Source organism: Hyperoodon ampullatus, assembly GCF_949752795.1.
Source record: "Hyperoodon ampullatus genome assembly, chromosome: 6".
Classification (NCBI taxonomy): domain Eukaryota; kingdom Metazoa; phylum Chordata; class Mammalia; order Artiodactyla; family Ziphiidae; genus Hyperoodon; species Hyperoodon ampullatus.
Genome location: NC_136919.1, coordinates 6,853,627 through 6,924,107, shown reverse-complemented (window position 1 = coordinate 6,924,107; position 70,481 = coordinate 6,853,627). Strand labels below are relative to the sequence as shown.

The 70,481-nt window shown below is 54.8% G+C and overlaps 1 long non-coding RNA gene across 1 annotated transcript; it reads left to right on the top strand.

Moving 5' to 3' along the window:
* Window positions 1-44,664: 44,664 nt before the first annotated feature.
* LOC307055072 lies at window positions 44,665-47,426 on the top strand. Its single transcript, XR_013810966.1, has 3 exons — window positions 44,665-44,981; window positions 45,645-45,826; window positions 46,357-47,426. It is a non-coding gene; the product is annotated as an uncharacterized lncRNA (long non-coding RNA).
* The last annotated feature ends 23,055 nt before the right edge of the window (window positions 47,427-70,481 follow it).

The following is a 70,481-nucleotide window of genomic DNA, read 5'->3' as shown; positions in this document are numbered from 1 at the left end:
GAGCCTTCGGGAAGAAATGACATCCACGCCGAGGCTGGAAGTGGGGGTGGAAGCTGGCAGCTGAGGGGCATTTCTGGCAGAGGGGTGGAGGGTGAGGCAATTGTGGTCTTCGGGAAACAGCCGGTCATTGGCTGTGTCCCTCCTGGGCGGGCCTCGTGTCCTGACTCTCTCTATAGCCGCCCAGCATCCCTGCCAGGTGACAGGTGCTGACAAAGGTGAACAAAAGGGAGCTGGTCTCTGACCCCCTGAATTACATTCCAGTGGGAGATGGATGGGAGGAAACATCAACCAAGTAACCAAATAAATAAACAAGATCATGGCTGAGGGTGAAGAGTGAATGAGGCCAACAGAGCAGGGAGGTGGGGAGACCCGGCCTGAGGGTGCATCCGGGAGCTGGCCTCTCTCCCAGGGGTGCTGGGAGCCGGGAGGCCTGATGCAGGGAGAGGCATGGTCGGAGAGTGTTCTAGATGAGTCCTGTACGGCTGGGGGGCAGAATGGAGTACAAGGAAAGACCAGAGGCCAGGGGTCCGGGGAGTCTCCAGGCAAAGGGTAGTGGCCATGGGGCTGAGAGAAGAAGGCTGATGCGAAAGCTCTCTAGGAGGTAAGGGGAAGGGGCTTGATGATTGCAGCTGTGGAGGGGGAGGGATGTGGGGAGATGAGGCTGAACCCAGATTTCTGGACCTGGCCTTGGGGTAACAACGATGCCACTTACTGGTATGGGTCAGAGCTGCCCGACAGTCCCTCCAGATCCTGCCTTTACCAAAGAAAAACTCAGGCCATCCTCCTTCCCTTCTAGTGTTCCCGACTCATCCCAGAGAGTCTGCAGTATAAAACATTCTAGAATCTTGAGGATTTTTCCTCCAGGTTTGCAAAGTCCTTCAAAGTCCCCTTCCTTGCCTTCACGTTCCTTCCACTGGGACCCAGCAATCAAAGCTTCCGACTGGGGAAGGGGAGAGGCTATATCCCGGGAAGGAAGGGGTCCCTGGGCAGCTCAGGTTCACCACCCCCCCACCCAGCTTTCAAAAGCACCATCACTGCTGTCATATCCTGTGTGTTGGGTTCTCGACCCAGTGGGAAGGGATGCTTGGGGTGGAGACTACGGGGTCTTGAGCCGTGGTCCTCGTGAGGGTAGGGTTGGGTCACAGGCTCCCTGGTTATTCTCATTGAGGGGCATTTCTCAAGTCCTTGGGAGGGGGGGCTCTATGTCTGTTTTGTCCCCACAACTGGGGGCTGGGCAGGGACCCAGCTGGGCTCTGTCACCGGGCCTTACAGACTGATGGAGAAAGGGATGTGTGTGTGTGTGTGTGTGTGAGAGAGAGAGAGAGAGAGAGAGAGAGAGAGAGGGAGAGAGAGAGAGAGTGCCTGCCTGAAACCTAATTGTCCGCTGTCTAATCTGTCAGCCGGAGGACAGCTTGCCAGCCCCTCCCGGCAGGCTGATAAATGCCGACCGAGGCCCCCCCTGCGCCAGAGCCGCCTTAATTGGTATCAGGACGTGCCTGGACTCCATCCTCCTGGCCCCTGCCTTCCTTCCCTCCTGCCGCTGCCTCCAGCCTGCAGGCCTCCACCCCTAGCAGGGCTCACAGCCCCAGGAAGAGGGTGTGAGACCAACAAAGACACCTCCACTTCTGCAGCACCTACTGTGTGCCTCCTGCATGCCCTCCCCCACCCTCATGCAGCCCTCGGAGATGGGGGACCATGCTGCCTTCCCATCCACACACACAGGACATATTCCCTGAGCCCTCCACAGACTGGGTGCTGGGGTGCATGGGGAACAAGGCCGACTCAGAGACAAGACTGCCTGTCCCCGGGGAACTCCCCGTACTGGCAGGAAGGGGCTTGCTCCCAGACATTTGACTTGGTAGGGCTCAAGGGTAGGAGTTAATCCTTTGCCCATTTTAGACAGTTCAGAGAGGTCTGGCAACCTGCCCAAGATCACACAGCCAGGAAAGGAGGGAGAGAGAGCAAGGCTGCCCTCAAGACGACCACACAGTTGGTTTGCAATGTCATGTGGGTCTGAATCATTCAGGGCGCAAGTTAGAAACTCATATGCCTCCCCCTGAGATTCTGAATGTGGGTCTGGGCGCCCCAAGAATCAGCATGGACGTTTGGCTCTCCAGTGAGTGGGCTACTCAGTACCCTGATGAAGGTTAGTTCTCCGTTCCACACGCTGATGGAAAATCAGGGAGGGGCAAAGCAGACAAGATGAGGAGGACGTTTCATTCATTCATTCAACCAGCACGTACTGAGTGACTGCCTTGAGCCAGATCTCCTCGTTCTGGACACAGGCAGGGTCAGCCACGTGATTTGCGGGGTTCTGTGCAAAAGGAATATAGGGGCCCCTTTTCCAAAAGGTATTAAGAGTTGGAAGATGGCGACCCCAGAGCATTAAAGCAAGTGGGGGCCTGGAGGGATTGTGCAGGGTGCCCTGCAGGGAGATAGCCAAACCGGCGAGCCCCAGCCCCATCCTGATCTGGCCCCCACCCCTTATCTGGAATTCTGAAATTAACAAAAGTTCTGAAGATCCAAAGTTCTTTTGTAAGATGGTGGCAAATTCATTTGGAGGCAAAACCTGACCCCAACCAACAGGAAGCTATTCATAGCTTTATTTATTCCCTTGATGTGAACATTTGTGCATTTCATTGCAGAGCTATTAATGTGTTTGACTATGGGGGCTGCCCAGGCCCTGCTGGGGTGTTACCTAAAATATACTGTATGCACCATAGTGCTCTTCTAATGGGACAACTCTGAGTCCCCGAACACCTCTGGCCCAGGGGTTTAGGAGAAGGGATTTGGAATCACACAAGACAGTTATCTATGCCCTGTACGGAACAATTGCCATGCGCTCCATTTTTTTTTTTAGTATAATTGACACATGACATGTTAGTTTCAGGTGTACAGCATAATGATTACATATTTGTATATTCCATTTTTTTCTGCACCATCCAAAGAAGATGAGGGTCTGACAATGACCCCAGTTCCTGGCCTGCCTGTTCCTTGCGTGGTGGGTAGCTGCTCTGCGCTAGGAAGGGGGCTCGCTGATCTGATGCCCAAGAGGGCTGGGTAGGTATCATTTTCAAGGTCCACTGGGATATTTTATTTCATAGTGAAGGGGTTGGGGAGAAGATGTGAGGTCAAGCAACAGAGCAGTTTTCTTTTTTTTTTTGGAGCGGTTTTCTTTAACAGAGAAGAGAAAATAGTTTTGATTTTGCATGTAATATATGCTCCTCATCATAAAAAAAATTAATAGAAAAGAACAAAGTAACCATAATCTGAAACTCACCCTCTCCACAGTAACTACTGTGGGCATTTCTATGACTATCCTTCCTTCCAGATTTTTCTAGATAGATCTTTTCTTTTTTCCCCAAAGATGGGCTTCACCACCCAGTGTTTTGCAACCTGCATTTTTTCCCATCACTGAACAATATGTTGTAGCCATCTTCCCACACTTCAGTCCTTGTTTTACAGGGAGACGGGGAAATCATGTAAACACATAACCAGCTCAAACAATCCCCTTGTTGGCCATTATTTGATTGCAGCTTTTCATTGTGTAGATCCCCAAGATGGCATCCTTGTGCATACACCGGCCTATGCCCTTAGGTCACGTCCCTAGATTTGGAACCCCCAGGTCTACATGGGGTGGGTACCTCCACCACACTGGAGATGCTGCCAGGTTGCCGATGCCATATTCCCTGCCCTGGGCCCATCTCTCCCAAAGTGCCATTCTCTGATCATTCGAAGAGTGGCCCATCCAGGTTGGGCAAAGGGTCCCGCCAGAGGAGCCCCTTGCTCTGCAGCTGCAGGGGAGGCGGGAAGCCGGCAAGGGCGCCACATCAGCTCCACCTTCAGGGCCCTGTGGCGGCCTCTGTGTGGCTGTCTCTCCCTCTGCCTCCACTGGTTCACAGTCTACCTTCCGGGTCTCCATGAGGCCTCTCGGTTCTCTCTTCTCAGGTGGGGATAAAGCCTGGACCCCAGGCCCCATCACACCCTAATCACTTGCGTTTTCTCCTGATTTGCACTTCCTTAAGGCACGTTGATTAATACCCCTTCCTAGGATCTTCTGCGCTCTAACCACGAGGGCGCTGATTGCAAAGTGGCCTCAACTTCTTTAAAAATAAGATAAATCCTCCCTAATGCAAGTGGAGCCCATGGTTCTCTGAACAGTAAGAGATCTGGAGGCATCTCCCAGGAGCCTTGTGAGTACGGAAACATTGGAAATTTCTGGACAGAATCAGGTCATTTCTCTAACTGGTAGTCTAGAGCCTGTTATCAGCACAGACGTGACCTCTGATGGTAGTTGTTGGGAGTGGACATCACCTTCCCCATCACCGAAAGGAAACTGGAGTTCAGAGAGGGCAAGCTATGTGCTCAAGGTCACCCAGCCAGGCAATTTTCAGCTCAGTCAAGATTTGAACTCAGCACTGTCTGATGCCAGCTAGATACTTATCTGACACTCTTCACTGCCTTGTTAAACGCAGGCTGGGCCTGGAGCCGGGGCTGCGGGGAGGATGAGACTGGATGTCCTTGCAGTGGATGAAGCCCGGCCGCATCCCTAGGAAGAGAACCACATGCCCCTCTGCTATCCCCCAGCTGTGTGTTTTCATGTCTGGGGGTTGGCACAGGGGGTGCTGGGTCTTCATGGCTGTTACAGCAAGACCTCTTGGGACCGTGGTCATGACGCACAGTTGCGCCCGTGCATTTCCCGCGCGTGGTCTAATTCTCACATGCCCTCCAGTCTACACTATTAAGAGAGTGTGCCCCAAATGCAGCCCAGAAATTCTGGTTGCTCGGAAACGCTCTTCGGGGGTCTGTGTGGGGCAGGACGGTTCCCAGGGTGGCAAGGAGCAGAGGTCTACCTGGCTAAACTCTCTGCCCTGCCAGCCTCTTGGAGCGTCTCCCTTCCCTGCCTGCTGCAGTTCCTCCTGCTTCTCATTAGGGCCGAGCTGTGGGAGCTGCAGGGTTTCGAACGCTGTGAGTGGAGCACAGTGTTCGCCTTTCATCTCCCTGGTTGAGCCGTTTCCCAGCCCCCTGCTTCTGCCGCCGCTCCGTCCCGGGTCCTCCCTCTCTCTCGACAGGTGGGATGTCAGGGTCTCCCAGACCATTTGCGGGGCCCCTAGGGGAGCCTGGACTCCCCCATGAGTTTCTGTTACCCCTGGACATCTCAAGGTTTGCTGAGCTGGACCTCCAGCTGAGTTTGGTTGTCCCCAACAGGGACCTGCCAAGTCACTGGGCCTTGGAGCAGGTGTGCCCACACGGTCTACTGGCCCGAGCCCGGAACACGCCCTCACTGGCCTCTGGAACACGGTGTGCTGGGGGCTCCACCTTCCTGGGGAGCTGTAACAAACTGTTCCCACTCCTCAGGGGACGCCTCCAGGGAGTGGCGACGGGGCCATGGGAGGCACAAAGCAGGCTGGGAACGTTCTCCCTGTGCCAGGCCTTGGGGCCCAAAGTGCAGGCATCTGGAACAGTGGCCCCTGGGCATCCAGCACCCCCCAACTGCTGCTGGCCCCTCGCAAGGGCAGCTGCCCACCCCTCCTGCATTATTTCTCCCAGCTGGGCCTGGGTATATAAGTGCGTTGAGAGATTCTTGAGCACATTCTCAAAGCTTTTGGGTTTCAGAGACCAATACGATTTCCAAAGAAATCTTGGAGGAGTGATAGGGTGATGCCAATTTTAAATTTTTCTAGGGAAGGGTGTTAATGGGAGCAAAACAAAATAAAACAAAGAAACATACACATTAAAAATCCCGTCATCAACTATCACTTCAATTCTTGAAATAAATTACATTTGAAAACCCAAAAGGTGTGAGGGACATAATCTTAGAATGAAGGGACACTCCTCCCCCAAAAGGAGCATTTGCAGACCTCACACTGTCTCTTATACAGTTAGACCTGGAACAGGTTTGCCGCAGCAGAGCACCAGGCACCAGTCCCCAATGGGGCACTTGGGAACACCTCCTGGTCATAAAATGGCTGCTGCACCTCTGGCCATCACGTCCACGTTCCAGGCAGGAAGAAGGGGGCAGGGTGAATTACTTGAAATCTTTGCCTTTTAACTTGGGAAGGGAAATCTTACCCAGGATCTTCTGCCTTCACCTCATTGGCCAGAATTGGGTCACAAGCCCACCCCTAGCTGCAAGGGAAGCTGAGAAACTGAGTATTTTAATTTTCTGGACTCTGTATAGAGGAAGGCCAGAAGGAAGGGGATTGGAATTTGTGTTTGGGAGGCTGTATAGCTTTCTGGAGAGTCTCGACTTTTGTTTCACGTCATCTCACCCTAAGTCTTTGTGTGGAAGCTTGGGCTCTCATGACAGACTGTGATCCCCAGCACCCAGTTTCTCAAGGGGCAGTCGGGAGAGCCCAGTTCAGCCTGAAATCCCAGACTTCATCAATCCAGACTAGTCCCTATGTAAGGGGTACCAATGTTGTTCCTGTCTGTTTTGGGGTTTCTGGCTTGAGGAGCACCCAAATTCAAAGCTTGTTTTCAGAGGAAGGCTCCCAGATAGAGGTGCCAGGTAAAATACAGGGCACCCAATTAGATGTGAATTTCAGATAAACAGCAAATAATTTTTAACTATAAGTATTTGCATGGGACATACACTAAAGTATTATTCATTGTTTATTCAAAATACAAATTTAACTGAGTGTCTTACAATTTTATTTGTGAGATCTGGCATTCCAAGCCCCAGAGTCTCAGCGTCCATAGCTAGGAGGTGTGAGGGAGTAACTCCAGGGCAGGTCTAAAATCACCCTGCTGTGTGGCTCTGAGAATGTCACCTCCCTTCTCTGGGTTTCAGAGTCCCTGTCTCGGATGGAGGTCACCTGAAGTTTCCACCCCTGAGAGGACCAGGGAAGCCTGTGCAACTTATAATGCTGAAGGAGGGACAGCTCTGTTCCATTCATCCTTGGCATTGCTTTGCTTTGCAGCTATATTGACCAGGAACTAAACTGATGTGCAACTCTTGAGTTCAACTGCACGAAATGGAGGTCAAAATGGTTGAATGTCGGCACTGTTTGTTCGGCCTAATGATTCTGCACATAAAGAACATATGGGGGTGGGGACTTCCCTGGTGGCGCAGTGGTTAAGAATCCGCCTGCCAGTGCAAGGGATACGGGTTCGATCCCTGGTCCACGAAGATCCCACATGCCACGGAGCAACTAAGCCCGTGCGCCACAACTACTGAGCCTGCATTCTAGAGCCCGTGCTCTGCGATAGGAGAAGCCACCGCAATGAGAAGCCCGCGCACCGCAACGAAGAGTAGCCCCCGCTCACTGCAAATAGAGAAAGCCCGTGTGCAGCACCGAAGACCCAACGCAGTCCAAAATTAATTTATTTATTAATTAATTTTTAAAAAAGAACAAATGGGGGGACTTCCCTGGTGGTCCAGTGGTTAAGACTCCATGCTCCCACTGCAGGGGGTGTGGGTTCGATCCCTGGTCGGGGAATTAAGACCCCACATGCAAGTCACTTCCCCTTCCTGAGCCTCAGCTTTTCTCCATCTGTAAAATGGATATGTGTACAGTGAGGATTCCATGAGCTGTGCATACCAAGTGCAGAACTGAGCCCGGGGAGCAGGAGCAGCGTCTCTCCACCCCCATCTCCTGCTTGGGGCTTCTCCTGGGAGGCACCAGCTCCAGGGTGTGTGGAGGGAGCGGGGTGAGGGTCCCCCCAGGGAGGCCTTGCTTCCCAGCCAGTTGTTAGCACCCCATGAATGACCCCCTAGGGAGTGCAGCCCCCTGTTGCTGGCCCCTGGGGGCACCTGCCTTCACCCGTCTGTCCACAGTGTCCCGACGGCAGAGTGAGCCTGGATGTCCCTCTGGGAGTTGTCTCTGAGCAGGGGTGGCCCGAGCAGAATCAGGGGAGGGTTCTCTGTTTTTCTCTTTTACCCCATCCCCATCCCTCCCCAGACCCGCCAGATTGTCCACCCAGACCGTCCGCTTTCCATCTGGGTGACTCCCTGCCCCGGAGCCTCAGCTCTCAGAACCACAGAAGGGGGACTGACCTAGCAGCCTCCTCACTGTTGAGGTCCCAGGGGTTGGTGGGGCCGCCCTGCCCTGCGCCCCACAAGGCCTGTCTTGTGCAAGCCTCTCCTCTTCCAGAATCCAAACCCGGGAGGCTGGGGGGGAGTTGGCAGCAGTGAGGCAGAACCTGAGCGGCCAGGGGGGCGCCAGGCAGTTGAGAGCCATTGGTGGGGGGCGGTAAGCAGTTAATTAGAAGGGCCACTTGGCTTGTTGCTGCGTCAAATCTGTCCCCCTCACGAGGCCACCCCAAGGCAGCCCCTGCAAACTGTGGAGCCGGAGGAGGCCTCTCTCCTCCTGGCCCCTCCCCCCACTCTCCACAAGCCCTCCTCCTTCCCCTCTTCCTCTCATCCCCCCAACTTTGCAGGCTTCCTAGGCTTTGGTTAGAGAACAGGCAGAGACCCACCCAGGCTAGGTGTGTGCATGCATGTATTGTGCTGTGCGCATGTGTGCACACGTGCGTGTGGGTGCCTTTGTGCACGTGTGTGTGCACGGGTGCGTGTGTCTACTGTGCATGTGTGCACACGTGCACGTGTGTGTATTGTGCATGTGTGCACTGGTGCAAGTATGTGTATGGTGCGTTGTGCACACGTGCATGTGTGTGCCTTTGTGCGCACGTTTGTGCATGCGTGCTCGTGTATGTGTACACTGTGCATGTGTGCACACGTGCACGTGTGTGTGTGCGCGCGTGTGCCTGTGTGAGCGGCGTGCAGCCTCGAGGAGGGGGCCCGCCGGGCTCGGGAGGGGATTTAAAGCTGCTTTCGCGGCTGCCGGCGTGAGCGTTCCTGATAAACAGCCCGGAGCCGAAGCGCTGCCGGCGGCGGGAGGCTGCGTATCAGAGCTCCTGGCAGGCTCGCAAAAAGCTGTCCCCGGCCCCGCGAGCCGCTCTATCAGCCCACGGAGGGAGGGCGGGGGAGGTAGCAGGGAAGGAGGGAGGGAAAAAGTATTTGCTTCAGCCCTTCATCACGGAATTTGAAATCCCAGCAAGTCGGTGCCATTTATTTTCAGAGGCTGTCAAGGCGGGTTTCAGCATTTAAAAGAAAGGGGGATAAAAAGCATTTGCATTTCCCTCCCTCTCTGCCTCCCGCTCCCTCGGCGCCCTCCTCTCTCCCCCTCACTCTCTGCTCACCTCGCTGCCAGTTGGGGCTGTGTGTTGGGGAAGGGATGCCAGAGAGAGATTTTTCAAGGCGCTTCGGGCACCGGCCAGTGTGGGGGGCAGCCCCCGTCAGAGGCAAGGGTGTCGGTGTGATGGGTGGGGGGGAGGACCAAGCCTGGTGGAAGGGGACACGGGATGGAGATGGGGAGCCAGGCTTGGCCGGGGCTGCTGTTTTGGGGGGTGCTGGGGGCTGTCGGCGGGGCTCTCCTGGGTCCCTCCAGAAAGGAGCCCTGGCCCCCAAATTTGCCCCAGCCCCGGGGGACCCCACCAACTCTTCCTGGCTTCTGCAGTGGAAGTCTAGGATGTTGAGGCTGCGCGGGCAGCTAGGACACCCCCTGGGCAACACCCTCCCTTCACAGATAGGGAACTGAGGCCTGGAAACGGAGAATGACACGGCCAAGGTCACACCCTGGCAGGACCAGGACAAGGAGGGAGGCTAACGGGGTGTTAAGCATGTGCTGGATGCCAAGCGCTGGACGCTGAGCTGGGGTCTGGGCAAGGAGGTCTTTGCCTTCAGATGGACCAACCGGGGCTCCAAAGCCAGCTGTGATGCTTTCCAGCACAGTGACCTTGGCCATGGCCTTCTCTCTGACCTTCAGCTGGAGCCCATGGTACCTCCCATGAGGACCAAGTCAATGCATGCACTGCATTGCGGGGGTGGCTCTGTCACCAGCATCCTTCCCGTGTCCACTGCACTCACTGTTCTTGCCTGGTGTCTCTCTTGCCTCTTGGGGAATGACTTGGTGGTTGGATGATTCTGTCCTTGAAGAGGTTGGGGCACAGAACCCCCCTGGGTCTGCTCCCCAGGGCTCCCTTCTGAGACTCAGTTTCCTCACTGGTAAAATGAGAAAACCCACAGAATTACGGTCGTATTTCAGTGAGTTAATGCATGTGAAGCCCTGGGCAAAACACAGAGCACTGGGAGGTGCCCTCCCACCGCCATTGTGATGGTGACTTTTAGCTTTATGAGTATGTGCCCACCTGTCTCACTCCGAAGATTCCAGACGTCTCCAGGCCAAGACCCTGCCGTTCGTCTCAGAATGCCTCTTGGTCCCAACTTAAAGGAGTGATGCTGAAAGGTGCCCAGTAGTCCCCCTGCTGAGGCAGATGGAGAGAAAGCCATCTGGAGGAGAGAAAAGAACCCCGGCCCTGTGGATGGACCCCCCACTTTGCCTGAACTGAGGCTGGGAAGTAAGTTCTGGTATCTTTTGCAGACACCCAGGATGCCCCACTCCCCCCCACCACCGTTTGCTGATTTTTTAATTAGCAAAATGAGCCATCTTCATTGTTACACCACAGAAGGTATAAAGAAAACAGTCAAATCATCTCCCTCCCAACACCTCCCAATTCAACTCCCCAGATAACCAGCGTCCAGAGATTAATACTAAGACTTCCAGTTTCTTCTGTCAATAGAAGCCCATATAAATACTTCTTTTGATGAAAGTCGGGCAGTGCTATACGTTCCTGTTTGGCAATTTATTTTCCTTTACACAGTACAGTCTCCTTTCTCCAGGTCTATACATGTGGCGACCTCGCTCTTCCTTGTGACTGAATAGTGTTCCCTTGTGCGCATGCCCCTGCGCGCGGTGACCCAGTCCCCGGCGGATGGGCACAGAGGTTGTGTCCACTCTTGCCCTCTCAGGGCTGCAGAGAGCGGGCTGGCCTTCTGCAGCAGGCAGCGTTGTTGGCATCGGAGGGGCCGCTGTACTGAGGGTGCACGGGGAGGAAAGGGCATCTGCGGGAGGCCCCCCTTCCCCAGGGACAGGCTGGTTGGCGCCCTGCTAGGACCAGGGCTGGGTGGGGAAGATAGCCTCAGGGAAAGCAGTGTCCTGGGGTCCCAGCCCTCAACCCTGCAGGGGAAGGAAACCCCTCACCCGGCCACCTGGAGGCCCCGGGGTGTGGAAGCCGTGGGGAGAGGACCCAGTCTGGGCTGTTCCGGCCGAGCCCCTCCCCATCTCCCTGCCCCGAGGAGGTGGAGTGGTCTGTGTCCCTCAGGGGCAGGGGGGCAGTAGCCAGCTCCCTCTCCTCCGCCTTCAGCACCTTCTGTGGCCCCCCGTCCCTGCCTCCCTCTCCCCTCCAAACTGCCCCCGCTCACCAGAGGGGGACCCCAAACCTTGCATCCACGGAGAGAGCCTAAGTCAGCCAGGAGAGGCTCTGTGTGCAGCGAGGTGGGGCCTTTGTTCTTCATTTTGTTGTTTGTGCATCGAAGGGAACATTCAGTGTGGCTTCTGGAGACAGGCTGACCCATGTTCAGTGACAGCTCCATCCATTCCAAGCTCCAAACCCTCGAGCCTCAATTTCCCAGTCGTGGTACCCAACTTCCCCACGGGGGCACGGACAGCACCTGCTTCACAGGGGTGGTGGGAACTCCGTGAAGGGGTCCATGCGAAGCCTTCACGAGTCTCCTGACCCGCAACAAGTTCTCAATGAACGCCCACTATTGTCATTACTATTTTTGTTATTATTCCTAATCGTGACATTTTCAAAAATCTGCAGTACAAAAGGACCGCCTCTGAGTTGGGTGTCAAAACCAAGAAAAAGTCTGCAGTGGTGTGTATGCTGTGGGTGGTGTGTGGTATGTGATGTACGGTGTGCGTGTGAGGGTGTTATGTTTGATGTGTGTGTGGTATGTGTGTTAAGTATGGAGCGTGTGGGGTGTGTGTTACATACGGTATGTGTGTGAAGGGGTGTGAATGCAGTGTGTGTGGTGTGTGCAGCATATGTGAATGCGGTATGCAGTATGCATGTGTGCATGTGTGTCCTATGTATGTCAGGTGTCCTCACACCGTCTTCTGTGCCCTCTGCCCCCTGCCAGCCACTCTCTCCATTATCTCGGGCCCCTGGACTCTGTCCCTCTCCCCGGGAATCACTGTCACACCTACATCTTCCTTGTTACTGAAGGACAAGCCTGCTGACCTGGTGGCCTGGGAAGACCCGAGGACAACCCTGGGAAGCCGAAGAGGCCCCCCCTTCCCTAACTACTTCCCCATCCGGCCCCACCCCACAGCCTCTTTGAACACGGGTCCACGTGGGCCTCATGTTCGGTGGGCTTTAGGTCAGCATCACCACTGGATGTGGGAAGTTGCTTCTACCTCTCGGGCCTCAGTTTCCCCACCTGGAAAACAAGGATAAGAACAATAATGTCCTCAGATTGTTTAAGCACCTCATTTGCTCCCAACAGACAAACAAACAAGCGAACAAACAAAACGAATGAACCAGAAAATGCTCAACCTTCCCAGAGTCACTGAGAGCAGGAAGAGATGTGTCCAAGCAGGCGATCAGCACAGACTCACATAGCACACGGGCTCCTGGGATGGAGCGAGACTCTTCCTCTCCCTTTCCCCCAAGAGTTGTATTTATTGTAAGCCCTCTGCCCTCCTCAGTGGCTCTGGCAGAATTCCTAGATTTGCAGGGCAGGGTGAGCCAGGTGGAGCTGAGCTGAAAGGTGGGGCGTGGGCTCCCCAAGGAATGGGCTCTTCTGACACCCTGGCAAGGGGTGCAGCTGGCTCAGGCTCCCCACCCCAACTGAGAACCTTGCCATGGCCAGCATTCAGGTGCGTGTGCCCCACAGGCCATATCTTGAGGCAGCCCGTCCTCACTAAGTGTTTTCTCACCCCGGCAGCCGAGAAGAGAAGTGACAGGAGTAAGACCCCATATGCGTGTAGACCCTTGGGGCTTTTCCAAGCCATGCTCGTAGATCTTGTTTATCACACTAGACAGTGAACAAGTCTCTTCCTCTCTCAAGGCCTCAGTTTTCTTATCTGTAAAATGGGGCTATGATGATGAGTCAATGAGCTAAGGATGTGAGGCTGCTGGCACAAAGCCCCACATCTGGTCAATCTTAACCAGTGTTAACTCTTGTGGTGGATGGTGCCATTGTTCCCAGTGATTCTGGACCCTAAGAAGGTGACACCTCCCTGCCCCGGGGTCAGCGACTCACGGTGCCTCCCTATGGGCAGAGCATACTTCCACACCCACTGGCAGCAGGCTTGGCCATGTGAATTGCTCTGACCAATGAAATGTGAGAGGAAGTGACCGCATGCCAGTGCCTGGCAGAAGCCTGAAAATCTATCCTGTGGTTATGCCAGCTCTCTGGCTCTTTTCTCTCAGGTTTACACGTCCTAGATAGGGGCGGCATCTTCGGCCTGGACCCCAAAATAAAGATAGCATGTGAAGGAGAGTGGTCGAGCAGAGGGGCCAGCAAACTGTGGGCAGCATTAAACCTGAATGAAGGTAAACCTTGGCTATGCTAATGTACTTATATTTAGGGGATGTTTGCTATGTAGCATAACCTAGCAAAATCTGACCAATACAGAAATTGGCAGCATCAAAAATTTGTAGCACATTGGGCTTCCCTGGTGGCGCAGTGGTTGAGAGTCCGCCTGCCGATGCAGGGGACACGGGTTCGTGCCCCGGTCCGGGAAGATCCCGCATGCCGCGGAGCGGCTGGGCCCGTGAGCCATGGCCGCTGAGCCTGCGCGTCCGGAGCCTGTGCTCCGCTACGGGAGAGGCCACAACAGTGAGAGGCCCGCGTATCGCAAAAAAAAAAAAAAAAAAAAAAAAATTTGTAGCACTGGCTCTAAGAGTAGGTAACAGGTGACAGGTGACAAGGAATCAGTTACTGGGGGTAGGAGAGATGGTGACCCATGTTATACAGTGGGAAACATTTGGGAAGATTCTTGCCTACAATCACTTGCAAAGCTGATCCTATACTGCACTTGTGGGTTTAGCTGAAGAGCTTGGGAAACAGAAATGTCTAGAATGTCTTGGTTGCATTTCGCTACATGTCATGGGCTGAATCAAGTCCCCCCAGTTCATATGTTGAAGCCCTAACCCCCAGTACCTCAGAATGTGACTGTATTTGGAGACAGGGTCCTTAAAGAGGTGATTAAGATAAAATGAAGTCTTCAGGGTGGGCCCTAATCCAACATGACTGGTGTCCTTCTAAGAAGAGGAAATTTGCATACAAATGTGTACAGAGGAAAGGCGACGTGAAGACAGGGAGAATATGACCCTCTACACACCAAGGACAGAGGCCTGGAACAGACCCTTCCTTCCGGGCCTTCAGAAGGAACGAGCCCACTGACACCTTGACTGTGAGAACCAGTCTCCAGAATTGTGAGAAAATGAAGTTCCGTTGTACTTTGTTACAGCAGCCCTAGCAAACTCATACACTGCCTTTCACAAGCACTACGGAAAAGAGATGCCCTCTGAAAGGAATTAGCCTGCTTACAAGCAGGAAAGAAAGGGAAAGGGAAAATTCAGAAGTTATGGGTTTGCAGGGTTGAAAAATGCAACGATTTCTCATCTCTAGCCAGTGAAAGAGAAAGGAAGCTGGAGCTCCACGAGCCCAGTGCCCAGAGGCCTGGAGCCCACGGGAGGATGCAGAGATGCCAGTAGGGGAAGGGGGCCCCTGTAGGATGCTGAGCTTGGGTGCAAACACCTCATCCCCAGTGGAAAAAGGTGACATTCCCCACCCCCACCCCAGCAGTTTGTCTTCCAGAAAACCTAGAGAGAAAACCCAGTCCCATTTTGGGAAAAGCCTGTTCTTTGCATGACAAGTGGGCAAAACAGACCCAGTTCCTGCCCCTCTGGCAGTTAGTTGATTCTGCAAATTCGAGTTACAAATGACATTTTAGTAAAATTTCTAATACATGGGTGTTTGGAATACATGATGTGATCTTGGAGCGGATAATGAGTTTAAATTTTAACTGTCTGTGTCCCCAGAAATGTATTGTTTGAGAAGTCTAATTGTAAATTTGAATCTTTATGTAGAGACCTGCAAAATGGGTAATCCACAAATAATCAATAAAGAATATTCTAGACTTATGAAGAAATAATAAAACTAAGAAATGCCGGGGCTTCCCTGGTGGTGCAGCGGTTAAGAATCTGCCTGCTGGACTTCCCTGGTGGCGCAGTGGTTAAGAATCCGCCTGCTAACGCAGGGGACACAGGTTCGAACCCTGGTCGGGGAAGATTCCACATGCCGCGGGGCAACTAAGCCCGTGCGCCACAACTACTGAGCCTGCACTCTAGAGCCCACATGCCACAGCTACTGCAGTCCACATGCCTAGACCCCGTGCTCCGCAACAAGAGAGGCCACCACAATGAGAAGCCCGTGCACCGCCAGGAAGAGTAGCCCTCACTCACCGCAAATAGAGAAAGCCCGCGCGCAGCAATGAAGACCCAATGCAGCCAAAAATAAATATAAATAAATTTATTAAAAAAAAAAAAAGAAATGCCTTGGGTGATAGAGTCTAGTTAAGACCCAGTGTCAGGGTAAAGACCGCATAGGGGTATGACCAGCACTCCCTTGGTTAAAACCTCTGGTGAGCTCAAGATACCTGTGATAAAGTCTAGAGAGGCAAGTCTAGAAAAATTGGATGCATCTTTAGCATAAGAAGCTGAATGGCAACAAATAGAGAAAGGGTAACTAAGTTCTGAAGATGGTCACACTGTCAAAAGGGCTGCCAGTCTGGACTAAAAGAGGTTGTGACTGTTCACGACATAAAACAGCATCTGGACCCCAAAGGGAGGAAAGCTGCTCAGCCCCATCGGTGTGGCCAAGGAGGTGATGGGGAAGGAAGTCCTCCCAGAGGGCGACCCAGGGGCCACGGGGAACAGGGGGCTGGGAGCAGTTCTGAGGGAGCACAGATTGAAGAGTGTTTTCTTCACCTGGGGGAGGTGAGCCGCACAGTGTCCACCCAGCGGTACTCTGAATTGCCACGCACAGCGCCTGCGGCTTCCCTCTCAGCCCTCCCCCTTCTAAAGGAGCATGTCTGTGGGTTATCCTGTTCCTGTTCCACCCCTGAGTATCAGGTGTATGGATGAGTTGCTAGGGCCGCCATAACAAATACCAGACTAGGAGGCTTAGACAGCAGAAATTTACTTTCTCACAGTTCTGGAGGCTGGAAGTCCAAGATTAAGGTGTCAGCAGGGTTGGTTTCTTCGGAGGCCTCTCTCCTGGGCTTGTTGACGGCCTTCTTCTCATTGTGTCCTCGCATGGTCTTTTCTCTGTGTGCACACACATGTCTGGTGTCTTTCAGTGTGTCCCTCTTCTTATAAGAACACTGGTGGGTTAGGGCCCACCTTAAAGGCCTCATTTTAACTTAATTGCCTCTTGGGAATTCCCTGGCTATCCAGTGGTTAGGACTCTGCACTTTCACTGCCAGGACCCAGGTTCAATCCTTGGTCAGGGAACTAAGATCCTGCAAGCCGCGTGGCACAGCCAAAAAACAAACAAACAAACAAACCCCCAAAGTAATTACCTCTTATAAGATATATCCAAACATGGTTACATTCTGAGATACTGATGGTTAGGGCTTCAACATGCAAATTTTGGGGAGACACAATTCAGTCTCTAACTGTGTGTGAGACCAGAAAACGTTACCCCATATACAGAGCTCCATATCAAGAGAAGCATGGGGCGTGGGGTGGCATTTACTCAGTTGCGTTTAGCTGGCAGCTGGGCTGGAAGGTCCAAGAAGTCTTACTTTGTAGGTCTGGAACCTCAGTGCTCCTCCCCTGGCCCCTCTCTCTCCTCTCCCTCCCTCCCTCCCTCTCTCTCTCTCTCTCTCTCTCTCTTTCTCTCTCCCCCTCCCTCTCCTGGGCTTCCTCACAGCATGGTGGATTTTTACATGGCAGCTGGCTTCCAAGAAGGAGCACCCCAGGAAGGGTGAATGCAGAGGCCTCAAATCTCAGAAGCTACACAGCATCAGGTCGGCTCCATTCTGCTTTTCAAAGCCAATCCTGGGGCCAGCCCGGATTCAAGGGGAGAGGGAAAAAAAACACCACCTAGGTCTTGATGGGAGGATGCCAGAGAGCCTGCAGCCATCTTTAATCTCCCACATGCTCTAGAAAGGGCCATTACACAAGCTCCATGTTCCATACAATACAAATCCAATTGGTGAGAAGTCTACTCATCTTGAGCCCTTTATATTTCTACATCCCTCCATTCTCAGATATTCAAAGTCCTTAAATTCATCCATTTTTCTAGAAGTAATACCTGGTGAGTCTGGCACCTCAAAATACCACCTATTCTTCCTCATCTGCAGAACTCTCTGAGGGCGGCAATCCAACCTAGGAAGTCACCCTAGTCTTCATAGTTGGGCTCAGATGCAGTGACTCACCCCTGAGTCATGCTCTCCACAAGTGTGGGGGCATCACCTGTCGGGGCTGAGTCCTGACCTTGGAACCCTCTGGGCCCTCACATGGGAACGCTGTGGCTCAGAGAGGTTACATAACTTGCCCAAGGTCACTCAGCTAGGAAGTAGTAGCAGAGCCAGGATTTGAACCCATGGCTGTTTTGCTCCTGAGTTCTTAGCCACTGGGGTCTCCTGCCTCACACTCTGTAAGTGGTCTACAGATATTTAGGATATTTAGTAAGTGGATAAATAAACACAAAGATGTTTCCTTTGGCAACCTGGGAGGTTCTGGATGCAGTCACAGGGGTGTTTCAATCTCAAGAGTTGACTAGAAGTCTAGAAACTGGAGTTAAGGTAGGATGCATTAACCGGAATCCACTTTCCTCCCCTGCCCTCAGAGGAAAAGTGGGTGCTTCTAATGCAGAATATGGAAAATGTGCAAAAATAATAGCGACTTTGACATTTAATGAGCTCGCAGTGCCCAGCCACGGTCCTGAGAACCTTCCATAGATTAACTTCATTTACTTTTCCCAGGGACCTGATGAGGTTAGGGGGCATCATTATTCCCATTTTACTTATGAGGAAACTGAGGCACAGAGTAGGTTAAGTCTGTGCTTCTCAAACTATCCGTGGTGAAGGAACTTTCAGAAAAATAATTTCCAATCTGTGGGAAATGATGCTTTTGTAATCTACACAGTCACAATTGGATGTAGGCAGTGCCAAACTGCTATGGATGTTTCTAAATGATTGGTTTCTATGCTTCTCTTATCATGTCAACAAACAGTGTGTGGGCCAGCACCAGCTTGTGGACCACACTTTGGGTTGCACAGCATCAAGTGGCTTGCCAAAGGCTATCCAGCTGGTCAGTGATGGGGCCAGGATCTGGATCTGAATCCGGGCTCTTGACCACTCACTCTGTCAGCAGAAGGGATGGAGAAGGGTTTGGCCTTTGAGTATAGATCATAATAAGTATCTGAGAAAGAAGTGAAAGGACACAGAGTGACTGAAAACCTATAGGATGGTATCAGAAGTGTTAAAGAATTTGTGCAAAATTCCAGAGCTACTATAGAGAGAACTGGGGCGAGAGTCTAAGGGCTGCTGAGAGCTATTGCCGTGGGTTGTGAATTAGACCCCTTTGAAGTTCTTTGGGGAACGAGTGAATTCAGAAAACTCATTTAAATTACTTTCGACTGCTGGACTATTAAGTCACTCAGCGCTGAGACTGAGCTATGTGGGACCTCGGCTTTTATTTGGGTTACACCAACATGAGCTTAGCTTTCTGCACATCTCTTTCCACCCCCAAAGAATTTAAACCACCACCAAGTTGTGACCTACTGAGGGTTCAATGAGCACTTTTGGAATTAATGAGTAATGAACAAACAGGTAAATGGTCAGACATAAAGTCCTTCATACAAGCCCATTGGGTGCAAGACTCCAAGAGAAGATGCTGGATATGGAGGACCAGGAGGGGAATCAAGGCCTCCAAATGTCAAAAGTGACCATCATTAAATGATAGGATTACAAGTGGTCTTATTGTCTGTATTGAACTTATCTGTATTTTTTACAATATCTATAACAAGCATGTCTTACTTTTGTAGTAAAAATGAAGTTCTTTGGGAGGAAATAAACAGTCCCTACTTTAAGTGTGCCCCCAGTTCAATTGGAGAAAAAATGATCAGATCGCTGAGAGTAAGGATCCAGGCAAACAGGAGGTGCTCAATACATGTTTGGGTTAAATTTCCGTCATGCACCAGAAGGAAGGAGACCCTTTCCGAGAAGGGCACTTTTCTTTATTTCTTTATCTCTTGCCCCTGTAGGTCCCACTGTCCTTAGTCTGTAGGCTCACCGTGGACAAGGCCAGGTTGCCTGGACTGATGCCCCCCAACTAGTGTTGGGTCTGTAACAGCCACAGTTGGCCCCCATGTGGATGGCAAAGTCTATCTATCTGCGTGGTTTACTTCTCCTTCCAGTTCTCTGGTCTGTTCAGTTTCCAAGGGGACGAGGGATGGGGACAGCCTGGGGACCTCAGAGGACCAGGAGCAGAAGAGGCCGCCTGCTTCCCGTTCCTCAGGACCTCTGTGGCTGGCTGTGCCTGCAGCATGGCCTGTCTCCTTCCTTTCTTCTAACTTCCCATCACCTGGCTGGTTCCTTGGGGGCAGAGTGCAGGGTCCTGGGGCCACAGTCCCAGCCTGTCTCCTCCTTCTCCTCCCAGCTCCTGTCTCTCCTCTTTCTGGCTGCCTCAGCTCCTGCTCAAGGTCAAGGAACAAACAGACCTTTCCCTGGAGCCAGCCACGGAGAGGACGCCTCCAGCTAGAATCCAATTCTGAGCCAGGGCCAGGGCTTTCTCTTTCCTGTGAATGTGAAGACAGGAAGGAAATTTTTTGTAGCCATAAAATCAGTGAAAAAAAAATTTCTTTTGTAGGCAGAGGAGAGGCCAAGCAGTTGGCTTTGGTTAAAGGCACAAATAGCACATGGAAATGGTCAGACCTGGAGAGGGAGGGTCTGGGGGTAAACTCGAATATTCTTGTAGCTTTTAGCAATATCTTCTTTCACCTGAGGGCCAACCAGGTGTTGGTCGTGGGATTGAGAACATGGGATGGCTCCCTGGCTTTTGGGGACAGAATGGGGGCGGGATCTAAGTGGAGTCAAGTATGGGGATGAGCAGGGAGTTGAGCGCTCAGGATGTTTCTAGGCTTTGGGCCAAGACAGTCCAGCGGCTGGAGCCAGGACCATGGTTTTGGAGACCCAATATGAATAGCAATGAACTTGATGGATTTCTAATCTTAGAGGGATGAACCTGGAGCCCAGAGAAGGCAGCGCTGGCCAACTTGGGAAGGGTCTTATAGGCAATGACAGCAATTTAGGACTTTACCCAGAGGACAGAGAGAAGCCATGAAAGGTTTAAGTGGGAGAATCGAATGGTCAAGTTTCGAATGTAGAAAGATCTCTCTCATTGCACCGCGCACGTGGCCTCACGGAGAGCAAGCCTGGAGGAAGGGAGCGCAGCAAGGAGGCTGCCACTCTGATCCAGGTTGGTGGCTGAGCAGGTGGAGAGAAGATTCAAGGTATGTCAGAGGAGGCATGACAGGTCTGGGTGACTGACTCACATGGCGGTGGCACTGGGGAGAGAGGAAGGGGAAGTGGATGGCGCCCAGGCTTTTGGGCAGAGGGACTGGGTGTGTGGAAGGGGTTCCGCAGAGGAAGAACGGGAGGATTTGGGGGCAGGATACATTTTTTTTTTTTTTTTTTTTTTTTTTTGCGGTACGCGGGCCTCTCACTGTTGTGGCCTCTCCCGTAGCGGAGCACAGGCTCCAGACGCGCAGGCTCAGCGGCCATGGCTCACGGGCCCAGCCGCTCCGCGGCATGTGGGATCTTCCCAGACTGGGCCACAAACCCGTGTCCCCTGCATCGGCAGGCGGACCCTCAACCACTGCGCCACCAGGGAAGCCCCAGGATACATATTTTTATTTCTTGAATATTTTTTGAGCTTTGACCAAGTACCGCGGGACAGGACACCAAGAAGGATAAGGCATAGCTCTGACCCAGAGAAGCCAGAATTCACACATATCAAGAAAAAGCCTGTAAGGGTGGGGCTGTAGGGGTCTAACCCTGAGACATTGGGACTTCGGGGGATGGAGAGGTGGGCGAGGGCTGCAGGAACTGGATGGGCCTATTTGGAGGGGTCAGTGATGAACAGCTGCAGGACCACGACTTGGCCTTCCACATCTTTCACACCCCTTCCCACGAGCCCGTGTGCCTGGCTCTATGCCAGGCAGGGTGTCCCAGCTTCATGCCCTCCACCGGCTGCCCACTCCAGCCTCAGGGCTGGCCTCTCCCTGGCTCTCTGGTAAACTACTCTCTCTTAAGCTAAAAGCAGAACGCGACCCGATGTTTCCCTAAGAGGCCTTTGTCTCTCGTCTCCCATCTAGCTGGGAAGCACTCTCCATTCCACAGTTTACCTGGATTGCTTCTACTCGTTCTTTATGTCTCAGCTTAGAGGGTCTTTGTCCTGGAAGCCTTTCCTGTCCCCTAAATCTGGGCTGGTTGTGCCTCTCCTGTGCTGAAGAAATATTCTTTGGGTGGATGCCTGGGGAATGAATGGACATTTGGATGAGTGGATGAATGAATGAAGGAATGAATGGGGGAGATGAATGGAGATGGGTGAATGGATGGGGGATGGATGGCTGAATAGATGAACTAATGGATGGATGGGTGCAGGGGACGACTGGTGAACTAGGTAGATGGGTGGTTGGGTAGATGAAGAGCAGAGGGTGAGCTGGTTAGGTGGGAGGTAGGGTAGGTGGGATAGGTGAATAGGTAGGTGGGTTAGCGGATGGAGGTGGATGGAGGGTTAGCGGATGGAGGTGGTTGGAGAGTGGCGGGAGGGTGGAAAGGAGACTGGATGTAAAGGAAGGGAAGGGAGAGGAGGCTGGCTCGGGCATGTGGAAATTTGTGGAAGGCCCAGCGTGCCCAAGGCAGCAGTGGAGTCGGAATCTTGTTCTCCTTCCTCCTTCCTCTGACCCCTGGGCTTCCTCAGAGCATTCTGCTCCCACATTGGAGGGACCCGGCTCTGGGCACAGCAGTCAGAGATGTAATTGGCACCAGGAATCTTCTTCCATTTTCCCTCTTTCTTATAACTCTTCATCTTGTGGATTTTTTTCCCCAGCTGGTCTGATTATTGACAATGCCCTGAGTCTGGGGATGAACTAAAAGATTTCGGTCTCTCCATAGCCATTTTCCTCCCGCTTCCTTCCTTGCCTTCTGCATCCTCCTCCTCCTCTGCTGGGGCCTTCCAGCAGACAGCCGAATACCCACCTGTGCTGGGCCGGTCTGCAAGTACAGCCTTAGCCAGCAGCGGCTGCCTGAGCCCCGTTGCCCTCGGCCCCAACCAGCCCTGGTCCCTGCTGCCTGGTGCCCGCCCCCGCCCGGCAGCTCCGATTTTCAGCTCGGGTTTGATCGCCTGCCAGGATCTTCCAAATGTCAGCTGCAACGTTAGCATCTTTAAGAGAGCGCCCGAGGCGATCTTTAAGCAGGGAGGCTGGGGCCCCATGCTGATGAGGGGAGAGGGCTCCGAGCTGACAGCTCTGCCTGCTGCCTCCCAGCCGCGGTTCTGGGAGCCTGTGGCTCCCCAGTCTTTGGACCTGGACAGTACTTGGGTTTATTTTTAAGTCTGGATGAAGCAGGGCTTTGCCAGGAGTTGAGCTCGATCCGCATCGCCTCTCCCTACCAGGGAGCCCCAGGAGGGAGACGGGGCCGGTGTTGTCACTGCTCTACCCCCAAGGCCAGCGTGAGGCCTGACCCTGAGGAGGAGGGGATAAATATTTGTTAATCAAATGACTGCATGAGAGTCCTAAGCTGCCCCAAAGAGCGAATGCTGAATAGGGTGCTTTCTCCCTCACCTTCGCCTTGAGGGTGAGATGCTCAGGGTGATGGGAGACAGCAAAGGCTCCAGCCTTTGGAGTCAGACCGACAGATCCAGCAAGTGGGAGCTGTGTGACTTTGGGAAAGTTGCTGGCCCTCTCTGAGCCTTGGCTTTTTTCCAAAAATTTATTTATTTATTTATTTTTGGCTGCGTTGGGTCTTCTCGTTGCTGCGCGCCGGCTTTCTCTAGTTGCGGCGAGCAGGGGCTACTCTTCCTTGCGGTGCGTGGCTTTCTCATTGCAATGGCTTCTCTTGTTGTGGAGCACGGGCTCTAGGCGCGCGGGCTTCAGTAGTTGTGGCTCGAGGGCCCTAGAGCTCAGGCTCAGTAGTTGTGGCTGGCGGGCTCTAGAGTGCAGGCTCAGTAGTTGTGGCACACAGGCTTAGTTGCTCTGCGGCACGTGGGATCTTCCCGGACCAGGGCTCGAACCTGTGTCCCCTGCACTGGCAGGCAGATTCTTAACCACTGTGCCACCAGGTAGGTCCCTCGGAGCCTCGGCCTTATCATCAATGAAATGTGCAAGAGGATAGAATGCCAGCCACGTAGTTATTGGGAGGATCCACGAGCTAATGAGATGGGAACACTGGGTACAATGCCAGCACATAGTAGGGACTCAAGGGAGTCGGTCCCCTTCCTCTCTTTCCCCTTTCTGCTCCTCCGCTGCCCCTATGGCTTTGCAGGTGCTATTCCTTCTGCCGCGAAGGCCCTTCTCCAATCATCCTTGTCCTTCCAGATCCTGAGCATGCCCCTGCTCTGGGACCCCTCCCCACCCGCCCAGTCCAGGCACAGTTGACACTCCTCCTCAGGTCCCCCAGGACTGAGTTCGCGCCTGGCACCCATGCAGTGTGACTGTGGTTTCTGTTCCAAGCCAAGGGTCAGCACATTTCTTGGGGGCAGAAAATATTTGTATTGATTTCTAGAGTCTTAAACAGGTCCTAGTACACAGCCGATGCAGAATGAATGAATGAATGAATGAATGAATGAATGCCAAGCTAGCTGGTCTGAGCAGAATCAAGGAACGTTTCTGGAAGGTTTTAGTAATAAGAGAATGTACACCTCAAAGGCTGAGCCCTGCTAACACCTTCAAAAAACTCCCCATCGTGTTGGTGAAAGGCTGTTGCCTTTTCCCGAAATGCCATGTTTCTCTCGGATCCTCAGAACAAGGATGATTGTTCTCAGTTTTCAGTTGCCATTTGTCACACAGCAGGTTGGAGGAAGGTGCCTGGTCCAGACCATCCTTCTGATCCTTGGTCCCTGGACTGGTGGGTCTTGGCCCATCCCATGGCCGCCATTGGTGCCCATGGCACACTCCCCAGTGCCCTGATGATCAATGTCCTTTGCAGAGTGGTAAGGCTATGGAAGTGACCTCCATATTGGTGACTTGGTCTATTTCCACATTTTTTTTTTTTTTTGCGGTACGCGGGCCTCTCACTGTTGCAGCCTCTCCCGTTGCGGAGCACAGGCTCCGGACGCGCAGGCTCAGCGGCCATGGCTCACGGGCCCAGCCGCTTCGCGGCATGTGGGATCTTCCCAGACCAGGGCACGAACCCGTGTCCCCTGCATCGGCAGGCGGACTCTCAACCACTGCGCCACCAGGAAGCCCTATTTCCACATTTTTGAGGCCTCTCACTTGAGACCGAAATGCCCAGATGGGGAGGTGAAGTGACTCAGAAAAGAAAAGAATAAGAAGCACCTAGAGGCCAGACCCCACCCAAGTGGAGGCAAGCAGGGAAGGAGAGCAGCCTGAACCTCTTGCACTGGAGTTGCAGCCTTGATGGGGACCAGTTGGAACTGGTGTGCTGAACTGGGGGATGGGGAATTGGTACACTTCCACAGAGAGGACAGGATCAGCACCCAGCTCACATAAGCATATGTTTAAAAACTAAAAGGTGAAGGAACCGGACTCAGAATGGTTATAGAATAAAAATAGAATGAATAGACGAATGAATGGTGGGTGAGTGGTAGGTGGATGGATGGATACATGGTTGGGTGGTGGTTGGCTGGGTGATGGCTAGATGACTGGATGAGTTCATGGATGAATAGATGGGTAGATAAATGGATGGATGGACGGATGGGTGGATGGATGGATGGTGGATAGATGAGTGGGTGGGTGGATGGGTGAAGAGATGGATGCGTAAATGGGAAGATGGATGCGTAAATGGTTTTATGCAGGGGTGGGTAGTTGAGTGGATAGGCGGATGGATGGATAGATGGAAGATGGGTGGATGGATGGATGGTGGATGGAGATGTAGATGGGAAGATGGACAAGTGAATGGGTTCATGGATGGGTGGGTGGGTAAGCGTGTAAGTAGACAGATAGATGGATGGATAGATAGGAAGATGGATGAATGAGTGGGCAGATGGGTGAGTGGAAGGATGGGCAGATGGTGGCTGGGGGGAGGGATCCGCAGATGATAGGACAGGAAGGATAAGATGGACAGGAAGATGGGTAGGGAGCGGGATGGGTGGATGGGTGAGTGGGTGGATAGAGGTAGCGCTGGTGTAGAGCAAAGAGCAAACTGGTTGAGGGTTAGGGAATCTTGCCTTTGCCCCTGTTCTCACCCTTATGCCCTATGGGCCTTGTGGTAGTCATCTGACCTTCTTGGACTTCAGCTTCCTTATCTGCCTAAAAGGGCAATAGTCCCCACCCCCATCCACTACCCAGGGATCAGAAAAGATCCCTGGGCTGTGAGTACCCCCTGGCACCATGACCTCTCCAACCCTCCTGACCAATCTCACCCTGTCCATGTGCCCGTCCTGTGCTGAGCTTCCTCTTTCCCGTGCCCAGGGAACTTCTGTGCAGTTTCCATCAACGCTTTCTAATAGAGGTCAAGGGAATTCTGTTCACAGCCAAGTCCAGCATGGGTAACACCCACAGCCCTGAGTCTGGTCGAGCCTGGCTGATATGCGCTAGGGTTAAGAGGCCATCTCTGAGATCAAGAAGTGGCAGCTCTGGCACTCAGTGCAGTGGGACCTGAGGCAAGTCAACACCCCTCTCTGAGCCTCACTTTCCCCACCTGAAAACAGGGTTAGCAGCAGCCACCCAAGGAGGGTGCCTAAGAGGTCCCACGACACAACACATGTGGGTGCTCAGCCCAGCATGGGGCCCAGGGCTGGGCTCGGAGAGGCATAGCTGCCCTTGCTACTATCTTCACCAGAACCAAATGCTGGCCCGAAGGACTTGCTGTAGAATGAGCATGCCATGGGCGAAGGTCTGGCTGCATGCAGGCTTGTGGAACAGAGAAGTTCCCGGGAGTCAAGAACCCGCTGGTACAGGCAGGCTCACAGCCACAGGAGCCAGCTCGGATGGCAACTCTGTGTGGCGGCTTTGTGGCTTCACATGTACCTCATTCTGGACAACCCACAGCCTGGCGCTTCCCGTTACAAGCTGGGTGACCCCGGGCAAGCGACCTCCCCTCTCTGAGTCTTGTTTTCCTCACCTATAAAAGGTGGGCTTCGGACTTATCCGTGTGGTTTCTCATTTGCCTCCCAGCAAGGGGGTGTGACCAGCACCCTTCACCGCTGGAGACGTAAATGCTGGGGTCCAAAGAGGTTCTAGATCGACTTCAGTGCGGAGCTAGGATAAGAATGCAGCCCCTTCCCGAGCACCCAACCTGCCCTAAGTATTCTAGCTGAAGCCTTGGGCTGAACTTTGGGCTCTGGGGCCCCCATCCCTCCTGCTACTGCTACTCCCTGCCAATGCCTGGCATTTCCTGGCCAGTGGTGGAGCCCTTGCTGTGAGCTGGCGGGGGCGCGGGGGGTGTCACGGGGCTCTCCTTGCCATGGAGCCTTGAGAGACTGCCCCCCAGGGGACCCCCCAACACCCACAGACCCAAGGGGCACCCACAGAGTCCATGGGAGTTTGGGCAGCCCAAGTGACATGGTTGTTGGGTCAGTGCCCCCTCAGACCTGAGCGACCTGGGCTTGGGAGAGGTGCCGGGGGACAGGAATGGGGACCCAGGGCCCCTGGGGGTGGCAGCAGTGCAAGATCCCAGCCCCCACCAGCCCTAGGGTCCCCCCTCCCCTTCTCCAACTGCTGCAGACTCTGGTTAAAATGGCATGCCACCATCTGTCATCCTTCCCCCACTCCATGGGCTGGCTGTGACTCTGACTCGGGGACTTCCTTGCCTGTAAACAGGAGGCAGGCAGGTCCCCAGAGCCAGGGGGGTGATGGGCCTGATGCTGGCCCAGGGCTGCTGAGCTGGGGAGGAACCTCTGGGTGGGCGGGCAGGATACCAGGTACCTGGAGGTCTCCAAGCCCTCCCGCAGCGGTGCTCCTACTCCCCAGAGGTCCCTCGGTGACCCTGGCTCCCATCTGCACCCACCCCCTTCCCTGAGCTCCTCCAGCTGCCTGGATCGCTCACATCCGCCCAGCCTTGCTTCTGCTGTGTTTAGAGAATTTCAAATCAATACCTGGGTCTGAGAGCGTTGATGGACCCTCCCTAACGAGGGTTGCCTCCCTGGGCAGCCTGCATCCCGCCCCAGGCATCTTTGCTTTACAACCAGGAAAACCGAGGCCAGAAAGCAGGGCAGTGTGAGAGCTGGGGGTGGACCAGGACTCACCCCGGACCTGGCCCTGGCTTCAGCTTTGCCTCGCAGTCAGAAGCAGCAAGGAGGAGGGAGGGAGGGGTGACACAGAGGTGAAAGGCTCTGAAACTGTAAACAAGCCTCCCGGCCTCACTTTTCCCATCTGGGGAATGGGGGAGCCAAGGCTGCTCGGAAAGAGTATCTTTGGAGCCGGAGAGCACACGGGGACGTGTTCTTGTCTCCTAAAGCCCGGCAACTTGGGAGGGGCAGCACTGCGGGTGGGGGCGGTGAAGGGGATTCCTTCTGGGAAAGAATCAGTTCGGGTCAGCCCCCTCCACGGTCCCCCCGCACCGCCCCAGTTCTGCAGCTTCTCCCTCCCCCCACCACAGGGCTGCCAGCTGCCCCCTCCCCTCCCCGCCTTCTGACTGCCAGCTCCTCCCCGCAAAGCCCCCAGACCCCAGCTGCAGTGTTTTTACAGCTTTGACCAGCCGCTCAGCCCCTCCCCTCCCTCCCCTCCTCCTCCCTCCGCCTCCATCTCTCCCCCTCTCTCATCCACCCTCTCCCCTCCTCCTCTTCATCTCTCTCCCTCTGTTCTCCCCTCTCCATCCTCTCCCCCTCCTCCCCCCCCTTCCTCCCTCCTCCTTCCCTCCTCCCTCTATCCTCTCTCCTGCTCCCCCCCTCCCTCCCTCCCGAGCTCTCCCTCCCTCCCTCTCTCCGGGGGAAGAAAGGTCACCGTGCAGCTGATTACTCAGAGCTCAGTTGCTGTAGCAACCGGCGGGGGAAGTGGGACAGGCTGGCTTTGAGGACGCGTGAGGTCGGCCGCGGGCGGCTGGAGCCGGCGCGGGCCTCTGTGCTCCTGCGAGCGGGAAGCTGCCGGCAGCCCGGCTCCTCGGCCGCCGCGGGCCCGGCTCCGGGGTTTTTTAATGAAGAATTTCTTCTCCCCTCTCGCACCCCTCCCCGCCTCCTTCCCACCTCCCTGGGGTCTGGAAGGAGAGGTTCGCCCCCTCCTCGGGTTGGCTGCTTCTCTCTGGTCGTCTGGTCTCAGTCTCTCCCCCTCTGCCAGGTTCTGATGGTTTCTTTCCTTCTCGTCCTGTCCCAGAGCTCAAAGGCACAAGCCCCTTCCCCACACACGCGCGCGCATGGACGCGAGAGCGCACGCACACACACGAACACACTCATCTCTCACCAGCTTGGTGAGAAGACCAGTGAAACCCTCAGCATCTCCATCCCCAGCCTGTGTCATGGGCCTGGGAGGCTCCAGGCTTCCTCAGCACAACCAGAGACAAGAACCCACGGAGGGTCTGGCCTGCTGGGCACAGCGGCATCCGCCTGGCACCCACTGTGTGCCCAGCTCTGCCCTCCAGGAGCTGGGGCGGGTGCTGGGGAAGGCAGCACTCTGCTCAAAAAGGAAGGCAGACCCGTGGGGGGGGGGATTGCGTCCCAGCCCCCCTGCTGTGGCTTGGTCCTTCTTCTGCAGCTCAGAAGCACAGGGCGCAAGACCTACTGTGACAGAGGGTCCTGGAGGTGTCGGATGCAGGCTCTGTAGTGGGCTGGGCCTGGGTGCCCGTCCCCACCCTCCTCTGGGACCCTCCTCCACTGGTAGTGGGAATGTAAAGTGGTTCAACCACTTTGGAAAACATTTGGCAGCTTTTTCCAAAGTGAAGCATACACCTTCCATATGGTCAGGCCATTCCCCTCCTAGGCATTTATCCCAGAGAAATGCAAACTTAGGTCCACGCAGACTTGGACACGAATGTTCATAGCAGCTGCATTTGTAACAGGCAAAACTGGAACCAACCCAAATGTCCATCAGCAAAAGACTGGCTCCGCAGTTCCTGGGCATCCCTACGATGGGACAGGACTCCGTAAACAATAAGAAGAAATGAACTGCCGATACTGCAGCAACGTGGAAGAAACTCAAGGTCATCCTGCTGAGTGAGAGGAGCCAGGAGACAAAGAAGGCATACTGTGCATACATTTCTAGTACATTCTAGAAAGTGCCAGCTAAACTATAGTGACAAAGCAACTCAGTGGTTGCCGGGGGACACTGGGTGCTAGGAGGTCCCACGAAAGTCACAAGAAAAGTTTTGGAGGGGGGTGGAGCTGTTCACTGTCTTGATGGTAGTGACGGTTTTATGGGTGTATACATAGGCCGAAATGCAATTTTTTTTTTTTTTTGGCCGTGCCATGCAGCTTGCAGGATCTCAGTTCCCCAACCAGGGATTGAACCTGGGCCACAGCAGGGAAAGCCCGGCATCCTAACCACTAGGCCACCAGGGAACTCCCCGAAATGCAGTTTAAATGTGTGCAGTTATTGTATGTCCATTATTCCTCAATAAATTGGAAAAAATTCCTGCTCTGACACTCACTGGCTGAGTGACCTTGGGTGAGTCACCTCACTTCTCCAAGCCTCAATTATGAAAATGGAATAATGATAGTGGTAACCTCACGGGATGGTTATGAGGATTCAATTACATAATGTTAGCTCATCACTCAGCTCCATCCCAACCAAACCAAGGGGGCCCTATCCAGGGCAGAGAAGAACAGCACTGGGGGACCTGCCTAAAGTTCCCTGTTTTGGTTTGCCCCCCGCTCACTCACTCATGCCTTGGCAATGAGAAGGGGAGCCCCTGATCCATGCTGGGCCTGGCCACTTCCTGGGTAAACAAGGGAGCAACCAGCCCTAACCCCATCCTCATGGGTACATAGTCTGGGGCAGTTACAACACGAGGAAGAGCGGTTCAGGCACGTGCAAAGGCCCTGTGGCTGGTGGGAGCCCTGTATGTCCCAGAAGCTGAAATGCAGGCAGCAAGAGGTACACAGACAGGCCCCATCGTGTGACCTCTTGCAGGCCCTGCCAAGGAGTTTGCAAGCCTTCTGAGGGCTGCCATGCTCCTGTGTGTGGTTTGTAGGGGACTGTAGTGTTGGCTCCACCTCCTGAAAATTCCAGCTCTCAGCTCACCTCCCTTTTCTCTAAGCCTCAAATTCCCCATCTGTCAAATGGCGGTGATGATCCCTTATGGGACCTGGCCCAGTGCTCAGTGGTTAGGGGTCTGGGCTGTGGCTGACTCTTTTGTCAGGTTTGCCACACTGTGTTCTAATTCTTGGACTCTGGATAGCTTGCCTGGCCCAACTGTGGGCTCCTGGGGGCTGCATTTGCAGCCTCCTCCCCTCTGAGCCTCTGTGCCTGGCACAGAGCAGGCACCCAATAAATATCTCAGGATGGGAATAATCAAGGCACCCATGCAGGATAGAGGATCCATGCTCTGGCTTGAAAGACAGACTACTACTGTGGTGGGCACATGTAGCCCCAGTAAGTTCTCAAAAGGTATTAAGTTGAGACCACCTTACCCTCCACCCTCAGCCTTGGTCTGAGGACTTCTCTCAAGTTGAGAGTAAGCATGGGGACAGTTTTCTTGGGGTTCCGAGCTATGGTTAGTTTTGGCCCTTCGACTGCGAATGACTTTGACCAGCCAGGGTGTCACCTTTAGTCACTTGAGGAGGCCCTGGAGAGGACGAGGTTCTGAACACCCACCCCGACCCTGGACCAGCTGCCCAGACCATCAAGGGGGATGGAGTTGACATGAGAGATTCCCACCAGGCATCTCATGCCCAGAGAGGAGGCAGGCCTGGGCCAGGTGCACAGGGAGGCCATGCCAGAGATTGCCTTGGACTCACCGTCCAGTGCTCTTCCCACAGGGCTGGGCCAGGCTTCAGGCTAGTTGCCCGATTCCTTTTTTGCCACCGAGGCTCACACCAGAGCTTCCCAGATTTGCACCAGGGCTGGGGGAGTAAAGCATTATGTTGAGACCCTCACAGAGTTTGCCAGGAAGGCGGGCTCTGGCCTCTGAGTGGCTCACGTTTCCAGCACCCCTTTCAAAGCTCCTGACCCCCTGCGCCTGCCCTAGGAGCTGAGGGAGAGCCAGGGCCAGAGGGAGCCTGAAGCCACAGTCCTGACATCATGGAGCCTCCCAGGCTCTCCCTTGACTTGGCCAAGCGGTGCACCCACCCCACCCCACCCCCCAGCCCCAACGGCTATGGTCTCAAAGAGAAGCTTAATGGAGAAAATCTCACCAAGTACCACTAGCCTTGGCCTCAGAGGCTAACCCAATTCCCCCCATACTCTGTGACCACGGCCACATCACTGTCCCTCCCTCTCTGACCCACCTCTTCCGAAAGCTGGGCCTGCATCACTCCCCTGCAGGGTGCTGGTACCACAAACACCCCGAAAAGCAGTCATTACTGTTAAGAAGCCCATTTTCTGGAGAAAGAACCGAGGCCTACGGGGTCTAGGTGAAGTGCCCAAAGCCAGCCAGGTGGTGACTGATGATACGTACAGCCAGAATCCGGGGTTCCCACCCCAGCTCTGGTATGACCGTGTGACCTTGAGCAAGTCACAGCACCCCCTCAGAGCCTCAGTTTCCTCATCTGTGACCTGGGGATGACAAAGGGACAGAATGAGCTCGAGCAAAGGTGGCTCTCGGCACAGAGCACGACACCGTCTCCAGTAGGATTGTCTGTGGGCAGAGCCCTCCCTGTGCCCTCTAGCTGCTCTTCCATTTGTGGCAGTGGCCCAAGACCTTCCATGGGACCATGTTGGGGCCCTGGAGATGGGAGGTTACATTTGCTGTGACAATGGCTCCAGGAGCTGCCTCCTTCTCTCTCCGGCACACATACCCCAGAGGCCTGAGCACGGACCACCAATCCTCCCAGCCTGCCCTTGAGCCTTCTCCCAGACACCTACTGTGTGTGGGTATAGAGAGGCCCTGAAGAGGAGGGCCTGTCCAGTGAGGTCAGGGGTGTGATGGGGGAGGGGGCAGGGTCTAGAGATGCCTTCGGAGAAGAGGGCTAACCTGAAACCCAAAGCTTGAGTAGCAGTCAGCCAGGCAGAGGCTGTGGGGATGCTCCCGGCAAAGGACACAGGGCCCGTGCAAAGGCCCAGGGGCGAGAATGAAACAGAGCTAATTCAAACAATTGAAAAATATTCAGTTTCAGAAGCTGAGAGCTACGGAAAGTACCACTGAAGGATGGCGGTAGAGAGGTCAGCCTGGGTTGGGCCATTTCAGGGCTTATGTTAGTTTCAATGTTATACTGAGGGTACTGGGGAGCCATGGAAGGTTTTAGGTAGAGGAGTGACACATTCAGAAGACCCTTCCAGAAAGATTGCTCTGGCTGCCCCAAGCAGAAGGGACTACAGGGACAAAGGGAGAAGCAGGGAGACCAGTGGGGTGGCTGCTGCAGATGTCCAGGCAAGAAATAATGGGGGGCCAGACTGGAGCAGCAGAGGGAGGGGCACAGCAGACTGACGGGAAGGACCTAAAGGGTAGATTTGCTGGACAAGGGGGTGAGGGAGGAGGAAGAAGAGGGTGGACTGTGTGGGGGATGGTGGGGTCGTCTCTGAGGCCACGCGGAGAAGCAGGCAGGGTGGTATTTTCGGCGCCCTGGGTCCCACAGCGCCGGCTGCCTCATGGTACAGCCCTGACCCTAAAACCGCTCTCCTCGGCCCCCAGGGGAGCTGTCCTCATGGAAACCAGGGGTCTCTGGCAGGTAGAGGGCCTCATGGGTAAACAGCCGGCAGTCGTGGGGGCCGATCCCAGGGTACAGGGGGCACCACCTGCAGCCAGCAGAGCATCCAAACCTCAGCTTCCCGGGATGAGGCATCCAGGGCAAAGCGGAGAGAGGAGGGTCTGGCTCCAACCCTGGCGGATGTTCCCTCTGCCTCCGGTGTCCTCCTCTCTGAGACAGACAGATGCAGATGGACAGACTCGCCGCCAGCCCCTGAGGGCCCAGGTGGCTGGGCAAACACTGCACACGGGGCCTCCAGTGATCACAAAGAACGAGGACACGGGGTGGGGCTGTGGGTCCCAGGGAGCCTGTCGTCTGGGGGTCGCCCCACTTATGGGGGATTTCTCACCCCAACCTCAGGCCCCTCTCTGTCCCAAGTGCTAAAAAGTGAAGGTCCCCAAACTCAGGGTCCTCCCTGACCCCCACACCAGTCATAAGCAAGTCCTGTTGGCTCTGTCACCAAATCTGTCCCCTGTCCCTCCCCACAGCCACCCTGAGGTCCAGTCTCTCCATCCACCCCACCCCCCAGAGGCTCATCAGCCTCCTCAGGGCCTCCCTGCCTCCACCTCCCACTTCCCCGGGGCCTCCCGCTCAGCGCAGCCCCCGGGGAAGCCCACAGTGCCTTCAAAGACATGACTGACCCCCAGTGGCTTCGCATTGTACCCAGAAGGGCATCGGACTCTGTGCCCACAGCAGCAGCCCACGCACGACTCTGCCTGGGTCCCCATCTTCCTCGGTCCCCATCTTCCGTCCCTCCCTCCATCTCACACACAGGCCGCCCTCCTCCCGTCCTCCAGGCCTTTACACTTGCTGTTCCTGATACTCAGAGACCCTCTCCCCAGGCCTTCCGGGCCTCCTTATATTGATTCTTCCGGCCTTAGCCCGCAGGTCATCTCCTCAGGGAGGCACGGGCCCAACCGCATTCGCTCCACTGCTTTCCTCCCCATCAGCACAGATCCACAGCGCTTAGCAAGCCTGACCTACCCCGTTCGTGTGCGTGCTCTCTGTGCGTGTGGTCGGCTGCCCTGCAGGGAGCTCCGTGTGGACAGACACGGCTCACCTGCGTACCCTGTTGCCCACATGGTATCTGAGTGAATGAATGAGTGAGCATGTGAATGAGTGCATGAATGGCGGAGAGAGTGAGTGAATGAATAAGTGACTGAGTACATGGATGGATGGATGGATGGACGGATGGATGGAACGGCCGCCTCTGCGTTAGGGGAGGAAAAGGTGGTGGCCCAGGGCTGTGAAGGTACTGCCCTGCCCGCTTCCCCCCCACCCCTGCCGTGGCCTGTTTCAGAGATGACCCCACCATCCGCCCCACTGTCCGCTCTCTTCCCCCGTCCTCCCTCATTCTGGAGGCCCCAGGAGGGGGTGGGGCAGAAAGGCGGCCTCTCTCTGAATCCACACAGCTGCCCCTGAAGGGCCTCCCCTGGAGGTGGGCCTCCACCTGCCTTCCTGACCGTTTCCCACCCTCCCACCTGGCTAGCCACCCGCTGGAACTACTGAAGCCAGAATACAGAAAGGGCGGGTCCCCCACCTTGTGCAGCAGAGGTGAGTCCAGGGTCCTTAGGCCTGGAGCACCCCACCCCCCATTCCTTCACCAAGAGGTGGAACAGTGGGGTGCCTGAACCCAGGCAAACAAGGTTCAGAACCCAGCTCTGCCATCTTCAAGCCGCAGGGCCCTGGGCAAGCTTCTTCATCTCTCCGTGCCTCCATTTTCTTGTCTATAAAATGGGGAGACTAACCGTACCTCCCTCACAGGGCCAGAGTGAGGAGTCAGCAGATTCCCGCCCGACACAAACAGTTGAGCTGGTGTGCACAGCGTGTGGTAAGTGCTCAGTAAATGACAGCCCCTAACAACATCTGCCCCCCTCGACAGCATCAGCCAAGCTCCTGCCCTGAGCCAGGCCTGGGGGGTCGTGCCAGGTAAAGGGCAGAGGCCTGTGTTTGGAAGCCAAGGCCCTGTTTTCTTTCTGACCAACAATGCACATCCATCTCCCTTCAGAATCCCCCTGGTGTGGGGTGGGCGGTCATCCCTTGGGGTGGGAGCTCCGTGAGGGCAGGGACTACGGCTGTCTTTTTCACTCTGTGGGCCCCGCACAGGCCTGGAGCCTGTGAACAAATGCTGAATGCTGAATGAGTGAGTGAGTGAATGAATGAATGCATGAGGCCAGAATCCATCTGTCTCCCAAGGCAGCATCCCAAGAGAAGCCCACGTTGGCTCCAACCTCTTTGGGGTCACCAGCCCAACAGCGGAGGTTGCCAGTACTGCCAACAGTTCGGAGGCTTCTAAGAGTCTCTTGACAAAAGGATCAAAGGAAGCAGATGACAGAAGGGCAGGAAATGGCTGCTGGTGGGGTGGGGATGCAGAGCCACCCCAGGCCGGGATGAAAGAGGCACAGGAAAAGGACACAGATGGACCAGCCATGGGGTGGGGGTGGGGGTGGGGGTGGGGGGGAAATGACAGGATGTGGACAGAGGGTCTCAGCCACTTCCCTTTGCACAGAGGATGAACTTGATGGTTTTCTCCTCTGTGCAGGACCCTCCTTTCTGCCGCCAACCAGCAGCATCCAGCCCTGGTCCTGGCACCCAGAGAATACCCAGAGAATACCCAGAAAATGTTTGCTGAATCACCACGTGCATGCATGCATGAATGATTGAATGAATGAATGAATAAATGAAAGTTTTCGTCAGCTCTTCCTGAGCTTTCCAGTAGTCAAGGAGAGTGGGTCAGTCCGGGGAATTTTGACATAAAAGTGCAGAGCAGGGCTTCCCTGGTGGCGCAGTGGTTGGGAGTCCGCCTGCCGATGCAGGGGACACGGGTTCGTGCCCCGGTCCGGGAAGATCCCACATGCCACGGAGTGGCTGGGCCCGTGAGCCATGGCTGCTGAGCCTGTGCGTCCGGAGCCTGTGCTCTGCAACGGGAGAGGCCACAACAGTGAGAGGCCCGCGTACCGCAAAAAAAAAAAAAAAAAAAAAGTGCAGAGCAAACCCCTTGTTGTTCCAAGAAGAACATTAACAGTAGTTATGACTAGCCAATATTTTATAATAACTATAAATGGAGTATAACTTTTAAAAATTGTGAGCCGCTGTACTGGACACCTGTCACTTATATAATGTTGTACGTCAACTACACTTCAAGAAAAAAAGAAAAAAAAACAATAGCTATTATTCCAGCCAGCGCTTACTAAGCAGTTACTATGGGTTAGGAGCTCAGTATCTCTGCATTATTTCCCCATGATCTCAGTGACTCCTTTTGCCATACTCTATGAAGTGTTGTTAGTTTCCAGATGAGGAAACTGAAACTCCAGAAGAAGCAGGGAGGAGGTGGGAGTGGAAAAAATAAAAAAGACGCAGGATCCTGTTCTGAGCCACCAGCAAGTCAATGACAGAGCTGAATTAAAATTAGTCTTTCAAAGTCTCTGAACTCTGCTCTTTATTTATTTATGGCTGTGTTGGGTCTTCGTTGCTGCACGCGGGCTTTCTCTAGTTGCAGTGAGCTGGGGCTACTCTTTGTTGTGGTGTGCGGGCTTCTCACTGCGGTGGAATGAGAAGCATTCCACCTTCTCTTGCTGCAGAGCGCGGGCTCTAGGCGTGCGGGCTTCAGTAGTTGTGGCACGCAGCCTCAGTACTTGTGGCGCATGGGCTTAGTTGCTCCGCAGCATGTGGGATCTTCCGGGACCAGGGATCGAACCCATGTCTCCTGCATTGGCAGGTGGATTCTTAACCACTGCACCACCAGGGAAGTCCCTGAACTCTGCTCTTAAATACACATTCTTAGGCTGGCAGCAAAACGCCCTCTTCGCTCATCCAGCCATTCATTCATTTACTCATTCACTCATTCTGAAAACAATTACTAGACTCCTCACCATGTTGCCACACCCTGTGCTGGGCACTAGGGCTGTGCCAATGAATGAAATAGGCACGCTCCCTGCTGGCTCAGGACTCCTCATCTGGAGGGCAGTGCTTCACCCAACAATGAATTCATCATGATTTGGAAAGTGCTGGAAAGGAGAAAGCTGGAATGAAATGCAAAGCCAGCTGACACGCAGGGGACCTGCCCAATCTGGGGGCCTCGGAAAACGCTTAGCGTGCAGACTGCGGGATGGGAGGGCATCGCCAGCAGGGAGGTGTGGACAGGTGGGGGGCAGGCAAAGTGTGGAACGGATGGAAGAAAATAATAGTCATAATCCCGCTCTGAGGAGGCGCCGTTCACTGAGCTCCTCCTCTCCACAAGCACCTTGCAGGGATTATTTTATAAATCTTTACAGTAAGATGGAGAGACGGGTGCCCTTCTCATCCCCACTGATTGGAGAGATCGGCTCACGCAGCTGCTAAGACGCAGAGCCAGGATCTGTCTGATCTGGGGCTCTCAGCTCCTGAGCGTGGACCCAGCCTCTGCAGAAGAGAGCCTCCTGATCCATGGCTGGGGGTGAGCTGGACCCGCGGGGGCACAGTGCCCACCGGAGGTCGTGCTCCTCCTCCTGTGTCACCTACCAGCCCTCCTTGGGCTGAGAAGGGCTTTGTGTCCAGAGGGCAGTATTTAGGGAGGAAATGTCTCTAAGCTCAAACCAGCCAGTGCCGCATTCGGAGGGTGTGGAACGAAGACACCTGCCAGGTCTTCTGCCCAGGCTTTGAGAGCCTGAGTGCTGCAAGGTGGACCCCAGCCTCGAGCCCTGGGCTGGCAGAGGTTGCCATGCTCCGTTGAGGCAGCTGTGCAGCAGAGCTGCAAGACCCCCAATGTCACCCATCTCTCCATGTCCCCAAGCCCTGAAGACAAGGCCACTTTCCTGTTCTTTCTTTGAAAGGAAAGAGGAGGCCTGAGATCCTCCCCAGCCTGGGCTGTGGGTCCTGAGGGGTTGGGTGGAGGATTGCTGTCTCTCAGTGCTTCTCTCCATCAACTAGAGGATGCAGGGCATGGGACGGAGGCCCCCACGAGGCAGCCAGAGCAGTTCCAGGGCTTGGTTCTCAGCGGGTCTCTGTATCCCTTGGGAAAGTGCAAAGCACTCACCTGTGACACCAGTGATAACAGCGCACATTTCCTGAGCACCAGCCACGTACCTGGCCCTGTGCTGAGTGCTTCCCCCAGAGTACCTCCCTGAATCCTGCGTGGCAGAGGCTGCTGGCTGCTGCCCAGTATCCATTCTGCCATCTCCCCTTTAGTAACAGAACACCCTCTCCCGGGTTTTACTGAGGCACAGGGCTGCCAGGCTAAATACTACATCTCCCAGTCTCCCTTGCAGCTAGTCATGGTCATGTGATCAGTTATGGCCAATGGGATATAAGAGAGGTGATCTATGCACTGTCCAGCTCTCCCTTAAAAGGAAGGAGTGGTCTCCACCTCCTGGGTCCCCCACAACACACACAGGAAAGAATGGGAAGGGGGAGGTGGTGGCCATCTTCCACCTTGTGGATGGAGGCAATCCCCGATGGGATGGAAGAGACAGAGAGAGCCCAGATCCTGGACCGGCTCCCAGCACAGAGCCCCCTAGACTGACACGTGAGGCTCCTCTCTCCTTCAGCTGCTGTTCCCTGGGTTCTGCTAGAGCAGCCAGGCTGCATCCTAACAGGAGACACAGAGGGTCCCAGAGGGAGGGCCACGTCTGCTGGAGAGTGGTGAAGCCGAGATCTGAACTCAGGACAGGAAAGGGTTGACCCGGAGCCTGCGCTCAAAGCTGCTGGGCTGAACATACTGCTGCACATAGCAGGTGCTCAGTACATGATTTTCAGGCAGATAGATGAATAAATGAATGGGGGGCTTTCTAGGGAGGATCTAACACTGGAAGAACTGATTGCTCTGGGCCCTAAATACTGGTCAGTTTCCCTGATAGGAGCCTCAGCACTTACTTCTAATCTCTATGCCCAAAGATGGTCATGGTGGCAGTGTCCTCTAGTTTATAAAGAGCTGCTTCACATTCACTGTCACCTTTAACCGTGACCGCCTCCTGTGAGGTCAGCAGGGAAGCATCGTTATTATCCCCATTACAGGTGAGCAAACAATCCCCGCACACGTCACCTGCACATGGTAACCACTTGACACGTGGCAGGTCTTCTCATTCCTTTAACAATGTTTTCTTATTAATATGCTACCACTAATAACTTCTAAAATATCACCTTTAAAGAGGAGTAGGAAGTGGGAGTGCATAGGAGAAGCCCACGTGGAGGATTGAGAGGTCTCTTCCTCTCTTCGATACCCGTTTCCCCTGGTATAAAATGAGGGAACTGGAGGAGATGGTCCCTTCTCCCTATTCCCATGCCAGTTTCTGCTGCTGTGTACCCCTGGGGTTGGGAGTGGCCAGGGTCCCTGGCCACTGAGGGCAGAAGCAGCCCCACAGTGGGAGGGCAGCATGTTTCTTCTTGGACCTCTGCTGGCATTTCCCAGGTCACTTCCTGAGCCTGGCTCTGAGTCCTGGGTCACATGTCAGCTCTCAGTGTCCTCATCTGTAAAATGGGAATGACAGTAAAAGTAACGACATTGCTTGTATGACTGTCATGTCAATTATACAGGGGTATATATAAAGTGCTTAGCATAGAGTCTGTCTCAGTAAGTGCTCAGTTCATGCTATGGGTATTGCGGATATTGACTGTCAGTTATCACTACTATTATTATTAATCACTATCATGAAGAGCTAATGAGCATTTACAGATGACTGCAAGAGAAAGTAGCACACCTAAATGTCAAAGAAACGGCAGCTCTGCTGGAAGGCCAAGGGCTGGGGGCTTGGTTCCGTGCCCTTGGGTGCCTCTCCAGGGTCTGTGGGTTCCCAGTCTGGGTACCTTAACCTGTGGCTACCTTCTCTCTCTTGTTAATTTTTCCCATCTGCCCCACTTGGGGAGGTCAGTTATGTTAAGAATGGAAATTCCCAAAGTCTCAACATTGAAAAAGATCTCAAGGTTGCCTCAGCCAATCCTTTTCCTGAGTCATGGCTCTGTACATACACACACGCATATGCCCTCCTTGTCCTTGAATACCTCCCCAGGTGGGGCACTCACTACCTACAAGTCTGCCCTGACAATTAGACACTTTATCTTGTGAGGCAAAACAGACCCCTCTGGGTGACTTCCCTTAGTTCTGCCTTCTGGGTCTTCCCAGAATAAGTCCACACCCTCTGCCCCAACTAGCTGCTCAGGCACCAGGAACAGAGGCCACTAAATCAGCTCCTCCCCACCTGACATCTCCCCAGTACCTGGATCACCCTACTGGAGCACGAGAGGGTTAGGCTGTGTTTGCACAGAGCACTGGCCCGGGGTTGGGGGGGCAGGAATCACATGATGCGGTCCTGCAGATAGCCCAGGGAGCCATGCTGGCCTGCAGTGCCAGCCTGCCTGCCTACCACCAGCCCTGGTTCCCTCCTCTTGCTGGCCTGGTCCTTTCCCTTTTGTACCAGAACTGCAGGCAGAGAAAAGGCAAAGATTTGCCTGAAGCAAATACATCAAATCCTTCTGCAAACACGCATTCCCCAGAACACTGACTCCAAAGATACCAGGGAGAAGAGGCCTACTTGAGTAGATTTCTTTGGGGTCTGTCACCTAATTTTGTTGCACATCTTAGCCTGAGATCCCTGTAGTGACTGTAGCGTGTTTGATTTCTCCAAGCCATTCATAGGCAGTGTATAAATTCTCATCTAAGGATTTTCTCACGAGACCCTTGTAAATGACTGAGGCCAGTGGTCCTGCAGGCAGCTCTCCTATTCCAATCTCCTCGTTCCCCAGTGCTTTGTCCCTCTGCAAGTCACTTTGCCTCCCCCGGCCTCAGTTTCTCCATCTGTAAAATGGGGACAATAGTTGTCCCTATTTCTTAGGGCTTTTGTGAGTGTCCAATCAGGTCAACTATCTGAAGCCCAAGATCCAGTCCCAGGCACACAATAGGTCTTTAGTAAGTGTTAGAAACAATTAGCTCTCGGCTGGAAGGTGAGCTTGGTGCACAGGTAAAACTGTCCAGAATTAGGGGAGATGAATCCCCTTTGTGAGAGGAACTTGGTCGAGACACAGCATTTTGTGCTTTCTGGCCCCTGGGTCAGTGAGTCTCAAACTTTACTGAGCTTGAGATGCACCTGAGGGAGTTTTAAAATGCAGAGTCCCAGGCCCTGTGCTCAGAGAGCCTGATTCAGTAGGTCTGGAGGGACCCAGGCATCTGCAGTTTAACAACCTCTCCTCTGTCCCTAACACCCCATCCCCTCCCTGAGCTGGGAGTAGACGTTACCACTAAATTCACTTTGACAGCCTGCACTGTGCTAAGAGCTGGAAATGCTTTGCCGAAGGAGAAGGAACCAGCCCCTGCCCCTGGGAGCTCACCATCTAACAGCGGGTGTTCCTTGGCGTCAGTTGAGAAGCCTGGGTTCTGGAATGAGCAGGTACAGCTGTGGGAATGGAAAAGTTAGAAGAGACCTACTTCCTGGTACTGTGTGGTGGTTGTCACAAGACAGAAAGTCTCCTAGGCTGGAGCCCCCGGGCATGAAGGCCTTGGGACGGAGGGCACGGGCTGGTCTGGAGGGAAAGGCTGCTTTCCCTGACCTTGCCTGGGCTGGACCCATGGTGGGGACAGGTGAGATATGACACAGAGTAGATGAGGCAGTAAGATGGTAAGTGAGTGCACTGAGGCAGTTCAGGATGTTGCCTGTAGCATAAGACCTGGGCTGGAATCCCAGCTGAGGTGTTCTTTTCAGCTGTGTGACCTTGGGCCAGTGACTTCCCTCTCTTAAGCTTTGTTTCCACCTCTGTGAAGGAATAATTGTGTCCCCTACGTACAGTAGCAATTTACCAAGAAGCTAATGAAGCTTCAGGTTCAGGGACTCTTGTCAAGGCCCCGGGCTTAACTGTGTATTCATAACTTTGCATTATTTTTCTTAAACAGGGTCCCCAAGATTGTAAAAGCTTCAGGCCCCACAAAACCTGGATCTGTCCAGGTCCACCTAATACAGCTGCTGTAAGATTTGGTGAGAAGACAGTAAACCCCTTGGCAAGCCTGAGTCTGAAAACAGAAGCCTCCTTAGCTCCTGAGCCTTGGAAGGAAAACATACTGACACACTGAACAGGGGAGTCTGAGCCCCACGCCTATTCTGACAGTCCCTTGTCCCCATGGCCTCGGGGCTCCAAACCTTTCCAGCCCAGATGGAAAGCAGGGAGGGGCAGGTTGGAAGGAGAATGGGGGACATGGGGAAGGGAAGAGGCTTTGGAGGAGGGAAGGACGTGGGGAGAAAGAGGATTCCACTGAGGCGCATGCGGACCCCTCTAGCTGCCTTATGCACTAGCCTTTGAAGGGCCAGGCTAGTAAGAAGCCTGCCAGAGGTGAGAGCCCTGGGCAGAGGCCTTGGGTTTGACTTGGCTTTGATAACGACCTTTCAGTGTCTGAAACCAGGGAAAGATGCAGGTTCTCCAGGACCCACAGATGGGGACAGGGGAGAGGGAAGGATATTGGGGGCCTTGGCATATTCCCCTCAATGTGAAGAGAGGACCCCCCCACACACACCCCACTCTGTGCCAGGCCCTGCCCAAGTGCCCCATTTTACTGAATCCTCACACCACCTCCTTCAAGTCCTCATTCTGCTCGTCTCCATCCAGCAGATGAGGAAGTGGAGACGCAGAGAGGGCAAGTCCCTTGCCAAAGGGCACACAGTTGGAGAGAATACAGTACAAACCAGGAATTGGACCCAGCTCTAACTCCAAATTCCTGCCCTTAACCCTCTCCTGCCACCGGCCACACTAGGCTCTCGGCACAGTGGCACGTAGTGGGCTCGCAATAAAGATGGGAATGAATGAAGAAAGGAAAGAATTCACAGGCCGGGCTCTTCCCATGCCACCCACCCCATCCCCAGCCAGCTCTTTCCAACCCAAGCCTCCCGCTCTCCACCCCTCTCCCCAATCTAATTCGGTGGTATCTCAGCTATCTTAGCTATCTTGCTTCTGCGGATTCCCCCGCGCTCCTCCTGGAGCCCACCCCGAGGCAGCTTTCTCACAACAGGACCCCCGGCGTGGGGACGCCTGCCGACCCCCGAGGCCCAGCGGGAGAGCCGCGACCTCCCGGGGGGTGGTCTCCGCAGCCACTCTCCCCCTCCCCGGCCTTACCCGCCCCTCCTCTTCCCGGGGCAGCTGAAAAATTGATTCGCCCATAAATAATTGATCAGTGTTGCGGGCGCGCCCTCTGCCCCCAGGGTGCGGGGGTTCCCCAGCAGGGTTAGGGGAGCCGGGCTGGGCTGGGGGGACGGGGACCACGCAGCTGAGCGGGTCCGGGGGCGCAGTTTCGCTCTGCGGGCCTTTCTCTTTCTCTCTCGCTCCCTCGCGCCGGCTTTTTCCCTTTTTCTTTTCTCCTTTTTTTCTTTCCTGGAGCGGAGCCCGGCGCCAGGAGTCTGGAACCAGCTTGACAAGCTTTTGAGTTATGGAGGGGGGAGGAGGGGAGGGGAGGGAGCGGGCGGGCGGCGCTGGGAGGGGAGGGGGGCGCCACAGCGGGTGGGGGCGGGGCGGTGGGCTCCAGCGGGCAGGGGCGCGCGCACCCCCATTGGGAGACCCTCCCCGACTTTGGGCAAAGGTTGTTAGAGGGTCTGATGGTGGCGCCCGGGAGGGGGGCGGGAGTGGGCGGCGGGGCGCGGGGGTGAGTCATGCGGCGGACCCGGGGAGCAGCCGGGCTGGCGGAACGAGCCCGGCTTTAGAGCCGCAATAAATGAGGCCCGGGGAGGGGCGGCGGGGTTTACACGGCCTCGGGGGCCGCGGCCTCCCCCGCCGAGCAAGACATTCCTTTCCGCTGAACTGGGCGCCTGGGCCCGCGCCGCTGCCGCGCCCTGCACGCATCGCCCTCGGCGGCCTGGCCCCGGGTGGGGAACGGCGCCCGGCCGGGGGCGGGGGTTGTGGAGGGGAGACGGGGGAGCGTGTAGCAGGGCCTGGGGTGGCCCCTTTTCCTCCCTGCGCTGTTCCCGGGAGCTCACTGAAGCCTCAGCTGCCTGGGAGGGAAGGGATTGGTTTGCCCATTTAAGGGGTGGGGGACCTGAGCCCAGTGAGGGTCATCACTGTGGCAGGCCGCTCAGCTGCCTGGCCGGGGTGTCTGATTCCCTCCACCCCGCCCCATTCTTTCGCCCAAGGCCTGAGACTCTCCCTTCACCCCTCTCCCCCGGTTGTGACTTTGGGTCTGCTGACAGCCCTGGGGTCTGAGGGCCAGGCACACTGTAGGGGCACCCTTGACTGGGGTGCTTTTCCAGGGACCCCGGAGCGCAGTGAGCAAGCCCGTGCAACTGACCTCACAGTGTCAGACGCCCACAGCCCCAGGGCTGGGCAGGGGTGGGAGGTGTCTGGAATTACTGGGTTACCAGGACTGGTTGTAGGGAGAAGTTTCCAGACCCCTTGAGGTCTCCAGGGGGACTCAGTGTAGGAGGAGGACACTCTTAGATGCTAACAGAGACCCCAGGGCCAAGCAGGCCTTCCCCTGGACTGCAGATTGTGGTCGAGCCGTGGTTAACTTCTGTGTATCGAAGTTTCCTTTAGGGGGCCCTAGTGTTTCCCCCACCCCAGCCACCCCTGGGCGCCTTCCAGCCCTGCCCGCTCCCAGCCAGTTAGTGACCTGCACCTACTGGGTTCCAGAGTGTCGCAGGTTTGGCCTCAGCTTCCAGCTGTGTAGCCTGGGCCAGCCGCCTTCACCACTCTGATCCTCTCTTGCTCACCTGTGAGATGGGTTAGTAACAGTGCCAGCCTCGCCTGGGCTCTGGAAGATTCCGTTAGGCCATGCCAGTCTTGACTTAGCACAGGATCTGGCACACAGTAAGCGCTCAATACACAGTCACTGTTGTTGGAGCTGGTTGTTTATTACTGTTATTTCTGAAGGACTCACCAAAGCCTAGCGAAGCCCCCCTCCCTGTCCTCTTAAGCAGAGCCGTGAGAATGCTGAGCCTCGCAGCAGCCTGGCTTCTCCTCCCCGTCCCCCATGAGCCGTGTCGAAATCCTCCCAGAGAAGCTGCTGGGCAGAAATTTCCAGTCTCCCTGGCAAAGCCGGGAAGAGTTTGGGTGCGGTTCAGAGACGCAGTTGGGCAGGCTCTGCGGGGCCAGGGCTGGGGAAGGGCCCCCAGATGATCATCGAGAACTGGGAAGCACCCCACCGACCCTGGGCTGCGCCCTGCCTCCAGCTCCAGCCCCAGTGCTGCTCCAGCCCCAGTGCTGTTACAGCCCAGGCAAGAGCCCACTGTCCTGCTGGTCACGAGGGCTGGGGGAGGAAGAATGCTGGCCATACCCCTCCTTTGGCAAGCCCCTGTACCGCAGGAGTCTGAGTGAGCGCCCCTGGAAGATGGGATAACGGGGTCACTGTGAGCATCCCACAAGTGGGGGCTCTTTGCTTTACTGACTGTCCCAATTGTAGGGGCCACCGGGCCTCCAAGAGGCCCACTTTGCTGATTCCTTGACCACCAGGAGGACCAGAGGCTCTGATCAGGATGGTGGGTCTCACTGGGGCTGTGGGGAAGTGGCCGGGGGAACCCACCAGGGACCTGGCAGACAGACTGATCCTTGCTTTGCTCACAGGGCCGTGTGACTTGGGGTCACAATTCAGCCTCTCTGGACCCTGTTCTATCTGCAGAACAGTGGCCTGTGAGCCTCACTCATCAGCGGGAAGTCAGGCGCACTGCAGTAGGAAGAGATGGGAGTCGAGTCCCTGCGCTGCCCACAACTGGACAGGTGGCCTTGGGCAAGTCTGAATGAGACTGAATAAGGCTGAATAACTCGAATGAGTAGAACATGTCAGCGGCGCTCTGCTTCAGGCTGATGTTGGGTGTTTTACATACATTGTCATCTCACTGTTACTCTTGGAGGGAGGTTTTATTATTGACTTTATTTTCCAGATGAAGTAACTGAGGCTCAGAGAGGTCAATTCACTTTCTCAAGGACACACAGCTAGGAAATGAGAGAGTCAGGATTCAAACCCTGATCTGCTGGCTTGGAGCCTGAATCCCTAAAGAAAAAGCAAGTTGAATGTTTTCAAAAATAAAACATTTGAAGCACCTACTATGTGTAAGACGTCGAGGTAGGTGGCAACAAAATTAAGAATGGGGTGGCCGGAGCCTTCGAGAAACTCATAGTTGAGAGAGAACACACGACTCCAATAACACCCTTGTGAAAGTTAAATGCGAAAAGCACCACCATAAAAGAACCTCCGGGGCTGCGGGGCACCAGAAGAGAGGTGGGGGGCAGGCAGGGCAGGAGCTGGAGGAGGAGGCCCAGAAACAGGGAAGCCTGGTTTGCAGCAATTAAGAGGAATTTTGGTGGAGGCTCTTTGCAAGGGCAAAGGCATGGCAGCCTGAGAGGAGGTAACACACTAGAGGTGGTGTTGCTAAAAGCCTTCGAAAAGCTACCTTTGCTGTATAAAGTTAGGGAGCCACCGAAGGTCTTTGAGCAGAGGTGACTATCATCCTGTGGGAGTTGGAGAAAGACAGTTCTGTAGGCAGAGAAATGTCCTGGAAACATACATGCAAAAAAACTAGAAGGACGGGCGAGGATGTACTGCGTGAACTTTTGCAGCACTTCCTTAAAAAAATGTTTCTTTTGCCTGTACAGGTATGTCTATTCCAAAAAAAAAAAAAAAAAAAAAGAAAGAAAGAAAGAAAGAAAGAAAGAAAGAAAGAAAGAAATTTGCAAAGGAAAGAGCCCGGAGACAGAGACATAGGAGATTGCAGCGGACTGAGCCAGGATGGGTGGGTCCAGGCCACCTCTGGCTGATGGCTTTCCGGCGATTTGAGTGATGCGAGACCTGGCAGCACCTTCTCAGAGATCTACAGGTGAGGCCAGGGGCTGTGGGGCTTGGAGACCCTCCTGTTACCTAGAGCCTCAGCGTCCCCTGACGGATGGCTTCAGCCTGTCCCTAGTTGCCCCAGAAGACTGTCCACACCCAACTCATCCCCACTGTGGGACACAGGCTGAGCCGTAAATCCCGTTCTGGGCTATATGGGGACAGTTATCCCAGGGGCCTCCCTCTGTCCTTGAGGACAGACTGTCCCATGTAGGAGCACCAGGCACTGTGCTAGGTGCTTTCTGGGCAGTGTCTCTTAATCTGAATACAATCCAGCAAAAAAAAAAAAAAAAGAAAAACAAAATATATATATTGTTCTCCCCATTGGACAGATGGGGAAATGGGGCTCAGAGTCTTGCCCAAGCTTCACAGTGGTGGGGGTAGCGTGAGTCTCACCCAGGGTGGGCTCACCCGGGAGTCCCGACCACTAGGCTGTACTGCCTCCAGCTCTTTAGGAGAAAATCTATCCCTCTGGTCTCCCCAGATCTCCTGCCTTTGGCCTGCTCTGGTTCCCGGAAGAGGGGCCGCAGTCAGCCCCCTGAGCCATTCCCACTGCCTGGGGTGCCTCTCCTCCCTTCTCCCCGCCATTCACAGGGCGTACACCTATTTGACCTGTGGAGCCCAGTGAAACTATGACTTCCTCTCCAGAGAGCCCCAGACTGTACCTCCTGTCCCCTTATCTAATGTTTCCATAGAGTTTCCCAGGAGGAGAGGAGAAAACTCAGGGGATATGGCTGGGAGATGAGTTCCAGCCCAGCCCTGTGTGGGCGGAGAGGAGGAAACAGCTGGTTCTGGGTGCTCAGAAGGGCAGGACTGGGGCAGGGTAGACGTGAGAGGGAGGAAGGCCTTGCCTCAGGATTGGCCAGCCCCTGGGATTCGTTGAAGGAGAAGGACACATTCCAGAAGGAGAGGGAAGCAAAGATCCAGGCTTAGCCTGGTCTGCTCCGCTCTGCGTTAGCCCCAAGATGACAGCCCTTTTCTGCCTGGCCCTCCCAGTGTGTGTGCACGCGGACCTCTGTGGCTAGGCCGGGGGTGGGAAACTGTCTTCTGTGCACAGGTGCCCTAGACCCCCACCCCAAGTGAGCCAGAGCACAGAAAACCCCCTCTTAGAGCCCAGAGACCTCCACCCCAGGGTGGAGATGACCAGCATTGGGAACAGAGTGGCATGGGCTCCTCCTAAACTCAGAGAATCCCCCGTGTCGAGAACAGTAATTGGCACACAGTAGGCACTTAAGCATCAGTTGGATGAACAAATGAATGAATGAATGAATGAGTGATTGCCTGACCCCAGGCCCAAGGAGGAGGGCCAGGAGCCTTGAAGTCTGTCGGCCTGCTCCCTTGTGAAGCAAGACCTCTTGCGTCCTGTTGAGCCCCTGATGTGCCTGGGCTGGGGGCGGGGCGGGGTGCATGGGCAGGCTTCAAAGGAGGGGGAGGCAAGTTGGGGGACTGGGAGCACCACGGTGAAGCAGCCATGCTTCTGGTGAAACACCCTCTGATGCTTTGGGCCCTTGCAGCACCGGCGGTCCCGAAGAACTTTCAGGTACCCCCGGATCGTCCCAGAGGGGACCCCCGCAAACAGTTCCACAGGGGGCAGCATGGCATGGTTGTTAAAGCCAGGGGCTGTGGACTTGGACATCTCTGGGCTCCAGCTTCACCCTTCACCTGCTAGACCAGTGCCTCAGTGTCCTTGTCTGCAAAGGGGCCTGATGGAGCCCCTGCGGCACAGGTTTGCCGGGGAGAGCACATGAGAGGTGCCAGCTCAGCACCTTCTGTCTGCCATTGTTGTAAACAACGGCACAGGATAGCAGGGAGCAGAAAGCACCCAACACCCAGGCCCTGGGTTCTGGGCCCTCCATGCCACTCACTAACTGGGTGACTCTGGACAAGGCCCAGCCTCTCCTCAGGCCTCAGTTTCCCCATTGTACAGTCAGACCCTGTGACCCTTCCCCCAGCCCCAGGCCAGACCGCACTCAGCTGCCTCCCCCAGACTTACACACAGCCCTTGGGATTGCCCAGAGAAACACAGGCACGCTCACACACACACACACACACACAGGCCCTCACACAGGCTTACACGTGTGCCTGCAGGCCCATGCTCCCTCGGGCACACATGTTCACACAAGCGGACACACAGGCACACAACCACACTCATACACGTTTACACTTAGATCTCGCAGGCTCATCCCACCCTCTCACTCCGCCCCCCACGCCGCGTTCAGGCCCTCCCCACCCGGCCCTTACCCTTGCCCACGGCCCCCACACCCGCTCACACTCATGCTCGCTCACACACACCCCAAATCGGCTGTGCACCAACTGTTGGCGCGGGCGGGGCTGGGAGCGGGAGGGAAAAAAGCCCACGACTCAGCCGGGGAAGAGGGGTGCGGGGGTGCGCGGGCGAGGGAAATGACAGCCCGCGGTCCCCCTCGAGTCCCGGCTCATGAATATTAATGCGGCGGTAATTAAAATGCAGGGACGCAGCAGGATGGATGCGGCTGCCTCCGGAGCGCTGGGGAGCGCGGCGTCTTAGCAGGCGGGTGGAACCCGCTCCTCGCCGGCAAGCGCGGAATCGGGCTCCAGGGCCTGGATCCCGGGCCGGGGGCTGGGAGCGGGGTGCCGGGGATGAGGGGGTGTCGGTACTTTTCGGCGCGGCGGAGCGTGACGACCCCGCGTTCCCCCCGCCCGCGCCCTCCCGAGTCCTGCCCTAGGCCGGGCCGCCCGCCAGGCCGCCGTTTTCCGGAGCCGGCCCCCTCCCGCCCTCGCGGCCCGGTGATGTCATCTGCACAAAACTTTCCGCTTCCCGGCCGTCTCGGGGCCCTGAGTCATCACCGCCCCCGGCCCGGCCCGCGCCGCCTGTCTGTGCAGAGCTAGGCCCCGCTGGCCCCGGCCTGACGTCAGGCTGGCCGGGTCTGGAACCGCGTGGGGCCCCTGAGCCCCGCGCTGCGGGGCGCTAGGGGCAGGGACAGCACTCCTGGAGGCTGTGGAGTAGGCCGCCTTGAAGGACACACACTGGGGTTCCGGGTTCAAATCCGGAGTCGCATTATGCGGGTTGCTTGACCTTGGGCAAGTCCTTTAGGCCCTCTGGACGTCGGTCTCATCTGCCACTTAGCAGGTGCTCAACAAATCTTCCCAGACTCAGTAAGGGAATTGCACAGCTGGGTGACCCCAGGCCCAGAGGTGGAAAGAGACTCACCCAAGGTCACACGGCACGTGGGCAGCAGAGCTGAGTTTCCGGGCCCAAGTCCTTTCTGCCTTGCCGCAGGCTCTTAGCCACCTGCAGTTGAGGGCCGTTTCCGCATATGCTGGGAAGACCGGCTGCATACATACAAGGTGGGGGAAGGGGACGCATTCTGTAGCAGGTCCGCCTGGGTTTGAGTCCTGGCCAGTTTTCTCATTTCTAAAGCACGACTGATAATCTAGCAAGAAATAAGAAAAGGATAAAATACATGAGAAAAGACCACGCAGTGTGAAGGCTCTGGGGCAGCTGTTAGCGCATGAGCCAGATTATGAACCTACCGCAGTCAGGTGAGAGGCCCATTTTGGAGTCCGGTCACCTGGGTTCAAATCCTGGCTCTCGTCCCCCACCCCATGCCCTCCTCTGTGCCCTCAGGCCAGGTACTGACAGCTGAGCCCTGTGCCAGGGCTGCCATCTTCCGCATCTCCGGCCTCCTGGGGTGCTGGGAAAGCTTGTTAGCAAATGCCCACCCCACCCTTCACCAGAGACACACACAGACTGCACTGAAAACAGGGACAGTTCTTAGGCTCTTTCTTGGGTCTTTGACATATAATCTCGGGACCCAATTTATAGACGGGAAACTAAGAACCTTCTAGCTACTGCTTTCAGTGGCTGAGCCGGGATTAGGCTCAGGTCCGGGATCCCAGACCACACAGCTTCCCAGATGCGCATGGCCGTGGCTCTGGCTGTCCTGCAAACGCAGCCCCACCTCCACCCAGCATCTGCCCCTGGTCCAGGCCCGCCCGTCCCGCCTGGTCAGTGCGGCTGAACCCTCTCGGCGCACCCCCTCCCCCCCAACTCCCACGCGCACTCCTGCCCGGCACACCCTCAAGCTATCAGAGAAAGAGACCCGCCCTAACGGTCCCCCAGCCTCACTGGAACTCTTTCAAGTGCTCCAGTGCTCTGGGCGCCCTCTTCTTGCCTAGAGACCTTTGCATGTGCTGTTCCCTCCTCTGCCCGGAACACCTCCTCTGCGCCCCCGTTTTCCTGGTTAACACCTCTGCCATCTCTCCTTAGCTCTTCCCCCGGGGAGTGTCCCAGTTACCACCACCCCACAACACACACGCCAGCACACAGGCACAGACACATCTCAAGGCACACACACAGGCTTGCGTGTGTACACACTCCATATGCCATAGACCGCAGACACACATCCCACCCATACCACACAGACCATCCAATGTGCACACCTTACATACCCTGACCACACAGTAAATGCACACACGTTCACACACAGACCTTTCAACAGTGGTGCCCCTCCTCTGGGCTCCTATAGACTCTAATTTTGCTTCCCCGCCATGGTATTTACCCTCCCTACTCCAGTGAGAGCCGGGACCCATCTTCCTTCTCCTCCATTCCAGCACAGGGCCTTGCACCAACTCTTGCTCAGTTAGTGCCTGGACCCCTGACCCCCTCCCATGGCCAACATTGTCTCAGTCCCACCTCCATCAAGGTCCTCTCAAGTGAGTACCTGCCCCCATTTGTGCCAGGAGCTGTCCTCACTCCCAGTAGAGTCGCTCAGGTCACACACATTTACCTGGGCTTTGGTCAGCCGCACTCCCACCCAGACCACAGCTACTGGAGAGGAAGGACCGTGTCTAGTTGCTCCCCGTCCCCACCCCCTCTCACCCCCACCACCTCTCCAGGGCCTCAGGAATATTTGGTGACTTGAACAGCACCAGAGCCTTGAGGTCACTTCTCTCCAGAGTCTCAACTTCCTCATCTGTAAAATGGGGTCACACTGAAATTGCCTTGCAGAAACTCAGAAGTGTCAGAGTGGATGTTATTTTAGGGCTACCGGGTTCCTGCTGGGCCGAGTTTGTGAGTGAACTGAGCTGTGGTAGGTGCAACTCATTCCCTGTGTGAGCCCTTCCCCAACTGAGTGTCCTGGTCATGCCCTTCTCTTCTGGCAAACTGGGTCCCTGGCACACTTTGTGCCAAGTCCTGGGGGTGGGGTGTTTGCTTGGGGTTCCTGACGAGTAGCTTGCAGAGCTACTTGTAGAGAAGGAGGGTGGACCTCTCCTGGAGAGTGACCAGAGTCAGGAGAATAAGGAGGGGAGAAAGGCAGACGCGGGGAAGGAACTGAGTCACCCACTTTCTTCAAGGAGATGGGGAAGATGAGACTAGAAGCTCACAGCATCCACCCTCGTCCCCATTGTGCTTTGGGTGTTAGGGCCCCTCCCTTGGCCCAGCAGGAGCCCAGCCGCTCACCTGAGCTCAGGTTCAGGGTGGCATGCACCACCCCATAGGCAGAGATGGAGAAACAGAGACCAGAGCGGGGAGATGGAAAGGGCACACGGAAAGAGGGGGCGGGCGGAGCGGCCACGTGCTGCTCTTGGAGTCACTTTCATTCACCGGGGTTCACTGGCACCTCCGTGTGCCCGGCATGGAATTACGTCCTGGGTACGTGGTGAGGAACGAATCAGCTGCTGCCCTCATGGAGCTTAGAGTCTAAGGAGTGAATACATGAAGGCAGCATGAGAAAACAGGAAAGGAGGGATGCTGGGATGGTGAAGGGGCACTCATGCTCATTTATAAACACTCCCTTACATTGGGAATTCCCTGGTGGTCCAGTGGTTAGGACTTGGCACTTTCACTTCCGTGGCCCGGGTTCAATCCCTGGTCGGGGAACAAAGATCCCGCAAGCCATGTGGTGTGGCCAAAAACAAAAAACAAAACCAAAAAAACACTCCCTTACGCGGACCTACATTTGTGTCCCGGAGTTTCTTCCAGAACTTTTCTTGTCACTTCACTCATACTCATTCTGTCTACGAACGTGTTTGGTTTTTGTTGGTTTTTTGGCCGCACCGCACAGCATGTGGGATCTTAGTTCCCTGACCACGGATCGAACCTGAACCCCTTGCACTGGAAGCGTGAAGTCTTAACCACTGGACCACCAGGGAAGTTCCTATGAATGTGTTTTGAACACCTTTGCCTGAAGCAGGGGGCAGAGTGATTAAGAGCAAAATCCAGACTCCTCCTCCTGGCTGTGTGACTTTGGGCAAGTCACTGTCCCTCTCTGAGTCTTCACGTAGTGTCCTCCTCTGGAAAATGGGTACATACATATCCCACAGGGCTGTTGTGATGAGTCCCCGAGATGTGGTGGAGTGTCCCCTCTGGCATGGGGACCCAAGCTTGAGTCTATTCCAAGTGCCCCCTGGGCATGACTGCCATGCTCAGGCCCCCTGGACCACTAGCCTCCTGTCTCTGCCTGAACCACAGTACCTGGCAGCTCAGCTTTTGGAGGGTATGTGCAGTCCCTGTGAGGGGGAGGCCCAGCACCAGCTGGCCATGATGACAAGACAATTTGGTTACCCAGCCAAGTACTCTGGGCTCCTGCCTGTCCGAGGTGGAACGTTTCAAATAGAATTGAGTTCTAGAACCACAGGGTCAAGTTGGTGAGGGGAGCCATGGGCCCTGCCTCCTGCTTCTGGGGCTCACTGATTAAAAAAGGAAAATTGGGGGCTTCCCTGGTGGCGCAGTGGTTGAGAGTCCGCCTGCCGATGCAGGGGACACGGGTTCGTGCCCCGGTCTGGGAGGATCCCACATGCCGCGGAGCGGCTGGGCCCGTGAGCCATGGCTGCTGAGCCTGCGCGTCTGGAGCCTGTGCTCCGCAACGGGAGAGGCCACAACAGTGAGAGGCCCGCGTACCGCAAAAAAAAAAAAAAAAAAAAGGAAATTGACCACAGCTTCTAAGTACTGACCACACCCACCTGCCTTGCCTAACTCACACCCGACTGTTCTCCATCCATTTAACTCCTTGGGCATCACCCATAGGACCCCCACAGAGAGCCTTGGCCTGAGACCTGGGGACAGGGCCTGAGAGCAGGTACTCACCAAAGGGCAGATCATCAGGGGAACTTCCCAGGAAGCGTCATGAGACCCCAGAGTGTCAGCCTGGAAGAGAGCTCAGGGATCACCACTTTGGCAACCCTATGTTGCACAGACAGAAGATCTTCAGCTCAGAGAGGTAGAGACAGTGGCCCAGAGACCCACAGCAAGGTACTGGCCCAGCTGGGACTAGATGGGAAGACAGAGGTGGTTGGGCTTTGGAACTCAACTGCCCAGGTTCAAATCTGGGCCTGTTGCTTGCCAGCTATGAGCCTAAGCCTCTGAACCCTCTGTGCCTCAGTGTTCTCATTCTGTAGAATGGGAAGAAGAAGAATAGTTCCTATTTCAAAAATGGTTGTGAGAAATAAGCATACACTATGAATAAAAACAGGGCTTGGTATACAGTGTGCACTGGATACTGTCATTCTCAGTTTCCTGATTTCTATTTTTTTTTTGGCTGCACCTCGCAGCTTGCAGGAGCTTAGTTTCCTGACCAGGGATTGAACCTGGGCCCCATCATTGAAAGTGCTGAGTCCTAACCACTGGACCACCAGGGAATTCCCATCAGTCTTCTGATTTCTAGCCCAGTGCAGACCCTTCTGTCCAATGAACTTGCAGTGTCACCTACTCTGGGCCAGTCACTCTGCCAGCACCGAAGATGGAGCGGTGAACAAGACACACCAAGTCTGCCCTCCTGGCACCTACAGTCCAGATGCGAAACACCTGAAATGGGTAACTCCAGAGAGAATCAGCTCATTACGGTGTCACTTCTGCTGATCCGGGGATTCAGGCAGGGTCCTGTGGAGAGGGGACTCTTAAGCGGACATTGGCAAAATGAAGAGCAGAAAACATGGCGAGGGGGATGACATGCCTGAAGACCCTGGGGCAGAAGGGACATAAAGCTGTCCAGACTGGAGAGAAGGTCCAAATGGCTGGATCTTAGAACTAAAGGTGATGGGAGGGGAGGAGAAGCTGAGAGGAGCCAGATATCCGGAGCCCGGGAATGCTACTTTGAAAGCCTGGAGAGCCAGAGAGGGAAGGAAGTGATCAATCATGCTTGCATATTAGAAAGATCTGTCTGGGGGACATAGAGGGCAGACAGGGCAGGGTGGTGAGCAGAGAGTGGGAGCTGGGGGCCCAGCCCGGATTGGGGCAGGGGCAGTGGGTGCAGGGTGAAGGGAGCCGACTTCTTGAAGTGGGAAGCTCCTTAGGTCTTGGTTAAGTATTGGGCTTGGGTATTGGGGAGAAGCAGTCAGCATGGCACCTGGGAACTGGGCAGGGTCAGGTGCATGGCTGGAAGTGATGGTCAGGGGCAAGTCCCAAAAAGAGGGGAAGCGCTGCATCCAGCTTGGGCCACCCCCGTCTGCAGCAGTGCCCAGGGACCACAGCACAGTCCTCAGACCCCAGGCCCAGTCTAGACAGCGGCACTCTGGCCCTTTTCTGATTGTGCCTTTCCTCATGGGGCAAGGAATCTGTGATCTGGGCACCTGAGACCATGGAATTCCCTGCTCAATGCCCCCCAGCCCGCTTCCTGGGTCCATCCTCCTGGGGGTGGTCTGAGCTGCCTGTTTGGATACCCCTAATCCCTAGGGGTGGCCAAGAGGTGGCTGTTTGCAATGGGTGTGGGCAGGGTTTACTCATGCAGGCTGGAGTGTCAGCGCCCAAGCACGTAAAGCCCCTCATGGAAAAGAGCAAAACCTGCGCAGAAAGAAAAGAGGGGCTGAGTGGAAACCGGAGGCCAGGGCTGCCTCTCCTGATGCTGCCACTTCCAGCATGGACCCCAGGAGTCTGAGACTTCTAAATACAAACCCAGCCTTCCAGGTGTGTTTGTCCTTAGGAAGGTGTATTTGTCAAGGAAGGAGAACAGACGTATTTTATTTAGCAGCTCGTTAGCTTGATTTATAACCTGTAAATACTTAGACACAAGGTATGTGGGCCTTTGCTTGTACTCCTGCCCTCCAGTGCTGCCCAGAGAGGAGCAGCCTCCCGGGTTCCACATCAGCGTCGGCTGGCTGACCCTGGACCTGGAGGTCGACCGCAGGGGATGCTTCAGGCTTCTTCAGAGCTTCCAGACCCAACTTCGTGTGCCCCCACTGCACATCCATCCTCTTTTTTTTTTTTTAAGTTTTTCTTTTTAAAAATTTATTTATTTATTATTTATATTTGGTTGCATTGGGTCTCTGTTGCGGTGCGTGGGCCTCTCATTGCGGTAGCTTCTCTTGTTGCGGAGCACGGGCTCTAGGTGAGTGGGCTTCAGTAGTTGTGGCACGTGGGCTCAGTAGTTGTGGCTCGTGGGCTCTAGAGCGCAGGCTCAGTAGCTGCGGCGCACGGGCTTAGCTGCTCCGCAGCACGTGGGATCTTCCCAGACCAGGGCTTGAACCCGTGTCCCCTGCATTGGCAGGCGGGCTCTTAACCACTGCGCCACCAGGAAAGCCCCCATCCTCTGTCTTTATCCAAGGGTCCTCCTGCCTCCCCCTTTGAATGTTCACCTCCAGCCCCTCCTGCTGCAGGAAGCCTTCGCTCCCTGGAGGCCCTGGCTCTCCAGCTTGTCACTGGTGTTATTAGGTCACAGTGGCTCCTCGTGCGTGGTCTGACTGGCTGGGGATGTGAGTCCTGTCCCTCCTGCGGGACCAGGAGCTCCGAGAAGCAGCACCTCCCAGCAGAAACAGTATCTTGCACTGGGTAGGAATCCAGGCTCAGAACGCACACAAACTTGGGGTCAAATCCCAGCTCTGTCACTTTCTTGCTGTGTGACCTTGGGAGGCGCTTCTCTGCTCTGAGCCGCTTTCCTCTTCTGAAAACCCATAATCATAAGTGTACCTCTTGCAGTGAGGAGGCAGTGTGGAACGCGAAGCCCACGTGTGCCCGGCACTTGGCAAGTACTGGGGAAGGAATTAGGAAGGGCAGGAGTTACATCATTCACTTCTTTTTACAGCTGAGAAAACAAGTAGAGGAGGCTGAGGGAGGTGAGGTTATTTGCCCAAGGTCACACAGCCTGTAGGAGGATGGGGCCCGAGAGAGGCTGACTGACTTGTGCTCTAACCACTGAGCTCTCTGCCTGCGGGCCAGCCCCCCAAGTACCCTTCCCGGTCTCCGTGGCCCGTGGACTCCCGAAGGCCGCGTGGGGCCGCGGGGACAACTGGCACGGCCAAGGTTGAGTCCGCGGGGCGGGAAGGGTTAACGAGCTTCGCCGCATTGGGCCGGCCTCCGGGGGAACCAGCCAATGGGCACGCGCCGTGATGAGGTAATGCCGGGACCGCGCGGAGTGGGCGGAGCCGGCGGGGTCTTCGCAGGATTTGAGTTCTTTCCCTCCCCACCTACCCGTCACCTTTGACCTTGATGTCCCCCGCCCCCCCACCCCGCAGCCTTACACCCGTAGAAACCCCTGTGGTGGAGCTGAGGGTCTCGGGTGGCCCTGCATCCCTTAAGGTCTGCGGCAGGAACCCGGTAGACGTACTGCCTCCTCCGGGACTCAGTTTCCCCTTTTGCAAGATCACTGAAGACAAGACCAGCGGTGGACGTTCTTGGATCCCGGGACGGTTTTCAGCCCCTCCCTGCTCTTGGCCCACACTGTAGGGGGCACAGTCCTGGGCAGTGCCCAGCGCCGGGGGGCAAGCAGTCTGCCAGGCCAAGGGGAGGGAGACTCACCGGCCCAGTCACACCCTCCTTGTGACCCCAAAGTATCAGCCCCTCCCTATCCCTTGGGTGTCTGCGATGTCGCTTCGCTGCCTCCAAGCCCCAAGTTAGCTGCAAAAGCAGCTGGAGGAGCCGGTTTGGTGGTCACAGGTCAAAGTTCATCGAACCACCAAAATTAATTGAGCGTCTACTGCGCGCGGCTCGGAGCTTCGGGTCTGGCTGCTGCCTGGCCGGCTTCCGGGGCTGCCCGCGACCTGGGGTCCCCACCCCGGCCGGCCTGCAGGGATGTCTGGGCACGCTGTCTGGGCACGAAGTGGTTAAAGCCTTTCTAGCCTAGCTGGCTTTGCTGCCGGCCCGGGCTTATTAGTCAGCTCGCGGGGAGAGGGGCGGTGGGGGAGAGGAGGGGCTCGAGTTGAGAACCGCAGAAAGCTATTCTCAGGGGCTCCCAAGTGTGGGGAGGGCGGCTCAGCAGGAGCTGCTGCTTCCCAGAAAGTTGATTATTTTTAACCCAGGAAGAAGAAAGGAAGGAGGCGAGGGAGAAGGGCTCAGAGAAAAGAGGAGAGGATGGCAGAGGAGAGGAGAGGATGGGGAAAGGGAATGGGGTGGGGAGGGAAAGGGAAGGTGAGCAGGAGAGAGGGGCGAGGGAAGGCAGAGGGGGCGAAGGGGCAGACTGTGGGATCAGGGAGGGGAGTGCGGGGAGAGACTGGGCCAGCTGGAGTGGGGGAAGCCAGCTGGGGGTGAGGGGTCTCTGGGAGGGGAATGGATGTGGAAGAGGGCACTGCCACCCTTGTAGCCCCTCCCTGCACCCCTCTGGCTCCTCTCCCAGGCCCCTGGCTGGGGGCGGGGGTGCTCCCACTGGACCCACCCCCAGGCCACCCATCCTGGTCTTGCCAAGCCTGAGCTGAGAGCAGCGCCCTCTTGAGTATCACCAGCCCAGGGCTATGCAAGGCACTGGGGCTTGGGAAGTCGGGGGCAGGGTGCTCTCCAGCCCACAGCAGCCTGGTGACTTGCCCTTGTCCGGGTGGTGATCACTGTGGGAGGGTCAAGGAGGGCCGCCCTGAAAACCCCATGGCCTCTGCAGGGAGGGGTTCCTGGAGGGAAGGGCGAAAGCAGGGCAGAAGGGACCTCGGGCCCCCTTTCGCCTGCCTTGGGGTGGAGCCAAGCTGAAAAGCCAACCCGGTGATGGGGCCTATGGGGAGGGTGCTGGGGACACAGTGACAAACAAGACAGACATAGCCGGTCCACACGGGGCCTCACAGTCCTGCAGGGGAGGCTGAGGCTGCACAAGCCATTCTGAATAATGCAGTAAATAATGACAAGAGGGCGGTGGGCTGGGAGGGGACTGTACAGGGGGCTGAAAGGGCTGGTCCCAAGGGCCTGATCTCTGCAGGGGTCAAAGGAGGGATCCCCGAGGAGGGAGGAGGGGTGCCTGAGGACCGGAGGGGCTAACTAACGAAGGGAAGAGTGACTGGTGGAGCGAGTGGGGATGGCGTGGATGGGGGTCCCGAAGACACAGACCTGAAGGCCCAAGAGAGGATCCGTGTGGCCAACCAAGGCCCTTGTCCTAGAGGCTACCGGAAGCTTTGGAAGTTTTATAGAGCAGAGTGAGGAGATCAGATCCGCAAAGTTCACTTGGGCTGTAGGGGACAAGAGTGGATACAGGAGCGGCACCAAGGTCCCAGGAGAGGGATGGCAGCCTGGTCTGGGGCAGCGGCTTCTGAGACAGAGGGGAGGCTGGCCTTGGGCGTGATTCGGGAGGTCCAGAGGACAGGAGTTGGTGTGTCATGGTGTGGGGCTGAAGAAGACCAAGAAGGTGTCAGGGAAGTGCCAGGCTCTGGCTCCTGCAAGGACAGAGTCAGGGGCTGTCCCCTAAGACAGAGGGCAGCCCAGGGAGCAGGTTCATAGGAGTTCAGGCAGTTGTGTTGGGACAAGGTGGGGACAGGCTGCAGGAACAGCTTGAACAAAGGCGCAGAGAGGAGAAGGGCAAGGAGAACCGCATGTGGTACCTCGGGATGTGCTGTATCTTCCAGAAAGGGGCTGAGTCTGGTCATGGAGGCCTTGAACGCAGGCAAAGGCGTCTGAACTCAGCCTGTAGTCAGTGTTGAGCAGCGGAAATGTGGGAACAGAAGGACACAGGGAGGGTACCTAGCAAACAGTGACCAGGGCGGGCAGGGGCTGAGTCTCTGGCAGCTGGTGCCTGCACCCCAAGGCCGGAGCGGGGATGGGTATGACTGGGGCGTGTCATGAGCCCGCCTCTGGGCCAGTCTGTGGGGTGGGTGAGTGAGAGTAACTGTGTGTGTGTCCCTTGCACTGAGTGTCCTGCCCTTCACTTGAGGCAGGACGTGGGGGACACATCCAAATCCTCCAGGACCAGAGAGTGGTCTGACCAGGCCAGACCAGACCAGGAGGATGATGGATGGAGGAGGACCTCAGCCCCTGGCCACAGCTCTGGAACTCCCAAGACACACACACACACACACACACACACACACACACACACACACACCCCATTCTGGAACCTGGAAGCAGCATCTGACCACCCCCCAACAAAGGAACTGGTGTGGGCGGTGCTAGTTTATTGGCTGGAGGGCAATGTCTGTATGCTTTTAACTACTGCAAGGTTCCGAGGAGGCCTTGTTGCAGCAACCCAGGGTCACCCGTGCCCACTTCCCACTCAGGGCCCAGGTTGGTCCTCTCCCAGGACGGGAGGGCAGATCTGCTTAGCCTAGTGCTGCACTTAATAGGAGGGTCCAGTGGCTCAGCTGAGGCCTGATTCCAGGTAGTGGCTGGGGGCTGCAGCTCTGACCCCACCTTCAGACTCTTGGACCACATGGACCTGTGGCTTTCCCATCAGTCCTGCTACCTACCATTAGCACCCAACCCCCTAGGGCAGGTACACATCATAAAGTCATGGTTAAGATTAAGGAACAGGGCTTCCCTGGTGGCGCAGTGGTTGAGAGTCCGCCTGCCGATGCAGGGGACACAGGTTCAAGCCCTGGTCCGGGAAGATCCCATGTGCCGCAGAGCGGCTGGGCCCGTGATCCATGGCCGCTGAGCCTGCGTGTCCGGGGCCTGTGCTCCGCAACGGGAGAGGCCACAACAGTTAGAGGCCCACGTGCCGCAAAAAAAAAAAAAAAAAATTAAGGAACAAACCTGAATCCATACCCATTGCTGCCTGGCTGGCTGAGAGCGCTGGCCTCTGTGCCTCAGTTTCTTCATCAGCAAAATGAGGATAATAATGGCAGAGGCAGAGGAGGTAAGGCCTTAAGCAAGGAAAGGGGCCTGTCCCAGGTCACTTGGGGCCCTGAAGCTTCCCCATCAGTACGACGACGAGGGGTGTAGGCTGCAGCCCTCCAAGGTGGAAGAGAATTGACCCTGCCAAGGGTCAGGTGGTGGTATTGTTCCCATTTTGCAGATGAGAAAACAGAGGCTCAGAGAAATTTGTAACTGGCCCTACACAAAAGGAAGGGTTCAAATTCTCAGGCCTGCTGGGATTTGGGATTCGGTTCCCACCGCCCTCCAAATAAAGAAACTCAAGTGCAAAATGCATTTCCCTGCCAGGACACCCTTCTCTCCCTCCCCAAAACCCACACAGTGACTCTGGCCTGGCGGTCTGGGCCCAGGAGGAGCCGGGTCCCCATCAGGCATCTCTGAGCTGGCTTTCACATCGATGGAGCACAAAGGGGGGTAAGCTGGCCAGAGAAAGAGCCCGACAGGCGAGGAGCCGGCTCCGCGGGCGCTTTTCTCCCTGCTTTCTTCCTCTCTCGGCTCTTTGTTAAGCTCCCTTTCAGCTGAGCCGGCAGAGCCTGGGTGTTCCGAGCTGACAATAATTGCTGCGTCTAGACAGTGTCTGGTATGAGGCCTCCCTCTCCCGCGCCTCGCTGGCCTCCCCGAGGCTCCCTTTCCCAGCGCTGCCGGCCCTGCCCCACGCCCTGTGTTTCCCACACCCCTTCCCCTCTCTGGCTGCCCAGGGTCCCCGTCTGTCCTGGCTCCCTCCTGCTCAGACCCTACATCTCTCTCTCCCTTCTCCCCCTCCCACCCTCAGACTCACACTCGCCCCTTTTGGTCCCCAGGCCTGAAATCAGGGAACAAAAGTGTTTTTGCATTGGCTGCGGCTGGGAGGCCTTGGAGGAGACTGAGCCCAGCAAACCCTCCTGACTGTCGGCCCCCCCAGGAGCCCAGGCCGCTCACCTTGCTGGATTCTGTGCTGAGCTGGGAAGCTCTGGGATTCATCGGCTCCTCCCTTCATCTTTCCATCCAGGCTTGGATGGGGACCCAGAGGAATCACCAGAGGTCCAAGGAAGACTCTGGTGACTCTGACCATCAGCCATGGATAGAGTGCTTTCTGGAGATCCAGGGGGTGGGAAGTGAGTTTTCACAAGTTCTAAGATTTGTCCCTGCCACAACTCAGATCAGTAGTTCTGGAAGATTTTCCAGAATCCGGAATCTCCTCACTGGGATCAGAATCAAGACCCTCGGTGTGATTTTGAGACAGTAATAATAACAGGCAGCCTTTGCTCGGCCCTCTCCCTGCACCATATATTTAATCCTCCCAACAGCAGAAAGAGGCGGCGGGGGGCGGGGGGGAGAGAGAGAGAGAAAGCACACACGTGTGCAGAAGCCTATGATTTGTCCCATTTGTCCCAGATGAGGAAACTGAGGCCCAGAGAGGTTAAGTAACTTGCCCAAAGTCACAAAGCCAAGCAAGTGGAGGAGCCTAGATTTGAAGCCACAGAGACTGGCTCCAGAGCCCCAATAATTAATAGCAATAGGAGCATTAAATGCTTACTGAATACCTGCGGCTGAGATTAGCACTTTACATGTACTATTTCCTTTATCTTCATAATGCTGTTAGTTAGGATCCGGGATTATGCCCATTATTTACATTAAAGGAGAATAGCCCAGGGCTGCTGGGTGTGGCCAGATGGTGACCTAACTCCACATCAGAAAGGCCTAGTAATCCATGTGCTGCACATGAAAGGCTTGGCCTTGAGTAGAAGCTCGATAAATGTTGCTATTCTATTTCCGACTTCTTCCCTCTGGGCTTTCTTGAGCCCTGGCTAGGCTGGGGGAGACAATGTGGGGCTCTGCCCTCCTGAGACTGTGGCCTAGAGGGAACTGGCAAATCAGTCACTTTCAAAGTAGACGGGGAATTATGATGATGTGAGGGATGCAGGGCCTCTGGGGGTCAAGGGGAGGGACTCTGAATCCAAGAAGGCTTCCTGGAGGAGGTTGAATGGACACTGTCCTGGAGGATACATAAGAGTTGGGCAGTTTAAGAGGGAAGGGAAGGTGTTCCAGGCAGAGGGAACCACACCTAAGAAGGTCCCAAAGTGAGAGAGGAACAGGGTCATCTCAGAGAACCAGAGGTCCCTAAGCAGCTTTGCTGGGCTGAACAGATGCAGGGGCCAAGGAGGGAGTTGGGGGAGCCATGAGGCTGGAGCTGCAATTAGGAAGGGCCTCAATTGCCAGGCCGCTGGGAGGTGGGACCTATCCCAAGGCAGGGAGGCTGGTTAGGGAACTGCAGGGCTGTGATAACCAGGAGGATGTGGAATGGGGTAGGCTGGGTGGATCAGAGAGAAACCCTGAGGAGTTTTAGAAGGATGGTCTCCTCTGATGTTGGGGGTTGGCCTCTGTGTTTGCCTTCAGTGCCATTCCAGACGTGGACATAGTGAAGACGAAGGCATGGAAGTGAGGGGAGCCAGGTGTGTGCTCTGGGAAGGAGACAGTGGGGCCAGGTGCCAAGTGGCCTTTGGAAGCGAGGTCAGCAGCGAAGATTTGGCAGCTCAGGTAGGAAGATTAACTGGGAAGATTCATCTGGAACCTTTGCAGGATGGATTAAAGGGGCAAACCTGGAGGCAGGGAGGCTGGGGAGGAGGCCAGGAGGAGGCCGCTGTTGACCGGGTTTTCCTTCCCAAGCAGATTTGTCCACATCTCCAGCCGCTCTTCCAGTCTGCAGAGTCATTTTTATTCTGCACCGACTCCTTCCCCGTAGGCTGCTCACACCCTCCGCCCCCAGCTGGAAATGGAAGGAGGACTCTCACCATTCAGTCCTCATCCTGGCCATCCGACAAAAATGTCAGACAGCGTGAGTCCACGCCTGTACACCTCTCGGCCGTCAGTGGCCGACGCTGGCAGATCCATCGATGAGCTCCCAGCCTGCTGCCTCCGGGCCTGCCTGCAGCCCCGGGCCTGGGTCTTGACTTGGAATGCGAAGCCTGGGCCTAATCGGGAGCCATGGACATGCAGAGACAGCACCTCCCGTCTCTAGACTGAAACGCTGAACTGTGTATCTGATGCTGGGAGTTCACAGGCTGGAAAAGGAGAAAAACAGGAACAGGGACATGATATAAGGCTGATGGGGATGGTGCAGGAGCACTTACGGTGAAGACCACACAGGCCCACCATCCCGGACCCCAAATCCCTGGGCGGATGGGTCCAGAACTCAGAATTTTTCCAGTTGTAGGAGCAAAGTATGACACATAGACCACATAGCTCCTAATACCCCCAAGGAAGTGTGGGGCACCCCGTAATCAAACTGGCTAACATATCTGCAGCAAAGCCTCTGAACAAAGACATAAACACTCTGAATCTCAGTTTTCCCATCTCTAAAGTGGAGCAATGGTGGTAGTCGGCTCACACAGTTGCCCTAAGAATTTGACGCTTCTCATGATACCAGCCAGCCCGCAGGGCCTCAGACACAGGCTCCTGTCCTGCCCCAGGCCCTTGGCACTTGCTGCTCCTTTCTGGAATATTCCTCCCCAGACGTCTCACAAGATCGCTGTCTCACCTCCTTCAGGACTCTCCTCAGCAAGGCTTGCCCTGGCCGTCCCAGTCTCCTCCCGCCCCTCTCGTTCTTTCTCTTTGTTCCCAGCCTCTAACATCTGATGTATCATGGATTAAATTACTCATTTGTTAATTGCCTGCTCTCCCAAGGCAGAATCCAAGTGCCGCGTGGGCAGGACTCTGTGCTGTCACCCACTTTGCCCCAGCACCTAGGACAGAGCTGGCACAGATGGGCACTCTGATTTTTGCTGAATGAACGATTGTCTGTTAAATGTGCCTCGCACATCAGAAAGGCTCAATAAAGCACAGCTGGTGCTGTCACCATTACTGTTATTATTGATGCTGCTGCTGTTATTATTATCATCATCGATACCATGTTCCTGAGCTAATCCCAGACCTTGGTTCTCCAGCCTCTGAAATGGGCATCCAGGGGACTGAGCTATCGGCCACCAGAAGCAGACCGGGTCCTTGCAGGAGAGACAAAGAACCTTGCCCGCCCCCCTGGGGGTGCCTGCACCCCTCACTGGAGAGAGAGGCCGGGGAGAAGCTTGGAGAAGGCACACAGCCCCAGTGAGCAGGGCTGCCAGAAGGCCATACATAATTCATTGCCAAATGGGGCGGTGGGCAACTGTGCGCTGGGGCTCACTCTGCGCCTGGCGCTTTGCTGACTGCTTCTCACATGCTGCCTCACTGCATCTTCGCGGATTTGCAGGGTGCGAACCTTCCCCCGCCTCCCCGTTTTCCCCGGGGGGAGACAGGTTCCGAGGATGGGGCCACCGTGCAAGTGATCACACAGCTTCTCAGTAGCCAAGCAGTGTCTCCAGTCACTGCCTCTCTGTGGAGTAAAGAGACGGCCCAGGGGACGGAGTGGAGACAGAGACCTACCCCAGACAGGGCAGCAGAGGACAGGCTGGGTCACAGCAGGGCTGAGGAAGGGGCAGGGGACCCCCAGCCCACTTCCCCCTGCTCTCCCGGAGGACGGGTTCCCTTCTGTGGCCACCAAGAGTGCTGGCTCTGGAGTTTCAAGGGCTCACTTTGATCAGTTGGAAGAGTAACAGAGCCCATGCCCTGGGGCTCTGCAATCCTCCCGACAGGATGCTGGCCCCAAAAGTGGCATCTGCCCAGGGGAAAAGCCAATCCCAAAAGGTTACATACTCTACCATTCCCTTTACATAACATTTTCGACATCACAAAATGTTAGCCTTGGGGGACAGATTAGGGACAGGCTGGATGGGGGTGGAATGGGCGCGTGGTCATAGAAGAGCAGCAGGCGGGATCCTTGTGCCGATGGACAAGTTCTGTATCCCGACTGGGAGACCGTGACGCAGGACCCACAGACCTGTGATAAAACTGTAGGGCTTCCCTGGTGGTGCAGTGGTTGAGAGTCCGCCTGCCGGTGCAGGGGACACGGGTTCGTGCCCCGGTCCGGGAAGATCCCACATGCCGCGGAGCGGCTGGGCCCGTGAGCCATGGCCGCTGAGCCTGCGCGTCCGGAGCCTGTGCTCCGCAACGGGAGAGGCCGCAATAGTGAGAGGCCCGCGTACCGCAAAAAAAAAAAACAAAAAAAAACCTGTATAGAACTAAACGCACACACAAAATATTATAAGTAAAACTGGGAAATCGGAGTAAGATCGGTGGGTTGTGTCAACGCTCACAGCCCAGCTGTGATCTTGTCCTATAGTTCTGCTCGGTGATTCCATTGGGGCAAACTGGGTGAAGGGTACAGGGGATCTCTGTGTTATTTCTGATAACTGCACGTCAGTCTACAATGATCTCAATGGAAATTTCAATTTTAAAAATGTCATCTGGGGGGCTTCCCTGGTGGTGCAGTGGTTGAGAGTCCGCCTGCCGATGCAGGGGACATGGGTTCGTGCCCCGGTCTGGGAAGATCCCACATGCCGCAGAGCGGCTGGGACTGTGAGCTGTGGCCGCTGAGCCTGCGCATCCGGAGCCTGTGCTCCGCAACGGGAGAGGCCGCAACAGTGAGAGGCCCGCGTACCGCAAAAACAAAAACAAACAAACAAAAAATGTCATCTGGGTAATTCCCTGGCAGTCCAGTGGTGAGGACTCGGCGCTTTCACTGCCGAGGGTGCAGGTTCGATCCCTGGTCAGGAACTAGCGTTCTGCAGGCTGCGCAGAGTGGCAAAAACCAAAAACAAAAAAATGCCGTCTGCCTCTGCCCAGAAAGGGTTACGTAAACCACTGCAATTCATTCTCGCCCAACCCCACAACTGCTCAGACCAGGACAGGGACAGGTGGGCATTTACCAGGCAGCTAGAGTTTTCCTCGGCTCTGAATTGTCCTCCCTGCCTCACTGGGAGGGTCCTCAGTCTTTATTCCAGAATGTTCCTGTTCTCTCTCACCTTCCCATAGACAAGAATTCAATACGACCCCATGGGACTCGAGATAGACGCTGGAGGAGGATGAGGAAGGCCTTTGTCATCAGTCTCCTGTCTGCCTCCGCCTGGGACTCCTAGCCACGCTCAGAGGCTCCCAGTCAGGATTATGAAACGGCAACCCTCGCCCGCCTTGGTCTCCTGCTCCACGAGAGAGTGGGGCAGCGGAAAGAATGCTGAGTGTCAGGTCCCACGGGTCCCAGACCCCCCCGAGCTCCTGCCTCACCTTGTGACTCTAGACAATCCCTGTCTTCTTTTTGGTTCTTAGTTTCCTCATTTGAAGCACAAAAGAATTGGACTGGATTATCCTTAAGGGTCTTCCGGGCCCGTGAAGAGGTGACCCTGGCCCCCATCCTGCTACCCAGAGGACTCTCCTTCACGTTCTTGTGGTTGGACAAGAAGAGCTGAGCCCCGGGCCTGCCTCTAGCCGTTCCCTGTGCTTGCGTGCATGACCTTGGGCCCTCCCTGACTTTCAGCATCAATACAATTGAGAGGGTTACACAAGCTCAGGTCATTAAGTCACTCAACAAACGTGTATTGAACACTCACTAATTGCCAAGCACTAGAGAAAAAAAGTGGGGGGGGCAAGAAAATGCCATCCCTGCCTTTGTGGAACCTGCGGTCTGGGAGGGAAGAATGCCACAAAGAAATAAAAAATTGCAGCTGATTTTATGCAAAGAAGGAAAGCATCAGCTGGGATGGTGTGTTTCAGGGCCATCCTTGAAAGGATGGGCTTCCCTGGGAAGTAACAGTTGAGCTGAGGTCCGAGCAAGGAATCAACTCTAAGCAAAGAAAGGGGAAGGTGGCCAAGGGCAGAGGCTGCTCCAAAACAGGGAGCAGGAAGACCTGGGGGCCTGTGCAGAGTGAAAGCCCAGGGTGAGAGATCACGGTCCAGGAAGGGGCAACAGCTTCAGTGGATGACACAGGAGAGCAGGGATGAGGGGAGTCAGGCTGAGCAGGCTCGTCTCCATCCCAGACAGAAGGGATCCTTTGAGTCACGTTAAGCAAGGGAGTTACCAGATTGGATTTGTGTTTTGAAAATCTCCTCCTGGTTACCAAGAGGAGAGGGGACCTCACGGGCCCTCTTTGTTGCCTTAAGTGATTTTTACTGTGGTGTTATTCGGACAGGTACAAACATTAAATGAAGCATTAACTCCTTATAGCTCTTATACAACCATAAAACCAAGACAAATTGGTCGGTCAAATACAAAATCAATTCAAATCAGATTAATTTCATATAACGTACCTTTTGTTTGAAACCCTGTCACCACCTACAGTGCAAGTATGACCCAACTACGATGGCTTTGAGTCTGTGGGGCAGAGTGGATTGGCTTTATAATCCAAGAAGAAAGAGGCACACAGCTCAAGAGAAAAATGGAGGAAATGAATTAAAGTCCTTCACAAGTGAATAGCCAAATAACCGGCAGATGCATGATAAAGTGCTCAGCTCTGTAACTCATCAAGGGGAAATGCAAATTAAGACCACAGTGAACTACCACATCAGACACAAGAAAAGCTAAAGTGAGGAAGACTGACAACGTCAAGTGTTGATAAGCACATGGAGCAACTGGAACTCACACCCAGCTGGCGGGTATGTGAATTGGTACAACCACTGTGGGAAGCATGTGTCAGGTCTGCTCAAACTGGCCACGCCCTACCCTCTGACCCACACTTCCACTCCAAGTCATGTACCGAACAGAAGTTTATCCTTCCGTTCTCCGAAGATGTGGCTGGGAATATTCACAACAGCACTATTCACATAGTAGCCCTGCATGGAATGAATCCAAATATTCTGCAGCTGTAGAACAGATAATTTGTAGACCATTCCTGCAGTGGATGATTGGTCAGCTTTAAGGATGGATGATCTACAACTAGCCACAACAATAGAGTTGAACCTCACAAACATGATGTGGAAAAGATGTTTACATAAAGGACAAAAACAAGCAAAATTAGTCTGTGGTGTCAGAGATCAGGGTAGAATTACCCATAGGTGGGAGGAGGGTTAGTGACTGGGGATTTGGAGGAGGGAGAGACCAATGGACTAGACAGTCTGGAAGTTGCTAGAAATAGCACTGTGGTCCTCAAGGCTCTGGACTCAACTGAGAGGCCAGACGTCGGGGGAGGAGAAGGACCCATAGAAACGCAGCTCAGGGTCCCCTGGCCCCCTTTCCTTGCCCACACAGACCAACTCGCAAGTGGTAACCTAGGTGCCTGGGCCTGGCTGGAGGGAACTAGACGCCAGGGGTAAGAAAGGGCTGGCCTTCCAAGCCAGAGAACGAGAGCTCCTCTGGGGAAAGAAGCCTTGCCTGTAGCCCTGGGGCACTGGAGATTGGTGGAGACCTTGGCACCAGCTTCCAGGTAAGAACAGGGTGCTGGGCAGCATGAGGCAGTCACACCAGCCACAGGCCACCGACCCCAGGCAGCCTCAGGGAAGCTCAGCTCCAGTCCTAGCTTTGAGGATCCACTTCTTTGTACCTTAAGCCCTCCCCACCTCCCAGGTTTGTAGCAGGTAAAGGAGGAGGGTCATTCCCTGCTCCTGAAAAGCAGACGTATAATCCACATGCCGGTGAGAAGGGTCCTGACTGTCTGGTGTGAAGCTGTTGCTCAGCAAAATCTGGCTGGATGAATGCCCAGCTGGGCACGATGCTATGTGCATGGCTGACTGGGGCCTCCCCATGAGAAGTTCTTCGACAGGCTTCCAGGAAAGGGATTGTAAAATAAGTTCAGAGTTTTCACTTAAGAAGCACCCACCATGGGCCAGGCCCTCTGCTCAGAGCTTTGGTGCACAACCTCATTTAATTCTCCTACTTAACACACCAATAACTCAGACATGACTATTTTAAAATCAAGTCTGACAATATCTGCCTTTCAGCTGGAGAGTCTAGAGCTTTTACATTTAATGTACTTATTATTGTGGATGGGTTTATGTCTGTCATCCTGCTACTTGTCATCTATTTGTCCCCTCTCTTCTTTTTTTCCTTTGTTCTTCCTTGACTGCCTTCTGTTGGGTTAATCAAGTATTTTTATAAACATTCCATTCTGCCTCCCCTGTTTGCTTTTTAGCTCTACCTTTTTAAATTTTGGGTTGCTCTCAAAGGGATTATGATGTTCATTCTTAAGTTATCACAGTCTTCCTTCCAATAATAATGCACCACTTCATGTATTCTGTAAGGACTTTACAAAAATAGAATTCCATTTCATTCTCTCCTGTACTTTGTGCTATTATAGTTGTATATTTTACTTTTATATGTGATATAAATCCCAGAACACACTGTCATTTTGCTTTAAGGAGGCAATTAATTTTTAAAGAAGTTAAGAAAAGGAAGAGTCTTTTGTATCTATTCACATATTTACCATTCCCAGTGCTACTTTTTCCTGTAAAAATTTCCTTGTAAATTTTCTGCAGTTCTATCTGGTATCATTTTCCTTAAGCCTAAAGACCTTTCTTTAGCATTTCTTATAATTCAGGTCTACTGGAAACAAATTCTCTGTTTTATCTATTCAAGAATGTTTTGATTTTTCCATTTTGAAATATATTTTCACTGTTAGCATTCTAAATTGACAGATTTTAACTTCACCTGTGGTTAATTGTTCTATTGTCTCCTGACTTGCATTATTTTCATGAGAAGTCTGTTGTCTTTTGCATCATTTTTTTCCTATACATAATTATTATATATATTTTTTCTAGCTGTTTTCCAGATTCTCTCTTCATCTTTGGTTTTTGCCAGTCTGACCATGATATGCCTGAGTATGATTTTCCTTGTATCTATATCCTGGTTAGGGTTTGCTGAACGTCCTGGATCTGCAGGTTGACTGCTTTTTCAAACATGGAACATTCTCAGCCAATATTTCATCAAAAAAAACAATTTTTTTGCTCCATTATCTCTCTTCCCACCTCTGGGACTCAAATTACATGTATGTTAAGACTGCTTGATGCTTTCACATAGGTTATTGAGACTCTGTTCATTTTTTCAATCATTTTTCTCTTTGTGCTTCAGTATAGATAATTTCT